This window comes from Thunnus thynnus, chromosome 2 (assembly GCF_963924715.1).
Source record: "Thunnus thynnus chromosome 2, fThuThy2.1, whole genome shotgun sequence".
Taxonomy (NCBI): domain Eukaryota; kingdom Metazoa; phylum Chordata; class Actinopteri; order Scombriformes; family Scombridae; genus Thunnus; species Thunnus thynnus.
This window is the reverse complement of record NC_089518.1, coordinates 26,835,934-26,900,955: the sequence shown is the minus strand read 5'-3', so window position 1 is coordinate 26,900,955 and position 65,022 is coordinate 26,835,934. Positions and strand designations below refer to the sequence as shown.

Genomic DNA, 65,022 nt, shown 5'->3' with positions numbered 1-65,022 from the left:
TGAGATGTTGAGAGGTAAAACTTTCCAATATTCCACAAAAAAGATTAGAGAAAAGTCTGAAAATAAATCAAACTTTGTGTGGCAGAACTTTGTTTTTTCTTATTTTCTACACAGCTGATTTAATATATCAGTCACAGCAATCGATTTCCTGCACTTTGAGTAAATTTAGCTGATAATACTTATGTACTTTTACTTAAGAAGGATTTTTAATGCAGGGATTTTACTTGTAATAGAGTAATTTTATATTGTGCCACTTTTATTCAAGTAAAAGATCATCTGAGTACTTCTTCCACCACTGACAAGAGGTTTGTGCAGTTCTTAAAAAAGGAGGGAGATGTAGATGCCATTTTAACACACATACTGTATTTAAAAGGCATGTTATCAAAAAAAAAAAAGAAAGAAAGTACTGACAGGCTTATGACATGACTGATCCTCATAAGTGTGATCACAACAACCTCAATAACTTAAAAACAAATTTCATCTTGCATACTCTTTTGGATTTGTTTTTTTATATATGTTTTTTTTAATTTTGTATCTCTATATGTTAGTCTTTGTATGTTGTTTTTTTCTTTTTCTTTTAAAAAATAACATAAAAATATGAGAAATAATTATATACCATGTATAGTACGAAAATAGTAAAAATAAAATAAATAAAATTTAAAATAGATATAGTAGAATAAAATAAAACTATTTCAATCACAAGTACAAAATATTCAAAATAAATGACCCATTCACCTCAACCTTTGTCCTTCTATCAGTAATAATATACCAAGCCTCGGTGCTTGAGTTGACTATCACAAATAAAGGCAGGTCTATCACCCCTAAAATTTCACATTTTTTGTTTTCAACATCTTCATTGTCCCTTTTCAAATTTCCTGAGACCAATTTTTAATGACATATTCCAGTAAAATTTCAAACCTAACCAGTTTTTCCAGTTCCAGACCCATTATTGGCTGTAGACTTAATGACGGAACCAAAAAGTTGGGGGGGATACATTTAGCAAAAAATAACATAAATAATATGATTAATAAATATTCTATACAATATATGGCGTATAAAAATAGTAGAATGAAATGAAACAATTCAAATTATGAATACAATGTAAATGACCCATTCACATCAAGCCCAACTTGTGGTTAAGTTTATTATCACAAATACAGGAAAGTCTACGAACCCTAAAATTTCACATTTTTTTCTCAACATCTTCATTGTCCCTTTTCCAATTTCCCAAAACCAAATTATAATGACATTTTCCGGTAAAATGTCATAACTTTACCACTTTTCCCAGCTCCAGAACCATTATTAACTGTGCATTTGACTAGGGCAGAAAACATTTTGGTCATATTTTTATAATTCAGTTCAATTCAAAATACTTCATCCCAATGTGAGGCAAGCAAGTTTGCAAACACATACATATATACAATTAATTTACACACATAAAAACAATCTAAACAATAAAGATATGACAATGTTAGCAAGAGTTAAAATACACAAGGATTAATCAGTCTTTACACAAGATAAACCAGCCAATCTCTTGTACTGTGGCTGTTCACAAGTCTAATGCCTTAGTGGAATGTTTTACATACAGGCAACATAAAACACATTCCTAATGGCATTAAAGTAGTCATGTAGGACATGTAGGGTCATTGATAATTTGCTCTTCCTTCCTAATTCCTTCTCAAGGACAACCTGTAACAGTTCAATTTCTGCTAAAAACATGAATCTGTGCATCCATTCATAATTATCATATCATATCAACATGAGACCTACAGCAAAACATCTACCAGAAAGATTTGACAAACCCTCATTAGATTCAAATGGGACTAATTAATGTGCACATATTTTGTCTCCATATAATGAAGTCCAATACAATACCGCCACCACTAACTACAGCTTAAAATTACCATAATGCAATGTCGACAAAAACTGAAGATTTTAAGCTTCACAAAGACTTGCTTTATTGCAGGGCTGTTGTATTGAGTTGTGCAGTGGAATAAGTATTCAGATCCTTTACTTAAGTAAAAGTATCAATATTGTCAAAATACTTGATTACAAGTAAAAGTCCTGCATTTAAAATCCTATTCAAGTAAAAGTGAAGTGAAGTATTACCAGCCAAATATACTTAAACTTAAAGAAAGTCAGAAATTCAGGCTCTGACTGATATATTAATACATTTAACAGTCAGTGCATAAACAGCATTTTATTGCTGTAGCTGCTCGAGGTCGAGCTAGTTTGAACTGCATTATAAGAGTCACAATATAAATCTGAGGGTTCATCAGATTATAGATTGGTTAGGAAAGAAGAAAAAATATAGTTCTGCTACATAGATTTGGATTCATTTGTTGGAACTTTTCTGTAATATTTGTGGTTTTGTGAAATATTGGAGATTTTTGACCCCTGTGGCCTCAAATGGTTTATTATTTGAAAACATTTGAGGGGAAATGTCTCTTTGGTGGAACGACTCTCACATCTTGAAACATGACAAGGAGACATAACTACAAACCAATGGTTTAATCTTTAACAATGCAATGCAATTTATAAGTTCATCACTAACCCTAACCCTAACCCCAATGTAGTTGAGTAGAAGTATCAAATAGTATAAAATGAAAATACTTAAATATCCCCTCTAGACATTAATTAAAACATAAAAAAGACTCTGTTTGGAACAATATTGTGTGTTTGATATGTTTTTTTCCACGAAACAGTGTAATTACCATGTAAAAATCCTTAAAATGACATCTACCCCTTCACCCTCATTGAAAATTCCAGATTTAAACTACTTCACAGAAATTGTCTCTTACTTCACTGTAAAGTCCATTCTTAGTGTTTGTGCACTGGAGGCTTCAAGTTTCCACATCGCACTTGTGTAAGTTGAATATTGGACCAGGATTGGCTCCAAATGATTTGTGATGTCACAAATCCTGCTCATAGTCCCGCCTCTTAAAATTGGATTTTCAGTGAGCTCAGAGAAACTTTCCACTTTCAGCACATGAATGTGAAAACAGCCCTCTAGTGTCAAACATCAAACATCATTCTGCACAGTGAAGCTCAAACAATCAACTGTAGGAACAAGAAGAAAAACACATTTTTGAGTGGAGGAGGACTTTAAGTAAAACACAAGTACCTTAAAATTGTACTTAAGTACAGTACTTGAGTAAATGTACTTAGTTACTTTCCACCAAAGGAATTGCGCAGGTGTACCAAGAAACTGGCAGGTAACACTACTAAAAATGAATAGAAATATGGTATAAAGAAACAAGAAATGGGTGACCTGCTCAGCCATAAGTCTATCAAAACAGACAATCTCAAGGCTGCAGCTCATTCAGAATACAGCAGTTAGAGTCCTTACACGAACACACAAATATGAACATATTACACCCGATTTTAAATGTTAACACTGGCCCCCAGTACAGCACAGAATCAACTTAAAGAGTCTACTAACAGTCTATAAAACACTTAATGGTTTGGCTCTCCAGTATATTACTGACTTGCTCACTGACTACAGCCCGACCAGAGCACTCAGATCATCTGGTAGTTCTCATCTAACTGTACCCAGAATAAGGTTCAGGTCTTCAGAGGGAGCTTTTAGTTACTTTTCACCTACTCTGTGGAACAAATTACCAAATGATCTGAGATCAGTTTCTACTGTTTCCATGTTTAAAAGAAAACTTTACACCTTTCTGTTTCACACCTGAGTGTGTGTGGCTGGACAAATTTTTATCGGTTTTATATTTTTACTTTTATTGTTATTGTTATTATTATTATTTGTGTGTGTGTGTGGTGTTTTAATCCTACCGATTTTTATTTATTCAGTTTTACACTGAATATTTACAGCAACATGATGGCTGTCATAATCGAAAACGTCAAATAAAACAACAGTACTAGTAGTAGCACATTGATAACAATAATTATAAAAATATTACATCAAGAATGGACAGGGGAAACAAAAGAAAAAGGAGTTAATAGGAAAAAATAAGTTAAAAAAACTAATAGTAATAGCAGAGAGTCAATGTGGTGTTCATTTTTAATTGTATGTCTTTAAACTTTGCTTTAAAACGATTTCATCATGTTGACATATTGCTTTTATGCTGGTGTTCAGCACCTTGAACTGCCATTGTGTATGAAAAGTGCTATACAAATAAAACTGACTTGACTATTCATGAAACTAGCTATTAAATTAGTGTTACCTAGATTATGGATGTATTAACCATCAACCTCTAGACTACTTCAGATTTATGTTAACCCTTGAATCTGCATTGAATATGACAAAGACTAAAAACCAAACAAATTTTCTGCATATTTTTAATTTTATTTTAGTTAGTTTTGTAAATACACAATATAGTTTCAGTTAGTTTTAGTTACCTATGACAACCTTGGGACCAACACATGCTTTGTGTGTTGTAAAAATAGAAACTTATTTGCAGAAAATCAATGTGCATACAGATAATGTCAGAATGTAGAAAACGTGTCGATGATTTTTCATCAGGCGGTCTACACGGACTACTACTGCGTAGTGCCGACTGCCCTGACAAGATGCTACGGGATTAGCAAAATAGATGCGTGTATCCCCTCTGAAAACACTTTACTTTAACTCTTTCCACCACTGGGATGCTGTTATTGTTCCGTACGAGCGCTGATATTTATTATACTGTCTTGCGGAAGAATGTTAATGTCCGTTGCGGTTTGTAGAGCTAGAAAACTAACTAACCGCCGCCTGAGCTAGCTTCACCTCGACGACATAATAGCTTTCAGGTTTTTTTGGGAACACGGTGTGCTCGATCGACCAAGCTCTCATCCAGGACAGCACCGGTAGTTTTCATTTGGTATCTTTAGCTAACGTTATCGTTCATAATTCGCGTGTAAAAATCTTCCCTGACTGTGGTGATGGAGTGGCATCGGCTTACTTGCTAGCAAGCGAGCTAACAAGCAGCCGTTAGTTAGAGCGCTCGTTGCTAAAAATACACTTTCCGCCAGTCCACATTGGATTACTTGTCTTTGGCTTTTCTGGTCGCCTTGCTCGGAGTTTGGCACTCTACATGGTCGCTACAGTGAAAACAAGACGACTGGAAGAGCGAGTCGGACCCCGCGGTTGTGAGCCGAGCTGGGCGGCTTCAGGTGTCCAAGTGAGCGGCGGAACTCGGCTTTGGCTGGTCGGTGGTCGACGGTTATTTTGCCCCAATGGCCTTGTCCTCTCATCAGTAGTAATATAACAAGCCTCGGTCCAACCCAGGGTTACTAGACCGAAACTCTATTTTTAAGGTCAAAGGAAAAAACGCTTTGTTTCCACTGTCAACTGTCTTGAGATTGACGAGGCAGACTTCATCCCCACACCATGTCGGAGGATAACAACGCAGACAAATTCATTAAGGTAAGTTTAACAAAATAAAAATGTGAATCTACATGCATGACAACTCGACAATGTAATAGTTTACATGTGTGATGAAAAGAGGGGTTCACAATTTTTCAAGTCTGTCCTAAAACAACAGTTAGGTGCCCATATTAACACTGAAAGAGGTTTTCCTCGCTGTAATCATTCCTCCTGTTCATACTGGGTATTTAAATGGGCTTTCAATATAAGTGATGGGGGGCAAAATCCAGTCATTTTTTGTGCAAAAATACATTTTAAAGTTAATCTCAAGCTTATATGAGGCTTCAACAGATTGAGTTAGTCATATCAAGTGGATATTTGCCACATTTACCATCTTTTTAGCATAAAAATTCCCTCTTTGTGTTTCCTTGGACAATGTTTCCCTGTTGAGCTGCGGTGGAAGTATGGTAACAAAAAGAGGAAAAAGAGGGAATTTGACACTAAAAAGACTAACTTTGAAAGATATCTACTTGATTTTACTATTTTAGATGGCTGAAGCTTCATATTATCTTCAGACAAACTTTTAAATACGTTATTGTACTGAAAGATTGTTGGCTCCCATCACTTAAATCGTGCATTATGAAGGGATCTTCTAATGGTCAGTATGGACAAGAGGAATGGTTATGGATGAAAAAAAGCTTGCATTTGGGCACCTGACTATTGTTTTAAGACAGACTTGGAAAAATTGTGAACCTATCCCTGCACAGGGAAGATTGATTTAATGAACTTTTTAGGAAGTGTCCCCCTTTATTAAACATCACTTTAAGGATTACAGCGAGGAAAACATCTTTCAGTGTTCATATGGGCACCTGACAGCTGTATTTCTTATCGAGTTGGGAGGATCAAGGTCTATAGATCTCAATTTCTCTCTACCAATCATCACTCACTTTCCACATGATCAGTAACCAGCTACATTTCCCTTCACCCTGGCACTGGGATGTGTTCCTGGCCGGCTTCTCTCAATGTGTCACTGGCCGGGCAACTATGTCAGCAGTAAAATGTGATCTCAAGTGGCGCTGCTTTCACAGCTGGATCAGAATGTCCTTAATGCTGGGTCGACAGGGGGGGTGGCACTGAGTACTAAGAACACACACTGGGTGTCGACTTGGGCCATTATCATGGAAAATGATTATTGGGTTTGATAGTTAACTTTGAACTTAACTCAGGTTCTTTGGTGTCATGACGCTGGCCACTACCATTTAACCAGGATAGATGACAGGTCACCATGGTAACCTGTACTGCAGGCTGACCTTCTCCAGGACAGGTTAAGGTGTGAGAATCGGACCAAACTGTGTAAACAGCCAGTGAACTTTTTTGCCTAGCCTGATTGCTGCGCAGGAATCGATGTCTAAATCTTGTCTTGTGTTAAATATGTGGCTCTTGATCTGTTACTTTTGCATCTTGGAGCTTTGTGACACCCATTACCAATGAAGAAGTCAGATCCCTCAAAGATTAAAAAAAAAAAAAAAAAAAGTTAAACCCAGTTCATGATACAGGCCAAATCCAGCTCAAGTCTGACGCCACAAAATCCTGTTCCACTAATTTCAACTCAGCTGATTGCAGAAGCTGTCTCCCAGTGCCTCATTACTTATGGGATGGCATCCTATCCTTCTTTTTTAACCTTTTTTATTAGCCGCGGTGGATGAGATTACCCAGACGTATGTGTTTCATAAGCTGTCTCTTTTTCAAGGATGATCTATGTTAGGGATTAGCATTATCGTGAAACTAGACAGGTGATAATGGGTAAGATTGCTATTACATAACACAGTACTAATGTCACAGGGAAAATGTATAAATGGGACTCTTCCTCAATAGAAAAATCTGCCTTCTATGTTAATAGAATGATAATTATTGTACCTAATGATATGTTATGATAAACGGCTGTTTCAAGTGATATTTTCTGGAACCGACAATGATTGTGGTATGACCCTGTCATGCAGTATTTTCTTTTTTTTTCTTGTTTTGTTGAATTGGATGTGATGGGTGTGGTGGCAGACAGCTGTTTACTATACTGCATGACATAGATCATGTCGACAACCGGGAAAAATTAAGGGTCTCCGTAAACATAGTCCTAGTTTTATAAACTAGTCCAGGCTGTGACTAACATGACTGTTTTTTTTGTCTGTTTCTGTCTTCTCAAACATCTGATTTATTATTTTGGTGTCTTTCTCCTCAACAGGAGACATCCATTCTAGACGAATACAACATAAACTGGACTCAGAAGCTGGGAGCCGGCATCAGTGGACCTGTCAGGTGAGAGTGTGTGAGAGAGAGATGGAGAGAGATAATTTGTCCCTTTATCTGTGGTCTGTTGTCCAAGTTATGTGACAGTCTGTTCTGTGTCAGATTGATCTCAAACAGTGTATCATGAGTCAGAATCTTCTGAAGTCATACAAAAGGATTATAGAGAAAGATGTTATGTAGTAAACATTGACACAGTGTATTACCCAGCCCCTTGTACTGCCTCACTACACCCCTGTTCTTAATGCTGCTTAGCTTTCATGAGTGCATGAAACTGAAAGCGGAAGACTCACTTTTGGCACAACAGCTGCTGGATTCAAGTATGATGTCAAGGCAGATGTAGAATATTTGCTAACTGGCCTGTTGAATGGACAAACTTTCAAAACTTACATCTTTCTGATGTTTGTCGCTTATACTATACTTAATATTACTTGGTTCTTTTCTATTTGGTTTCAAATTGTCATGTTTGGCGTGCCCCGGTAACCTACTGGTTAAGATACATGCCATATAACCGCAAGGTCCGCCGTTCGAATCCGGCTGCGGACCTTTGTTGCATATCAATCCCCCCAATCACCCCCTCTCTTCAATTCCTGTCAACTCTCCTCTGTCAGCATAGTAAAGCTATAAAATGCCCCCTCCCCCCCAAAAAAATATTTAAAAAAATGTGTCGCACCAACTCACCAGCACAGTTTTACCTTATGCTTGACACACTAACACATGCGAAGGGGCTGTTAACAGAGTTGCCGTTAACTGCTACATCATCACCACTCGAGACTTCATATGAAGATGTTTGGCACTAGTTTTGTTGTCAGTGGTGTTGGCTCAGACTCAAACCATGTACACTAACTGCAGAATCTAAAGACATTCACCCCCCCCATCCCACCTTGAATGAAAGCATCTCAGCCTGCTTTTAATAGTCTTCTTTTACAAATGAATACACACAAACAGGTTCTGCTTTTATTGCTAATTCCATAGTTTTGTCAGCATTTAGTCCGTGTTGCTAAATGTGCAACTCAACTAACCGTCTTCTTAGAAGCTGCACTTAGATTGAATAGTGGACACTTGTGGATGCACGAGGGATCGATGATAGAACCAAATCTCAGCAGTTTCCTTTAAATGTGCACTTCCTCTCTGCGTTCTCCTCTCTAATCTTTCCCACTCTAACACACAGGGAGGAAAATACCACAGGAAAGCACACATTTCTGAAATAACTGATAAGTAGCAATGACTTTTTAGCTTTTTAGGTTCAGCCCATCGTAAAACTTAATTGATTTGTGTGGTTGAGGACAGACTGAAGGCTCTAACTAATGATTTTTTTCATTATGTATTAATTGTGTTATTTATAAAATGTCAGAAAATAGTGAAAAATGCATTAAATCCCCCAATTTTGCTTTAAAAAAATGACTAAACGATTATTCAATAATCAAAACAGTTGCTGATTAATTTTCTGTTGATCGACTAACCGTTGCAGCTCTAGACTGAAGTTATCATCAGACAGGAATGACTTGACGATTTAAATATAACTTTTGTCTTTCATGAAAAGAAAATGCAAATGATGTCACTCTGCATTACACCGCAAGATGATTCAACGTCTGTTGATACCAGTAATTGTCTCACTCAGACTATTTTTCATACTTTGACAATGACAATGAGTGAATAGCTCTTCTCAGAACTGTCTGTGTACATCAGTATTTTCCTCCCATCTCGTACATCAACGTTGCGCGACCTCCTCGTCCCCACAGCTGTCAGCGATTACAGGAATAACTTAAATAAATTCTGTTATTGCACAACGTTACAGGGACATAGTGACTTCTCAAACAGTCAGTTTTTGCTGTGTGTGGTTTCCTCTGTAGGTCTGAATGGCCCTGCTGACTCCAACTAGATACTGGCTGTAATATATCAATGTCTGTCACTGATTCCTCTTGTGCATTCTGCACCTCCTAAGCCGTCGTCTTGTCAGGATCAGAACAGAACAACCTGTGATTTCCTAATGTGTGTAGTTTTGCCCTTAAGACACAAGAACACTCAGAAATTGACTCATCAGTTCTCTATTAAACTCACTTTTAAACTATGATTCATGCCATACTGTTTCTCTTTGGCCACCTCTTATTCATCACTTTTCTGTTGCTGTATTTCACTGTGATTCATGAAGCCTTTTGCTTAACAGTACTGCTGTATTTTTGACTCTCTTATTTCCCTCACTCACCTCTCTGTCTCATAACACATTCATGTCCTTTACTCAACCAGCGCCCCCACCCCCTCCCCCCACCCACCCTCCGCCCCCTGTCGAACTCTGTGATTCATTAGGTAGGTATTGCTTCCCAGTAAGTGAACTTTGGCCGAAGCAGAATGTTTTCTTGCAGTAATGCTTTAATAGTGTAATCTGAGTTTAACGGCCAGAGGTTGTTGTTTAAAGTGAATGTTTAGGTCCTCGCTGCTCAGAGGAGGGAGAACGGAGTTAAAAGGCTTTTCAGAAAATTAAATGTATATCCATGGTGCACATTTCATCTGCAGTTTAAAGAAAAATACTAACAGGTGATATTCATTCAAATTTATGTCAACTTTGTGAGCGCAAAAAGTACACGACGGACTCATATGTCTCGCTAGATTCATATTTCCCATAACAAAGTGATGTTGACAAAATAAAGTAGGCTGCTTTCTTGTCTCTTTTCACATCAGGTCAAATTTAATTTCACAGCAAATATCACACGGACTTTAAGAAGGACACGAGTGTATAACAACTGTAAAACCGTTATTAAGTACATAGAAATGGACAATAAATCTAAAAGCTGATAAAATAAAATTAGAACTCAACCTCTTTACAAGCATGACAAATTCACACTGTACAGAGAAACATTGTTTATACTCACAGAAATATAATAAATGCCAAATATTTCAAGCTGATTATTTCCAGCCATAACAACATGGAGTCAATCAGTGTAAACATCATGTTGTTGCGATGAAGAGTTTAGAAAAAGACGATACATAATACAATTGATACTGTCAGACATTGTGGAATAAGATGATTTTAACAGATTTAAGGTGGTTGTATACTCCTGCTGACCTTCTTGTCGGATGGTGGAAATCCCCATTAAACCCTGCCCCGCCTCACCTTTCCGATCAGTGGATAGGGGGGAGGGGGGTCTGTGCACGGCCATTTCTGTAACTTTCCGAAACCGTCAAGCCAACATTCACAACCGCTTCATGCAGTGATCGGCCAGCTGGCGGAGGTGAAAAATGAGTCTGGCTTTGAACTTTTCTTTCTAGTTCTCCTTTTTTAATTTCTGACGTAACTTTTCATGTGAACAAACAAACGCAACACTATGACTGTCTTCTAGAAGTCACTGCCTGATAATATGCGGTTATCCCTGAATTTCAACGATATGGCGTCTCCCCCGTCCCCTCCCCTCTCTTTGACGGTCAGCTTTTCACTCCGCCTTGGAGTGAAGCCGTTCAGAACCACTTTAAACACATTTGATATCCGCTGTGGTCAAACAACACGTCATAAAAACCAGTTCTGATCGACCGTAAATCGACCTCCTATATAGGGAAGTAAAGGGTGAACCACATGGATGGTGACCACACGTTGGTGAAGAGAAAAGCGGAACGTATCTGCACAATTTGATTTTAGGCTACAAACTGAATGCATATTGATACCAGCTGTGTTTTGCGTTTGTAAACACTGGAGACTGTCTGGCATTTTATTGAACAGAGATGTTATCTGAGACAAATGTGTGGTTTCTGGCTATATGAATAACATTGACTTGATGTTGATCACGTTGCTTTATCATACTGACAAGATCACAAACAAAAGTGTATTTGAAACATGAGCTCAACATCAATGACAAAAGGAGCAATTATATGGTAACAGAAACTCCTGAAAGTAAGAAAATCCCCTCCAGACTACAGAATCTTCCTGATGGATGATTGAGTTATCATGTTGAGTGAGATGTTTTTTTTGACTCTTGTTTCCTTCTTGTCTAGAGTTTGTGTGAAGAAGTCAACTCAGGAACGCCTGGCACTGAAGATCCTCATCGATCGCCCCAAGGCTAGAAATGAGGTTAGAGAAAACACTGTTGTGGTTTTGATTAATGCCTGTTTGTGATCTTTGGCAGTATCAGTATGCCTTGTTCTGTCTGCCTGCCTTTTTATGAGTCTTAACTAATTCCTGTTTTTCTTTCCTTGTCAATCTTGTGCTTCATCTGTGTGTCTGTGCGGGCGTAACATTGTCTTCCTGTGGAAAACACTGTGTCTAGCAGCCTCTCCATGTCATTAGCAGCCTTCTGTTTTGATCAAGCAGCTTATACAACTGTTAAGCAGTGAGACACGCAGTCAAAACAAGCAGCACACACTTGCTTCAGACAAATTCTCACCACTGAACTGTGAAAGTTGACAGGCAGAATATACACAGATTATCACCAGTAATGAATATCTCTTCAAGCACTTTTGTCATTTGGTAGACGCTTTTATCCAAAGTGACTTATAAGTGAGGCAAGCGTTAGAGGACAGTGACTGCGAAAGAGCCGTGGTACAAACTCTCAAGTAGCTGACCAGGTAGGAGTGCAGAGGCACTATGTTTTCAGGTTATCCGTTCGTCCCATTCTTGTGAACGTGATATTTCAGGAACGCCTTGAGGGAATTTCTTCAAAATTGGCACAAACGTCCACATGGACTCAAGGATGGACTGATTAGATTTTGTTGTTCAAAGGTCACTGTGACCTCAGAAAACATGTCTTTGGCCATAACTCAAGAATTCATGTGCTAATTATGACAAAGTTCCACAAAATGTCTAATAGGATAAAATGATTAAGTTATATTTTATATCCAAAAGTTCAAAGGTCAACTTCACTGTGACATCATAATGTTCTGCAAAAACACTTTTCTGGCCATTATTCAACGCCATAACTCAGGACCAGAAGGGGAGATTGTAACCATATTTCACATTTGGTCGGATACTGTATCTGTGGCACCAAACTTGGTGTCCACCTTGAAACTGTGGTGATTGTTTAGATCTTCTGTGGTGCCAGGTTGAAGATGTATGTGAAGTGTCCACAGTTTAGAATTTGTAGCTTCTTTGCAGCAACATCCATATCTGAAGCTTTGTCAACTGTCTTGGCTACAACTTTGTGTTAACTAACTAAGAAACAACAGGAAGTTGACAAGTGCATAAGAAATACCATAAGCAACAAGAAAGAAGTGCGACAATCAACAAAGTGCTAAAAAGGTAAAGGGGTTCAAGTGTTGAGGTGATCACGGAAGAGCTGAGTTTTCAGGTTTTTCTCGAATGCACCAAGGGAGTCAGCAGACTGTATGGAGCTATGTAGCTCATTCCACCATCGCAGGAACACAAATGAGAAAGAGTCTGGATAGTGATTTCGTACCAGACAGTGATGGTATTTCCAGATGTCATTCATTTGCAGACTGGAGTGAACATACGGCCTGATGAATGACTCAGTGTAGAAAGGTGCCATTTCATTTGTTGCCCTGAAGGCAAGCCTCATTAAGTTTTGAACTTGATGCACCCGCCACTGGGAGCCAGTGGAGGGAGACGAACAGTGCCTGTTTAGGTTGGTTGAACACCAGACGTGCCGCTGCATCCTGAATCCTCCGCAGTGGTTTAACGGTGCACGCTGGACGTCCAACCAGCAGCGAGTTGCAGTAGTCCAGTCGTGAGATGACCAGCGCTTGGTCATACAAAGTGATGTTATACAAAGTGAATCTGCATGACCAGAAGACTGCCGTGATGTGTTTGGTGAAGGTCAGCTGGTCATCTCGGATAACCCTGAGGTTTTTTACAGACTTGGATGGTAATAACAGGGATGAACTGAGCTGTACAGTCAGGTTGTGATGAACAGCGAGGCTCGCAGGGAAGACAAGAAGCTCGGTTTTGGACAGGTTCAAGCTGGAGGTGCTGGTCTGTCATCTAAGCAGAGATGTTGGCCAGACAGGCTGAGATGCGTGCTGGGACTGTGTTATCCTCTGGGGGGGAAGGACAAGAGCAGCTGGGTGTTGTCATTGTAGCAGTGGTACGAGAAGACATGCGATTTGATGATGGAGCCCAGCGAGGTTGTGTACAGTGTTTTGAGTTTTATTTGTGTTGGTGCATGATAAAGAGTTCTGTGTACAAAGGTAACATCTGCCTCCAGACACTAAGTAGCAGTTACTACACTCAGCAGTACTAAGTAGTCTTGGTCTTTCTTGCAATGACCACTGCATACTTTTCATCATGGCAGTTAGCTACTAATTGTTGGCACAATAATATGCAATTGGAGTTGTACAGTCAGTTATCTTTATATCAAGATCATAATTAGTCTTACAGTAACAAATGTAACCCAATAAAGGTAAAACCTGTTTCATGTCACAGATTCTGTATTAAGGTACTAAACCACCTTGAGTTTTCAGGTGTGTCTCTCTCTCACTCACTCACACACATACACATACACACATACATACGCACACACACTCTGCCATGACCTTTTCTGTAAATATCATGATGGGAAATGAAGTGTAAGCAGGAGCTTCACTCCAACGTGAACCAATAAAAAAATAAAAATAAATAAAATTAAAGCTGGAGCATGGGACTTTTGTCTCCCCCTTCTGGCAGTGAGAGTAATTACAAAAACACTGTCGACACTTGATGACATCATAGGCTCTGCTGTAGACTACTCAGTCACTACTGTTGCGGATGTAAAACGGTGAATAAATAGTTTTGAGCGTCACACGACCCCTGCACAATGACTCGTTTCATTATTAGACTTTGATCCATTCGGACTGATAACATTTGGAAAGTCTAGAAGAGTAGCACAATTAAATTATTTTAACCCCATTCAAGTTAGCAGAGGGGCTCAGCTGGCGGAAGTCTCTGGTGCGCATGGTGGTGATGGGCTTAATCAGTATTGTGTGAACTTGTTTGGCAAGTATGGCACTGTAGGTTTAAACAATAGAAACTTGTCAACTGTCAGATATTTTAAATATTTAAGACCTTTGTCCACCTTTGTTCTCATAAAATTACATGTACCATAATAGAAGATACCTAATAGTTAAATGTATTGCAGAGCTTCAAATTCTTTATGATAAAAATATGCTTTTTTGGCTTGCCTGCTCGGTAAAACTAGACTCCCATAAAGAGATAAAACAACTTCCCAATCACCAGATGCTCCGTATGTTATCCTGGCTGTACTTTCAACATATGGAAATGTGTGGCTTTCAGCTTGAGTTTTATATTTATCACATCCTGTGGGCAGAGAGGTGCTCATACTCAACACCAGAATTATATTAGGACGAACAGATTGAACCCACTCTACCAGAAATTTCACACTTTTATGTGTTTCAGTCACTGTTTACCTGTTTTTTAAATGTGAAATGTAACATGTTTCAGTGAATTTAACAGTGTTATTTTCTCTACCATGCAGGTGCGACTCCATATGATGTGTGCCAACCACCCAAACATAGTGCAAATCCTGGAGGTTTACGCCAACAGTGTCCAGTTCCCGCATGAGTCCAGCCCGAGGTAACAAGCTGTGTGTTTGTGTGTGTGTTTGTGTGTGTGTGTGTGTGTGTGTGTGTGTGTGTGTGTGTGTGTGTGTGTGTGTGTGTGTGTTTGAAAGAGTTGGTGCACAACCCCACACATTTTGTCCATCCATCTCATCTTTTTCACTGCTTCCTCTGATCATTCAAATGTCTTCATTTTTTGTTAAAGAGCAAGGCTCCTTATCGTCATGGAGATGATGGAGGGTGGCGAGCTGTTCCACAGAATCAGTCAGCACAGGCACTTTACTGAAAAGATGGCCAGCCAGGTCACTATGCAGGTAGGTTAAGATGCACATCTACAGAGAAACACATACAGACTGATTTTCTTCTTAAAATATTTAACTGTGGTCAGTCAGTCTTTGTCCAGCTGTGGTTTCCTTCCCCGGTCATTATGTCATACTTCATCCGTCTGCGTGTGTCTTTGTGTGAAAATTTTTTTTTTCTGTGGGTAACAGCGTGTCTACTGGCCTCTGAGTGTCATTTACAGCCCCCAGCTTGGATCAAGGAGCTCACACAGCATTTGATCAGTGAGACACATGGTCAAAAGAAGCAACACTACACCCACCAGCTCAAATCAAGTTGACATGCAGCAGTGTCTCAGTCTGATGTCTCTTCCCCTGCAGATCAGTCAAGCCTTGGAACATTGTCACTCCCTAAATATTGCACATCGTGACCTGAAGCCAGAGAACCTGCTCTTCAAGGATAACTCTCTGGTAAGTTGCTCAAGTTGCACAGAGAGAATAGAAATGCACATAAATACTTCAACTTTATTCTGTATATAACACACTATTCTCTTAATTAACAGTATACTAATATCAATACTACTGCTGGTGCTAATAAATGGCGCACACAACATACAGTCTATACTACAAAAGAATAAAAACTTTACTTTTCAGTAAATCTCTGTAGAGTGGAAAACATTTCCTTGCTGCATCTGGCAGAATTTGACCAAGATAAGTACAGGATTTGGAAATATCCAATTTGCAGTTGCAGTGCCAGACATCAAAATCCATCCTTATTCTGGCAGCACCTTCCATGATATCCCTGGAAACCGAATGTTCTCCTTTTTAGAAAGTCTGTCAAGTGAAACTCAAAGTACATTAGTTATTTTAGTAATGCTCAGTGAAGCCAGAAACTAGAACAAACTGAAATGTTTTCCATGAAGCCGCTGAGATATGTTTCTGTGCTCGCTATTCGTTAATGATTCTGTCTTTTCCACAGGATGCTCCTGTGAAGCTGTGTGACTTTGGTTTTGCCAAAATTGATCAAGGAGACTTGATGACCCCTCAGTTCACTCCCTATTACGTAGCACCTCAGGTAAAAAGAAAACATGAAGTTCATACAAGCATACTTGTTTAACATACGCTCATATTTGCTTCTTAACGGGTCAGGAACCTCATGCAAGTGCAGCAACATTTTCATGTTGTCTCTCTTCTCTCATGGAATCTGTTCAGGTACTTGAGGCTCAAAGAAGACACCAGAAGGAAAAGTCTGGAATTATACCTACCTCACCCACTCCTTATACCTATAACAAGGTGAGACCCAGACCTGTTGACCTGTTCAGCCTTGCTGTGGGCTTTCTTACACTTAAAGTCTTCTCTTTTTTTTTTTTTTAATAAATGTTTCTCTCCTATCTTTCTCTAGAGCTGTGACTTGTGGTCTCTTGGTGTGATCATCTATGTAATGCTGTGCGGCTATCCTCCGTTCTACTCCAAGCACCACAGTCGCACCATCCCAAAGGACATGAGGAAGAAGATCATGACGGGCAGTTTTGACTTTCCTGAAGATGAGTGGAGTCAGATCTCTGAGATGGCGAAGGACATCGTACGCAAGTAAGTCTCTTTCTTTGCTCTGGACAGGTCACTACCTCTTGCTGTTTTTAGCCCCTTTATCCTCACATGTACCACCTCGCCCCTTATTTGCTTTCTTCTCCGATACTTACTCACTTTCATTCATCCTGTTATTCTGTCACACACACTCATTCATCTTCTCTCTGTCCTATAACTTGTGCTTCCTCCCTTCCTCATCCGCTCCCTGTAGGCTGCTGAAAGTGAAGCCAGAGGAGAGGCTGACTATAGAGGGAGTCTTGGCCCACCCTTGGCTCAACTGCACCGAGGCCCTTGACAACGTCCTGCCCTCCGCACAGATGATGATGGACAAGGTGGGAAGTCAAGGGTGCAACATGTAGCTTTTTTTTTAAATATGCTGACAGATAAGACCATTTTTGTACTGTCACACTGCTGTTTCTGAATGAAAGGACCAGTAGAGGCCACTGTTGACAATTAGTCTGCAGACTTACTACAACATATTTTGACCTCCTGTTCGATCTTTTCTATTGTGTCCTCCAGGCCGTAGTCGCAGGTATCCAGCAGGCCCATGCGGAGCAGTTGGCCAACATGAGGATTCAGGATCTGAATGTCAGCCTGAAGCCCCTAAACTCTGTCAACAACCCAATCCTCAGGAAGCGGAAACTACTCGGGTATGATTCCATTGGCTGACAAAAGAAACAACACACACTCAACAGACAGACATTTCTCCGTTCTCTGTTAAAGAGCAGCTGAGATTAACTCTAAAATGAGAATTGCTGGTCCACCTTAAAGGTCAGTCCACCTTAAGTGAGCCTGGTCAGGTTAGGCTAAGGCATTGTTGCTAACTTTGGGGCTACCCCCTTAGATAGACGAGGTCTATCTAGACGAGGTTTCTTGTTCTTGAGAAGCTGCAGCATTTATTAACTGACACACTGCAGCCTGTACTGTACAACTTACTGCTCCACTCACATCACCATCACTTTTCTGCCACTTGCTCTCTCACTTAACCACTCACTAGGCTACGCTACATTCACACATATTACGCACTGCCCTGTTCCTTAATGGAGCTACACTACTCTTGTACCTTTCACTTAGATGTCCTTTGAAGAAGGAAGAGAGGTAGGATGACTCAAAATAATTCCACAATGACACAGGGTGTTATTGTGCCTGCACAGTGTGCGAGTGAAAATCATTAGCAGCCCATTGATATTAATGATCGTGTGAAATTTTAGCAGTGGTGCTCATAATTTTTGCAGCGGCGGTGCGCCACTGCTGAATGAATATAGGGGAAACACTGGTATCTCATTCGTCCCCATGTAGTTTATAGAATTTGTTGTTTATTTTAGAGGACTGTATTTGATAAAATATCAAAGTTCAGTCTGAAATGTATGTTTTGGTGTCCATGTTTCAGCCCCAAGCCCAGTGACAGTTTCTTCATTCACGACCCAGAGAACGGAGGGGAGGACTCCAACGTAGCGCTGGAAAAATTACGAGATGTCATTGCACAGTGTATATTACCACAAGCAGGTCAGTGAACCAACGCTGAATTCAACACTGATGTTCAATATAAAATGCCTCGACTAAAAATAAATGTGCAACCAGGATTGTGCTGCGGAAGGAGCCGCAAATACACACACTTAATATACTGTATATATTACATACCAGAATAGATTGGCATATGGACTGGACATTGTGACTGCAGTTCTCTTTAAGTCATGTTGGCTTGATGCAGAATGTGCCTTCAGTAGATGCTTTTCTATCTTTTCTGTTCAACAAACAAGCATTTTGCCAGTTGGAAACAGAGAGACTGCCAATGTACACACAAAACAGATGATCGGCTATTAATAATATTTTAATATAATAATTTTTTTCATGTTTTGTTGAGCTGAAGGCAATTTTCTACTCTAGCGGACAAAAGAGATATTCTGTTTTATTCTATTCCCCAAAATATAAGCGGCTGTAACATCTATTTGTATGGCTTTGTGAGACATCCACAATGCTGAGAAAGCTGCCCGTGTTTTAAAAGGGCATTATGAATAAACATCGCTGGAAATCTAATTAAGCTTTTATATGAGGCATGCATGTGAAGTTGTTCTGTAGCCAAAGCAAAACAGCTTTGAGAGAGAGAGAGAAGCTTCTGATGTTCATATCTTTGTTCAGGAGAGAACGAGGATGAGAAGCTGAATGTGGTGATGTACGAAGCCTGGAGGTTCAACAGGGACTGTAAACTGCTGAGAGACGGCCTGCAGGGGCTCAGCTGGGACGGTCAGTGCTCAGTATCATTGCTTACGGTCTATATCTGGCACATGCCTTTTATATCTCATCTAATTTGTTTTAAACAGTTTAAAAGCAAAGCAGCAGTTTTACCTTCTGACAACAAAAGAAAAACATCACACACTCCTGGGTGAAGTTTAAACCCACACAGAGCGGTGCAGCGTCAGTTGTCTTCTCTGTTATTAATTTTTAGTTAATCAAATACTTTTCTTCTTCACGTATATTTGTTTAGCTGCAATGACTCCTCACATCATTTGGCCTTTTTGCTCCGTCTGCATGCCAAAGAATCAGTTGTATCGATAAATTAATAGACACGACCAAATGTTACATTGCAGCTTTAAACTCAAAATGATCTTTGAATGAGAAACGAATTTAACAACTTTTTTGACTACTGATTCATTGTTTTAGTCACTTCTGAAGCAAAAATGGGAACGTTTGTTCCAGCTTCTCAAACGTGAGACTTGTGATACTAAATTGAATATCTTGGGGGGGTTTTTAGAAAGTCGGTTGTACAGAACAAGCAATTTGAATATTTCATTTTAGGCTCCAGGAAATTGTGAAGGCCACTTTTTATAATTTTTTGTCATTTCATAGACCAAAAGATTTAGTAAAGTAATCAAGAAAACGATCAGAAGAACAATCAATAGTAGAAATAACCATAAGGTGCAGCCGTAATTATCAGAACCAAAATGTGTAATTTACAGAAAACAACACTGAATATAATTTATTGTATTTACTGTCTCTGTGATTAAAGCCTATTAGATAACTGAAGAAGAAGAAAAAGACACTTTCTTTTCAAATGAACTGATTTATGGTACTCGATCCTTAACCACCAGCTTTTCTCGTTACAGGAAGAGCCTTCTCTGATAAAGTTGACCGCTTGAAGTTGGCTGAAATAGTGAAACAGGCCATCGAAGAGAAGACGAATCTCCAAGAATCTCATTAGCGAACGCCGTCTTTCTATCTTCTTTTTATATTGTTTATTATGACCCTTTTTAACCCATATCTGTAAAGAAGCTTTTTTATGTAAAATGATGCGCTAAATTTTTTTTGTTTTTCATGAATTCACTTGCAAAGACCTATTGTACAGCTGTAGATATATTTCAAAGAGGACTCATTGGTACTATAATTTTTTTTAAATGGACACTTGCAAAGAACATGGAAAAACCTATATTTTCATTTTTGCAAAAAAAAAAAAAAAGAGAAAATAAGAAAAAGATAATAGATGAGAAAAATCAGTGAAAGAAATTATTTTCTGGGAGGGAATTTTTATTAGCTGCTTGTCCATGATGTCACATGTTTTATCCCAATTATTTCATTTTATTCTATTTTCTGTTCTTTTAACCATCCTAAGAATTTTATTTATTTAAACAAAGATTTCCATTATTTTATACCTTTCCTGTAGCCTGGCAGTGGGCTCTAAAGTTGAGAGAAGCTGGTCTACGTTGCGACTCCACGCACTCTCTGAGTCTCAGACTGCATTTAAATGATATTAATCTTTATTTTTTGTGTCACTCGAGCTTGGCCTTTTTGTTTTACAGAGGTCAAGGAGGAGTGGAAATAGAGGTAAAAGAAAGTGTTGTGAAACGGAAAAATGCAGCCCAAAATTCATTTTGTCACAACTCTTCTTTCTTTGAAGCTGGCAAGAGACACACTAACTAGATCTCAGCAGACCTTAAGTGTAAACACTATGACTGGTTTTCTTTCTGGCTCATGTACAGTAGATCCACAGATTTGACAAAAAAAACAACTTTTTTCAGAGCTTTCAACTGTCACACAATGTTGCTCAGGCTTTGAGACGTGGTTGAAAGTTTAGAAAAAAAGCTAGTAAGTGGAGCTTGAGTTAAGATTTCTTTGTCAAACTGCTGTTTCCAAAGTTAAAAGCAGCCTTCCAGTAACAGTCAAAAGTTTGAACACACCCTCCTTTTTCCCCTGAATGAGGAAGTGTGTTCAAACTTCTTGACTGCTGCTGTAGGTTTCACAAACTCTCTGTTCAACTCGTACATGTGAGGTAAAGATACAGTTTGTCAGCTTCTGAAGTTTTTTGTCTGGCAAGTAAAAATAGCTGAATTACTTCATATATAATATTTGCAATTGCTTTTTACATGTTTGCCTGTTTCTGATGTGATTCTTAAAAAGGTCTTAAGTCCATTTTAAAATTGTTCATCTGTGAAATGGACACAATCTGAACTACTTTGAGTTATATATCTGCTGGAGTTCAGTTAATATGTACATTTGCTGCTTGAGCCAAAAGAAACACAAAACCATCTGACATTTTTAGTGGAATTCAGTTGACTTCTTTATGTCAGAAAGCATCAGTAGGATCCATAGGTATCCATAAACAGGTCTGTTAGGATTTCAGTCTCATAAAACTTGCTGTGCTACCGAATGTGCAATAGGACAATAATTTAATCATGTGTTCATAGTGCTTGCATGTACATGGAGGTATGATAGTTTGTATCAATACGTCAGTATTACTGTCAAAACACAGACCTTTCCTGCTTCATTTCAATACCAACAGATGCGCCTGCTCCATTCTCTCATCCTGAAGTTGTTATTAATATCATATCATTGATTAGCCAGAGTGAAATGTCCACTGCACTGTTTTGCTCTAGCGCTTTAGTCATATCTGATATTATTTCTTCAAAGGAGGGGTTGAAAGAAGGGATTCATACAGCGCGTAGATGGCTGAGTGCATCTTCTCTTGTTCAGTGCTTGATCATTTCTAATTCATGTACTTTGTTCATTTTTTAAAAAAAAAATACTCTGAAGTTTATGAAATTCTCTTTTGATGAAGTCTTAGCTTTATATGGAATTATTCCTCTACACATATTTTCATGTGTTTTTGACCTTAATGAAAAACTTATCTATTCAGAGTGATTAGCAAACACTGGTGCAATATACCATTACTCTCCAATTTCAATGATTTTTTTTCTTTGATATTTTTTTTTTAGATAAACTGAAGGATGAAGTGTTCCTTTATGGGATAAGGAAATTGTTACAAAGCTTAAAAACAGATGCTTTAAGACGCTGGACAATATTTAATCTGATCTTTTTCACAAAAATTGTAACTGACATGAAAAGAAAACATGTAAGCCTTCCTTTTGTATGTCTGTTTTTATCATTTTGGATTTAGCCAAAAAAAGAAAATTACTATTATTGTTTTGAGAAAAGGCAGTCGGTACTAAAATGATTCTCAAAGATCATCTTGGCTTTCTGTCTTGTTGAAAAATGTGGGAAACCTTTATCCAGATGTTGCCTCACAGCTCCCGTTTAAAACCCAATGAGAGACATTTGAAAAGGCCTTATTGCATGGCTGAGTTTTACAAGCAAACGTGCCTTGTTTTTTTTTTGTTTTTTTTTAATGGGGTGGGGGTCTTCACCCTCTACTGCTCTTATCAGTAAAAATAAATTACAAGATAAAGGTGAAACTCAGACTCATTGCAAGTAGTGATTGATATTTGTCCTTTTGGCTGTGATTTATTTGTTTCTATGTGGGGAAATTGAGATTTCATTCCACAATTAACATTTAGCATCATATTTTGGGGGGGAAAAAAACTCCACAAAAGCAGAGAGTCATCTTCTTATGACTTAAGATGACGCTGTAACTCTTCTATCTTTATGTTTCATGTTGGATAATTTCATTTTGGAGCTCACAAAACACATCAAACGTACAGTACTGCAGAATCAGCAGAGCTACTGTTGCTGTTTTGTTTTACTTTGACCAGGTCTGTGTGTGATGATTTGTAATTAATTTATGTACGTGTGTGTGTGTGTGTCTGTCTGAAGGAAGCGTGCTGTTTTGTCTTTGTATTTCTGGAAGCCTATCAATGAATCAGAGCTGCTTCCTTTAATCTCTTCCCCACCCACAGATAACAGAATATATATACATACATATATATATATATGTGTGTATATATATATGTGTGTGTACTGTATATCCTCCTCAGCTACCTGAGAGAGCATTATTGTTGAAGGGCAGTGTATTTATTAGCATTACTGTACTGTAAAATCAAGGCATCTATCTTGATATTGATAATCTTCACAATGAAAACCCCTGAGGGATCCTTGTAATCATGCTCACAAACCGTTTAGCTGCTCAGTTCGGCTCAGTGTTAATTTAAAAAAAAAAAACAATCCCAAGATGCTACCTCCCTCCTCTGCGTCCTCTTGCTGAGTAGTCGCTACTGCAGGACATGCTAACACTGACATTCAGGCTGGGTGATCTACGTCATCATGTCTGACCCACCTGTACACATATTTCACAAATATTAAGTAGCTTCCACTTGTCACTTCCTCTTGTCGCTGAGTGGAAACAGACGAGATTTCTTGAGTTTTTTTCGACATGATAAATAACTAACACCAGCTCATTTAAAAAAACAAACCTGAAATGGTAAAATCAGCACTTCTAGTCTTGATAAATACCAGTTGCTTCCGTCTCCTCTGCTGATATGTGCACTCTTAAAGTATGTAGGTGGGTTTTTCATTTTTTCGAGTATGGAGAAAATGCTTGCTTTGGGAGATGTGAAGAAGAGCAAAAAAAAAGTACTTCACATCAAGTAGCCATCCATGTTTGTATTGATCAGTCTGGAAGGATTGTTAGGAAAAGGAAATCAAAGTTCGGAGCCTTTTCTCTGCTTTACCAGTCTTTGTTTCTTTTTTTTCTGGTCTGGCAGTTATGTAGCATGTACCTGAATCCCTCATGAGAGTCTCGCTGTATTTCTGTCGACACATCAATTTTTTTTTTTTTTTTTTTTTTTGCCTTTTCTGCCTTCTTTGGAATGTCATCAACTTGCTGACTTTGTAATAAAGGAATTCTTGACTTTTGAACATCTTGTTTTTCTTATCTATGTTGAGTATTTATTGGTGTACATCCCTGAAATTAATACACAGCCAATGATTATATTACCCAACATCAGTGGTAGGCAAATAAGGGCCTGAGGGCCAAAATCCGGCCCTCCAGAAAATATATTTGGCCCCCTGATAAAAGCTTAGTTTTTACTTTAATAATTTGCATCAAAACTTTGACATAATTCAATTACACCTAATAAACTGACTGGAAATTCAATTTTAATGTGTGAATTCCACAACTTTAGCCTATTCAACCATAACATTTATTTTCCACACACACACAAATAGGTGGCAGATGAACAGAAATGGTGTTGATGCCATTCCTAAGTCAGCAACAACAGTACTTTCAGTCAACCGTGAATGAACGCAGCAGGCCACTGTGTGTGAACAAGAACAAAGTGCAACACAGAACATAATTGTATGCGAGTCATTTTTAACCAAATGAGTGTTAAAATAAGCTCTAACTGTTTATTATTTATTAATGGGAGAATGACATCTGCCTGCATATACGAGTTCAAAATAAAACATGAAGGCATGTGTTTCTACTGCGCTGCTTAATGGCCCTTCAATGAAAAATCTTTAAAAAACTGGCCCCTGCTATACATGTTAGGGATGTTTGTTTGCCCGCTTTTGCTTAAAATAGCTTTAAGTAACTTATTAGAAAAAAACTCTTTACTGTCGCTTCTGTAATATGAAAAAAAAACGAGCATTTCCATCCAAACATCCTTTTCAAAGACCATTTTTGATTAATTGTTCTATAACAAATGAGCACTATTAATTTCCATCTTTCAAAAATGTCTTCTCAGTGACACTTTAATTTAAAAATCTTTTATTGCGGAATGAAGACAGAGCAGATAGAAATAAAGAACAAAATCATCACCTCATGACAAAACATGCTCACACTGATACACCAACCAAAGACACACTCACTCAGTTACACATATTTAAGGCACTTTGTTGTTGTTGTTTTTTTTAATATATAATTTCTCATAAAGCAGCAATAAAAACCAGAAATTTGCTCCCAGGATGGAAATCAAACCATCAAAAGCTTGAAAGATTAAAGAGATTTTGTGAATTTTACAGGCAGCAGATTTTCTGTAACAGTGAACTTACAGAGGATGGTCGATGGCAGTGAAAATGTTATAATATCTCAGACCTGAATACATGCAGCACAGAATGGTGAGTTTTATAGAGGAGTAAGGAGACATCTGCCATATATGGCACACATTACAGATACCTCAATGTGATTAATGACATCCTTAAATTGACCAAGCAGATTAACACAGGAAAATCTCTCATTGGGTCCCTCAGCACACCCCATTATAAAGGGGAAATATTAAGTGTTTCTAATCCCTTTTTGGTGATTTTTTGTAGTTTAGTAATTTATGAGCAGCTTGAAAACTTAACTAGACACAAACCAGATCAGTCTTTTAATCTGCACTGGCACTTTAATGCCGCTGTAAATGGGTTAAACATAATCTGTACGTGTGGAATGTGTTTCTCAGTGCTTTGGTCCTCTTTCCTCCACTACATTTATTCTGCCCCTCAGCCAACAGTGTGCAACGGATTCTCCCAAGACAAATTCCTTACTTGTGAAAATACACTTGGCAAAGCAGGCGGACTGTAAAAATGCATTAATTCAATGCTCTGAAATTCACGCTGACTTGACGCAGAGGGTGGAGAACTGAGGTGTTTTGTCACACACGACAGAGCTAAAATGGAGTTACAGGAAGGAACCGCAGCAGCAAATCCATTTTAGGGCTGTAATAAAACTCTCCATTCTCCTCAACCCCCCCCCCCCCCCCCCCCCCCCCTCAACCCCCTGAACCCAATAGAAGACAGTGACGATGTTTCAGCAGAGCCGGCTCAGTCTGAGTCCTCATCGTCCAAATACTCTTCAGCGTTGCTGTGTGTGCGGGTGACACCTGAACAAGAGGAACAGTCAGTTAATGACAGTAGTAGTAGCTGTCATGCTTAAAATGTCAGTTTCAGAATATGTTTACATGGTATGTATAGTTTTGCATACTCCTAATAAATGTCTTATGAATAATCAAATAGGTTGAAACATGTTTATAAATTCAAGATGCAGGATGACGCTGTAGTTGTGTGGTTAAATATTGCATTTTCATTCAAAGACAACTGGAAGTAATAAAAAAAAGATAGTCAATAACTGACAGTATCGGAGTTTAACAACTTCTTTCACCTCTTATATCTCTTTTCCACCGAGGACCAGCCCATAACACGAGGCTAACCCCCTCCTGAACCAAACCCTACCTCAATGTCATGCCGTTTACACAACATGCATGTATGGGAAATGTGTCAGGCAGCGTGTGACATAAACTGTTGTTTACAGTAAACCAAGCTGTCACACTTCCTCGGTAATGGTTTGAATAGCTTCATAAGCTCTGACTAATGAGTAAAAATTACAATTTTTACAGAGACTCTCACATTGTGGCTCGTCTCATGCTGCATTTAAAAGGAAAGTGATGTAATAATTTGTTATGAATAGCACATTCAGGATCATTTCTCAGGTAAAAAGACTATTTGCTTAAGTTTTTAAAAATGTTATTTTTGTTTGCAGCTGTGTGCAGAGCTCAGTTCAGCTTGTTTAAGCTGCCTGAAGGCTACTGGAACCTACAGCCTGTTGATAAAGACTACAGTGTTCGTTTTATGGATAATAATCATGTCTTGAAATTGAGTTAATTCCCTACAAGTACACACATTATGTAGTGTGCACAGAAAACAAGCAAGATTGTGTTTCTGCACAGCTTCCTGTTCGATAATTAAAGCCTCTGAAAATGAAACTCCTGAACAGCTTCTCTCAACTGACCTTTGTTGCTGGCGCTGGCGCTAATCTGGACAATAAAAATTTTGTTCCCTGTCCTTGTGATAAATGTGAGTGCTGCGATGCTGCCCCCTAGTGGCGGCTCTACTTACTGCTTCCCTGCTTCCTTTTGAGAAGTGAGGCACACTGGGCGTTGGTGGCCATTTCCAGAGCCAGCTTACTCTCATTGTTCTTGATGTCTGTCCTCGCATCTGAAACAAAACACACTCAGATTAAACAACCGGAAACTACACACAGACAGGCCGACAGAAGAGACACAAATATACAGCTGCGTGCGTCTAAGGACACAAACACACACACACACACACACAATCTGCTGGTTATTGTCTTTTCCCTCTGAAGCCACATGTGGTATTTCTCCTGTAAGCTTTCTCTCCGGTGTTTTTCCTGCTCTATTTTCATATCCGTCAAATTAAAAAACAAGCACGCCCACATTACATTTTGAGACATAAATAGATACTCACTCTTGTTCAGCAACATCTCCACAATGTCAGAATAACCCTTCCAGGCAGCAGCATGCAGAGCAGTGTCCCCCAGTTTATTCTAAAACACAAAACATCATCGTCACTGACAAATACCCTGACAAGCTTTGACATCGTTAAACTTAGAGTTGTGACCCGAACCACAGCTACAGCTTATTAGGATTGTTTTACATTGTTCAGTTACAGAGTCACATCTACACACAAATAGTTAACTAGTATTTCAGTAGCATGTGGTCCCTCAAGGTTGCAAAAGCAGATCTGATTTCAGTCCGTGTTACTTAACAGGACAAACCTGTCTGTAATGTCCACTTTAGGATAGTCCCACTTCATGGAACAAGTTAAATATGAGCACTGGTCCAGACTGTGGTTTGTTCTTTCTTTGATCATTTTGCTTTGCTGAGTTTTCCAAGCGTGACTAATTGCTGTTTATCGCATGCTGACACCAGTCTCTTAAAGTCCCGTAACTGCATGTTTTCAGGTCATTTCCTATTATGATTCCACCCCCTAACAAACTTCACTGAAGTTTTACTTACAAGTGCAGACGCATCTGCATTTTCAGGCTTGCTCGTTGTAGTACTTTGGTCAACATAAATATCAGTGGCATCATTTCCGTCTGATGTGATGACAACAACTAAAACTATAAATGCTTTACTGATTAAAGGTTAAAAACGCCAGATAAGCTGGAAAAACAATATAAAATGTCTTAGTAGCAAGTGATTAAAGGCATAACGACAGCGATCGTGTAAGTTTATTGCATGTCACATTGTGCGAGATGGTTGTGATAAAATCTTGATGGCAGATTGTACGATATCAATATGAGGCATGTCGGGTTTGTGCACCGAATGTGTGGTGAATCTAGGTTGTAAATAGAAACAAGTGTTTAAAAGCAGAAGCAGGTCATCAGCTCGTGTCATCCATCTGTGCAGCTCTCATGTTTGGAAAACGCAGCATAAAACAAAGTTATTTTTCGTTTGACCTCCATCGTTGTGATTTTTGTGTGTGAACGTATTAAGGAAAAGTGTGTTTTCTCTATAAACTTTCCTCAAAAACCCCCCAAAAAACTGCGCTTAAGAAATGTCACATCACGGTGAGATCTAGGACCCCCATTTTGGATTGACGGCCAAAAATTGAACCATGTTTCTCTCACGAATGTCAACTTTCGCCCAAGACATCCCAAACATCACACAAAGTAAAGGGACTTTAAAGTAACATCCGTACAGGAGAAATCTTTCATTTGCTGAGTAGAGGTCAGCTGAAGGACAGCACGTGAGCTGCAGCTGTGAGGGATTTAACAGGAAATCCGGCAGGGTGACTTTATGCCATCACTGAGCCTTGATCATGATTCCTGTAGCTCTATACCTTCTCCAGTCTCACTATGCTGCAGTATGAGATGGGAAATCCAGATGATTTGAAGTCATGAGACATTGATGTTTTTCCCCCCTTAGTGAATTCCCTTTAATGTCTGTTCTGAGACTGTTCTCACCTGCTGGTTGAGCTCCACGTTGGGCTGGTTTAGCAACAGCTCCACCACATCTGGCAAAGACAAAAAAAAAAAAAAAAGATATAACTTGGAGTGACAGATTGAGGAAGGTTTTATTGACACATTACCACATAACAACAACAATACAGGAACACCAAAGGGCAGACAACTTTCATAGACCAACTTCCTGTTTTTGTCTACTTCTTCTCTCACGTCAAACAAATCTGCCACTCCGTCACGATTTAAGAGTAGAAACATTTATTCACGACCAAAAACAAGATTAACGTTTGTAAACCTAGAAATGAGATAAACCGAATCCAAACATCACAATTCAGTGTGTTTGTTAGCAGAAGCTGCCACGTTGTGACCTAAATCCATTCAATGTCATTGCCAAATTGAAAATGTTAGGTACTCTTATAAACAGTGTTTGTTACCTTTGTGTCCTCCATGACATCCCCAGTAGAGGGCAGTATTTCCAGCCTTATCCAACCCATTGATCCCCACCTTGTTCTCGACACACTCCCTCAGCCAGCTCAGATTTCCTGTTTAAACACACAAATGTGTGCATGAGCACACAGAACACACAAGTAGGAGGGTTACAAATAATGCAAAACAGTGTAAAAGCTCAGCAGCAGAAACAGAAAACATGTACAAAAATGTTCAGATATATAGATCGATGTCGCACCTCGCTTGGCTGCTTCATGCATCGGATTGTCAATAGACTCGGCCTGCTCAGCCACTGAAAAACAACACAAGACCATCAGTGCATTATGTAAGATTCGCTGATGAGAGGGAATTACAGTGTAACATGGTGCCTCTTATACTACGTGTTACAAATAAATGTTATAAAATCCAAAGTTTGTCTTTTCAGAGTTTCCTACTCACCATAGTTACTTGGAATTAGTCCCGTCCTCCCCCTGCATGTTCCCTTCCACCAATTAGTGTCACTCTGGGGATAATAGCCAGACAAGGAGAGACTTTTAGTGATGCAGAATATTGGTTTCTTATACCAAGAATCAACTGCCGAGACAAACAGGATGTAGCAAACAAAAATGAAAGTAGGAAAATTATGCAAACGGAAGGGAGAAAAAGACTTACTGATGGTGGAAAATGGCCACAAAGACACAAAATGCAGAGAGTGCAATATTAAAAGTCAACAGAAAGAGGAAGAAGAAGTGCAAATTCAGATTAAAAATGAATGAGACATGAGGACATGAAGAAGAAGACGGTAACTGACTTGCCGAGGTCTTACTTACTGTGTCGGAGATGTACAAGATGTCTCCTTCTTCAAAGTACAGCTCGTCTGGCTGAATAATTAAAGAGCAAAAAACAACTCAATGTTCCTCTGGGTTGATCAGACATGTTGGCAAGTTTAACACATTCATAGTATTCTGAACTAAATACTGACTTATGCGTCACATTTCACCCACCCCTTCCCCCCACAGTCCACCCTTTTCCTTTCTGGTCACTACCAAACAATGAACAATGATCTGAAAAATGAAACATCAACATAACAATATAAAACTAGAAATACCATCTTATAGTTTTATACCACCACCAACCAGTCAAGTTACAGTTTACATCCATGTCTGTGCAGACTCATGTAATATTTGTAGTGAAGGAATTTAATAAAAAGGTATTAAGTGTATTTTCCTTGTATGTGTTCACATGTTTGGCCAATAAAGTTGATTCTGATAGAACACAAAGTTGCAGCCATGACAGTAGACGATGCTTCAGATATAGATGCTGCAAAGAAGCTACAAACTCTAAAACATGGATGCTTCAGACACATCTTCAACCTTGCAGCATAGAAGATCACTACTATTACCACAGTTTCAAGATGGGCACCCAAGATTAGTATCAACAATTCAGTATCTGACTAAATGTGAAATATGGTTACAATCTCCCCTTCTGGTCCTGAGTTATGGAGTTGAATAAGTGTTGTTGCAGAACATTATGATGTCACAGTGAAGTTGACCTTTGGGATATAAAATCCCATTTTATTTTGTTAGACATTTGTGTGAAACTTGTCATTATTAGCGTATGAATTCTTGAGTTATGGCCAAAAACGTGTTTTGTGAGGTCACAGTGACCTTGATCTTTGACCACCAACTTCTAATCAGTTCATCCTTGAGTCCAAGTGGACGTCTGTTCCAAATTTGAAGAAATTCCCTCAAGGTGTTCCTAAAATATCACATTCACAAGAATGGGACAGACGATCCGAAAAGATGCCTCCAGCCACAGCTGTCACCGGTGCGGAGGCATAAAAATATTAATAACTGGTTTTAAGCTGAAGAAAAGGGGGACCTTCTCAAATATGTTTTATAAAAACATCTTTGAGAATACATTTACTTACACGCACACACACATATACAGATAGATAGATAGATAGATAGATAGATATAGATATAAAATCTTTCGCTTTGGAGTAGGAGGGTATTTTCCCACTGATGCTGTCTTTTAATAGCGTATAATTGCACCTCTTCTAGATGAATTGATAATGAAAATGTGTTAGTTATTGTTGTTAGTTGTAGCCCTATTTTGACCTATAAAAATGATTAAAAAAAAGGCATCAACAAATGGCAGCAATAGTCAAATCCATAATCAATTATCAAAAATCAAAAAAAACAAAACAATCCATCTTAAACAAGAAGCTCTTACCGTTCTGGGGTCAAAGGTGAACAAAGCTCTGAACACCTTGACTTGGCCTGAAAAAGAGAAAACAAGCATGAAAAATGTGGTGTCAACATCATCCCTGCATACATAAAAGTGGTGAGCAGAGTCCCACAGTGCTTGAAAGGGAGGTAAAACCACATGTGATGCCACCTCACATTTCTGTAGAGCGAGCAGCTTGGTTTCACTACAACAAAGCTGCAGAAGAGTGCAATACATTGCTTTAATGTGGTAAATCAAAGAAAAAAACAACAAATAGTGAAGAATTATCTGCCAATAACATGCAGACACACCTGACCACTGCAACCTACACCTTTTTTTTTTTTTACGTAAACAGTGATTAATCTGCTATGAGCTTCACTACAACAACTCCGCTGCAGCGCACAACAATACACATTTTTTTAGGGCAGGGACACAAACACAGAGTTGGTCCGTGTGCGTGTGGCCCTCGGGGCCCGTGATGGCTCGCTGTCAAGCCTGGCGTTAGCTGCGCTGCTGGAATGCCACCAGAGTGGTTGTGGCCTTAGCTGACAGCTGAACTAGTACATAGAGATTTACAAAAGAGCTTAAAGAAACAGCAACATGCTTTTTTTTTAAATTTCTACTACCATTTCTAGAATAAAACGTATGTACATATGTTGTACTGTATATTTACTACATACACACAATGTGCTGGTTACAATGCAAAACAAAGTACCAGCTTTTGTTTTTAGTTAACCAAACTCCAACCTTGTCCGGCACTGCTGCAAAGGTAATATAATTCATCTGCATTTGCATCAGATTTGCAGATAAAACATCACTCAGTGCTTCACTAGGCTGACTTCCCTTTCAGAAGATTTGTCCTGTCGTGCATGCCCCTGTTGAACGAGTCAAAATATACTTTATACAAACATATAATCTGTTTTATCCATTTGTTTGTTTAGTTGTTTCAACCTGAATTTAAAAGCCTAACCAGCCTAATATCCATGACATATTGTCCATTAATTTTCTTATACAACAAGGTTTATCTGTATTGTCTCTGTTAAATAAACAAACAAATAAATAGATGAAAATGTTCAAAAGTTCATTATCCTCACGAGTCAGACGCTAGTGAATCATGAAGAGCATCTTTCAATGCTACTAAAGCATTTTCTGGTAAAAATGTTTAATGTGTTTGACACATTCAAGTGGGGGCACATCTTCTCTGTCTGCTTGCTTCGGCTTTAAATCTAAATATTGGCCTACTACTGCTTCCCTCTGCCGTTTACTCAGGGATTCTATTTATATTCGATTTAGCTTCTACTTAGCTAAGACACTGCCTCAGTGTCTCAGAATGAGAGGGGCCAAGTCCCTACACAAGCCGAGCTCTGTTCAACACAGCGAGTCTTCTCTGCAGGCCCGGTCATGTCGCTCAAAACACACAAGAGCCTGTGCCGACTAGTCTGGGGATCTCTCTGCATTTTAAAGCCTGAGGCAAATGAGAGGGTTCACTCTGTCTAAAACAAAACATAAAGATAAAGAACAATTTAATGTCAGAGTGAACAAAACATTGTCAGTATATTTTATTTGCTGGTGGGTTTTTGATGAGTTCCAGCTGTGTTGTTTTATTGCAATAGCAGGCTCTAGTCTTGCCCTGATGTGTCTGATCTTGGTGGCTCCTTGATTCCCCATTCCTGTTCAAAGCCCAACCAAACAATAAAATAACCTGCAGCCTGCAGCACGGTGATACAAAGAGTCTAGGGCTGCAATTAACTATTATTTTCATTACAGACTAATTTGTAGATTATTCTCTCAATTACTCGATTAGTTGTTTGGTCTGTAGCGATAAGCTAAGCTAAGCTAAACTAAACTCTAAAATGTCAGAAAATGGTGAAAAATGTCGATCACTGTTTCCCAAAGCCCAAGATGACATCCTCAAATGCCTTGTTTTGTCCCGACCAACAGCCCACAACCAAAAGATGTCCAGTTTAATATCACAGAGGACTAAAGAAACCAGAAGATATTCACATTTGAGAAGCTGGAATCAGAGACCCTGGACTTTTCTGTCTTAAAAAATGACTTCAAATGATTACCAAAATAGTTGGCAACTAATCGATTAATCGACTAAACATTGCAGCTCTAAAAGAGTCATTAGTACAGAGCCTACAGTGTTTTAAATTACAGATAACACACACTGTTCTCTAGTATTTCCCTCTAAATCATTGGTAACACAAATACTGAGACCTACTCTTCCTGAAATGTATTGATTTTGAGGGAAAAAGAAAAAAAGCACTTAAAAAAAACTCAACTCACAAGCCAAGTCCTGTTGAATCGGAGCACAAAAATGTTATCAGAGCATATGTGTAGCAGCCAAGGATCTCTTCAACCACCCCCTCATAAAAGGTTTTAAATTTCATTTTTGTGGGGAAATTTTGCTCCTTAGAACATCCATCAGAGGGGCCAGTTACAGACCAGCAGCTCTGAAGCTGGAGCAGATTAATTCAGAATGACTTTAAGAGGACCAAAACCAGCCAACATGCCCATCAGCACTTTAATCTCCACATACAGCACAAAAATATCTAAGCTGCTCTTGATCCAACAGAAGTCATGTAGGCAGCGAATCATCAGCCAGTCAAATAGGATGCATCTGGATTCTGGGATGTCCTCTGCTCGTCCTCAGCAAGGATGCTTTCATTTCTGTGTCTCCACATGAATTACTGGCAAGGAAAAGACACATAAGTATGTAGCTACACAAGAGGCAAACTTTCCCAAAGTGGACTACAGGCTCTCCTTTCCCAGGTGGCCATCTGTCACGACAGGTGACGGGGATACGCGATAGCACCTGCCGCCACAACCAGGCGAGCTGACTCATGAATAACCACGCAGAGAATGAATGATAATGACACGTTCCAGCTTTGCACTCAGTGTTGTCACAGGGCCACAGCTAGCAGGTAAAACTAAGACTCAAAGTGAGCCTGTGTTCATCCCCTGGGTGGTTTCAAAGCACATTTTTTATAGACATACCTGTATTGTTTCTGTACTCGCTGATATCATGCACTAACAGCTGGGAGGATGGTTCACAGTTTTTACTGTGAACCTTTTTTACACCTGTCAGTATTTATGACATCGGGATGCACACCAGATGGGAGCTGAGAAGTGCTGGCTCTACTTTATGGTCATTTGTCTACTCTTATTGATATAAATGCAGTGAACAAAATATTAAATGCACCTCTGAGTGTAACACAATACAACTCAACAAGCCTCCAAAATGACCATATAAAGGTGAATAAACACCTCTGTAAAACTGTTTCAACAGAAGCTGAACAATACAACCTTGTTGAGGAGCTGTAGTAGTTTTAAAGGACGGATTCACAATTTTCAAGTCTCAAGTATCAAGTCTTAAAACAACAGTCAGGTGCCCAAATGTACATGGAAACAGGTTTTTCTTTCCAAAATTATTCTCCCTGTTCATACTGACCATTAGAAGATCCCTTCATAATGCACTTACTGTAAGTGATGGGGGTCAAAATCCACAAGCCTCCTTCTATGCAAAAATGTATTTAAACGTTTATCTGAAGCTAATACGAAGCTTCAAATGAGTCAAATCACGTAGATATCTTTCCACTTATTCTTTTTAGTGCCAAAGTTCCTCTTTTTGTTACCATAATTTACTACTCTACCGCAGCTCAAAAGGGAAACACACAGAGTGAATTTTACGCTAAAAAGTGTGGCAGATATCCACTTGATATGACTAACTCAGACTGCTGAAGCCTCATATGAGCTTCAGATAAACTTTTAAATGCTTTTTTGCACAACATCACTGTGTGGTCACACTGTGGGTTTTGTCCCCCATGACTTACAATGAAACCACATTTGAAGGGGATTTTTTAATAGCCAGTATGAACAGGAAGAATGATTACAGTAAGGAAAACCTCTTTCAATGTTCTTATGGGCACCTGACTGTTGTTTGAAAACACACTTGAAAAAACTTATCTTTTAACATGAAAGAATATAATTTGCACACGTAAATGTCCTTTATTCACACTGAAAAAAAAAACATGATGCGCACAAAAAAGCACACTTGCTATGAATTCTAATTCACAATTGCTATGAATGTTAAATTTCTTTTAACATGTTCTAAATAAAAATTAAAATGAGTTGAAATGACTCCTTTTCTGACTATATAGATACATCTACGTCACCTGGCAAGGAGGTATTAGTTATAGCAGCATGCAAAAAGTCAGCAGGAAGTAAGACTGAGGTCACTGATCTTGTAGACTCATCATCACATCCTAACCTACGACCTAAAAAGCCACTGAATGACAGCACTCCCCTTGCATGAGTGATGGAAATAGGGAAGTCACAGAGGCCTGCTGCAGAGAGCTGGATCCCCCTGTCAGTCAGCAGTGAAGGCACTTTATCCAGCTTCACTGCTGTCCTAATCCACTCAGTGAAACTTCACAGTGTCAGCAAGCTGAATTGAAGTCTTTCTTTTGACTGGGTGATCAAAATTTCACACAAAAACAAAGAAATATCCCGATTTCACTCACTCAGGAGTGCTCACCGCCCGCCCATAGCGCTCGCATCGCCAACAAGGTGTGTTGTCCTCGTCGGAGACAGGAGCACAAGTTTTTTTTTTTTTTTTTTTTTTTTTTAGCGAAATTTACACAAGAAATCTTCATAGTGTTCATCTTACCTGGCTTGGCCGGCTTGGGAGGAGGCTTCGACATTGGCGATTGTCAAAAAAATAAAATAAAACAAAACGCACTATGTGTTATTTCAGCCAGAAACGGCGTTGGACTGAGCACTTTGCTGTCCCTCCCAATGAGGAAGTTCAGTTACACTACAGGCTACGCGGAAACGTTCGACTGCGCATGCGCCGGGAATGAACCTGTAACGGTTAAACACTAGGCTGACATCACATTTTCATGATAGCATTGTTTATTGTTTTATTGCTATTTTACTTTATCATCAATTTACTTCTATTGTTTATTCATTTATCTTTAATACTATTATTATTATTTTTTACATATTTTACTTGATTTTTCAAAATGTTTTGATGAGGTTTTTGTATGTAAACCCTGCACTTTCTGTATGCAAACTCTTTTTCTATTTTTGTTTGTCATTTATTTATTCATTTATTTTGAGTGCTCTGCATGTATACTCTGCACAATATATTTTAGTAATTTATTTATTTTATCAGCTTATTTTTCTTCATTTTTATTTATTAATTTATTTTAATACTATTATTTTTTGTACATGTTTTTACTTTACATAGCTTTTTAAAATGTTTTGATCATGTTTTTGCGTGTGATTATATATATACAGGTGACAAATTAAAGAAAAAAACTGGTAAAGGTCTGAATGCTTGACCCCTACAGTGAGGAGATCTGATGGCTCTGTTGTGCTTTAGGGGGCATTTTGCTGGCATGGTTTGGGTCCACTTGTCCCTTTAGAGGGAAGGGTCACTGCAAATCAATACAAAGTTGTTCTGAGTCATCACCTTTATGCTGTGATAAAACATTTCTATCCTGATGGGAGTGGTCTCTTCCAGGATGACAATACCCCCACCCATAAGGCACGAGGGGTCACTGAATGGTTTGATGAATATGACATTGATGTGAATCAGATGTTACGGCCTTCGCAGTCACCAGATCTCAACCCAATTGAACACCTATGGGAGATTTTGAACTGACGTGTTAGACAGCGCTCTCCACCACCATCATCAAAACACCAAATGAAGGAATATCTTTTTGAAGAATGGTGTTCATCCCTCCAGAAGAGTCCAGAGACTTGTAGAATCAATGCCAAGGCTGAATAAGTAAACACAATAGCTATACCATTAATATATTGGTGATTAATGTAGTTTATTTCACATTATTTAGTAGTTTATTCATTTGTTACTATTATTTTAACGTACTTTGCTATTAATGTGACAGAGTCTTGATTTAAATGATATTCAAGCGTGGGTCTATTTTTTTTATTCAATCATGAGTGACGTAGCAGCTCAAATCTCGAGCGTCCGATAGCGGAAATGCATGAATGAGCACGGACTTGTGTTGTGTCTAGATGGTAACCCTGGATTTGTGAAACTCTCGCGAACTACTTCAATAATTTCTTTTCTCGCTGTTTTATGATGTGAAAACGCAAATGTTGTGGTTTGGTTAGGTCTAGGCACAAAATCCTCTTGGTTAGGTTTAGGGAAAGCTACTGATTTGGGTTAAAATTATCAGTTGAACGTGGTGTGGGTTAAAGTCACTACTTCCTTACAAATCTCGCGAGAGTTTTCGCAAATCTAGGGGTTACCATCTAGACACGACCCAGAGTTGTTGAAGCACTGAGCATTAACTTCTTGACATGTCTGTAAGCAGAGAAGTCTGTATCTGCGCTGTTTATTAATGTGTTATCACAGTCTTATATATCTATAACTTTACAGTGACCAGCCGTGAAAAGCTGAAATGAAGACACTAATGGTGGGAGTTGGCGGGTAAGTAAATTCAGGAGGATTGTAAACATTATAATGTGTTGTTGTGTTGATCTCCATCCAGAACCTCTTCATTGTTCCCCACGGGTCATTCTGCCTCAACAAAGCCTGTTTGGCTTCAGATTGCACTCTGCATGCTTACGTTTTTTCACAACACAATGGATATAAAAAAAAAAGTTTTTTTTTCACTTTTCAATTAGCCTTTGCTTAAGCATGCATGTTTCAGATGTTGAAATACTTCTTGGTGCCTGGTAAGGTAACAGGGAAATACAGAGAGACATGATGTTTAGCAGGTCACAGAAAGGCATCAGAAAATGCAATAGCTTTATCATATTAAAGGACATTAAAGGACATTTGCTAACATAGAGAAAGAACAGCAGGGGCACCATCAGATCAATACAGCATGTGACAGACATGTGGCAGCAAAGACTGATAAGGGTTGTTTACTTTGCAGAGATTCCGTTAAATGTGTCCCTGTAACTCCTGGAAGACAGAGAGAACATTTCTAAAACTGTTTTTTTTTTTTTTTTTTAATGCAGTTAGTTTGTAAATGCAAAACATGCAGTGGCATGCAGATGTTTTCAGTATTCTCTAATACCAAATTAAGTGCCTAAAGCATGTCTATAACTATCAATTCAAGGATAGGTTCACAATTATTCAAGGGTGTCTTAAAACAACAGTCAGGTGTCCATATGAACACTGAAAGAGGTTTTCCTTGCTGTAATTATTCTTCCTGTTCATACTGGCTATTAAAAGATCCCCTTCAAATGTGCTTTCAATGTAAGTGATGGTGGACAAAACACACAGTGTGTTCACACAGTCATTTTCTGCAAAAATGCATTTAAAAGTTTGTCTGAAGCTTATATGAGGCTTCAGCAGTCTAAGTTAGTCATATCAAGTGGATACCTGCCACATTTACAGTCTTTGTAGCATCAAATTCAGACAGTGTTTCCCTGTTGAACTGTGGTGGAAGTATAGTAACAAAAAGAGGGACTTTGGCACTAAAAAGACTGTCACGTTGAAAGATATCTACTTGATTTGACTAATTTGGGCTAATGGCCAGTATGAACAGGATGAATGATTACAGCAAGAAAAAACCCGTTTCAGTGTTCATTTGGGTACCTGAATAATGTTTTAAGACAGACTTGAAAAACCACAAACTCATCCTTGAACTTATTGCTAACTGACAAAAGCAGCGTGTCGCCTTGTTTCTGGTTTCAGTTGTGTTGCACCCTTTCACCACACTGAGTGTCACTGATGGTTGTGGTTGGGTGTGTTCGAAAGTGTCCTGTGTTGCTTCTTTACACCCAACAGTTCTGAGTAGCTGATTTATACTGGATTTTTGAGGCCAATAGTAGTATTGATATTTGAAAGATTAGAAATTTGATAATGATATATCAGTTAATATTTATTTTTTACAGAAACACATAACAAATCAACATTTTTGATTAAAAAAATAAAGGAATAGAGTTTTTGTTTGTTGCCTGGCAACCTAACAGAGTTCACAAGACTCCAAGAGCCTGTTAGCACCTGTTAAACTTAGCCTAGTTATAATGTAAAAATTTACTAAGTGGACATTTATCCCTGAATTAAAACTGATTGCACCACACAAACTTGTTCTTTCGTAGAGATTAGTTATCACTAAATATTTACACCTACTAACTGGCAGGTGTAAACTAGCTAATTCAACCAACTGACAAAGCTAACGTTAGCTTTCTATTATCTGACCTGTTCAGATTGAAGAGTATATGCTGAATATGGTTGACATTATATCTGACCTGACACTTTACATTACATTTCACAGAAAAAAAAACACACAATATACCTAAAATTACAAAACATTATGCCAATAACATTAGACTAAATGACCAAATAACGTCAGTTAGGTTAGCATAATCAGATATTTTCCTCTCACTGTAAACTGCATGTATACTACTAATTTTAAAAAACATATATTGCTCCCTGTGTGCAGATAAAAATGAAACAAAGTCATATCTACATTTACAAACGACTGGCATTTAAGTCTATGATATCTTTTGGCCACTAAAACTGGTCTTAAGATAAGTTTTGTTCCAGCTCGTGATGCTGTAACATGTAGTTGTTTTTTTCCGATTGGATGGTGGTGGCGCTACAGATGTAAATAAATCACTCATTTTAAACTGATTGGTAGATAAACACTTAAGCACACAAACTTTATGATGGATTTATGATAAGCTGGTGCAAGTGACTACTCCCAGCCAAGAAATAGTCCTGCACATGACCACAACTGAGCTTTAGAGGTCCTGGCAGGCTGATTTTGTTACTTTTTGACAGAGCTAGGCTAGCTGTTTCTCCCTATGCTAAGCTAAGCAAACCGTCGGCTGGCTCTAGCTTCATAATTAATGGACAGATGTGAGAGTGGTATTATCTAACTCTCAGCAAGAAAGTAAATAAGCAAATTTCCCAAAATGTCGAACTATTCCTTTTAAATTTGTTTTTTTTAATAACTGTGAACAAGATACATAATGAGTGGGACATTTTACAGGTAAAAACTAACTCCTCAATCATATGTTTGGTATTTCAGTACCACAATTTCTTGTTAGTTATTGTTCGACATAAACGCAGTGACACATATCCGCGATCATTGGCTGATATATCAACCCAGCTGAATCCTCATTCAGGCTCTAGCACTGACACACTTGGAGTACACTTCTACCTCTCTGCTGTCAGGTGAGAAGTTAAACCACTAGAGGTCAGCAAAAACTAGATTTTCGGCTGGTGTTCAGTTTCTCTTTAAAAGCACTTTTTAAAAGTTAGATAGTTAAATAGCTGTCTGATTGAGGCAGGTGTGTAAAACAAGTATCTCTTTTTTAACTGTATTTGTGCAGCTTTAAAATGAGAAAATATAACATGTTCTCATTGCGGTATGTGCTGTTTTTCCTTCAGGATGACCAATGGAGGAAAATCCACTCTTTCTAAGAGTCTACATGAGCAGATACACAACAGCTGCATCATTGCACAGGATTCATTTTTTAAGGTAGACTGGTTTGCCTACTTCAAATCATATCACAGCTTTTATACTGTCACAGTCATGCTGGAAAGTTGAGAGCGTGTGTGTTCATGGTTGATACTCTTTTTTTCAGGATGACTCTGTGGTACCAGTGGACAGCAACGGTTTTAAGCAATATGACAGTAAGGACACTTTATTTACTCATTTGTTATCCAACATGAAATTACAAAGATAAAGTTATAAGACTTTATTTTATAATTATAAGTTCTGAAGAGGCTCTGAATTTGAGAGCTAAGCAGAAGTGATATTCCAACTGATGTACTTGTGTTTTAGAAATGAGTATATTGTCATGAGCCCAGCTTTTCACAGGAAAATAAATTCATTTACTCAGAGCAAATAAGTTGCAATAGTTGGAAAGGTCAGCAAGTTTTTGGTTTTACAGTGAGTGAAATATTTGTATTTTTCTGTTCATTAACTAGCTATATGGAGTAAAATCAAATATAACATTATTGTCCAACAGAGGGGAAAACTTATGCTCACCAAAACCTAAAAGCAGCACAAGACATATAAATAAAGTAACACATAGAATAAATGTGGTGACAAGATACCACTGAGACAAAAAATCTTAAGTATAGAGTACGCTACAATATACAAGTATAAAAATATATGAAATACCTAAAGCAAAGCATAAAACATTAAAACCTAAAATACTGCAGAGCAAGATTTGTGGCTCAGTTCTTCATCATGTCACATCATGACAGTGTTGTTGCAGCTGCACTGATAGATTGATAATAATGGAAGAAAATGGAAGTTTTCTCTGATTATATTTAGCGCTCGATGCTCTCCACATGGACAAGATGATGAGCGAGGTTGAATCATGGCAGAGAGATCCTGAATCGTTCCTGAGGGGACGAAGGCTGACCTCAGTGCACACAGCGCTGTCAGTAAATGAGGAAGTATTTGTGCTGATCGTGGAGGGCTTCCTGATTTACAACTACAGGTACACAAAGTGAGGCTTTAGTGCAACTACTGTTTTGTTTCAGTTCAGAGAGGTCGATTCCAAAATTGGACATAAATTTGAAAAACGAGTAACAATTAACATTTTTGCAATAATTACCTAGAGAGATTTCATACATTTAATTAATTCCAATTAGCTGTAACCTAATGAGTCTTTTAGTCAGTGCACAGCAGGTCAGATGAACATGCAAAAATGGGGAATTTATCTACGGGCGACTATACAATTCAGCATATAATGTATATGAAGAATAAAGCTTCTATTAATCTATTAATAATTAATTCATATTTGGTTTGAATGCAGACACTTTTAATTGAAATTCTGCTAGAAAACAACAACACGACTAACTAATAAATTAGCTCTTTCCAGGAAACTAAATTATTAGAAAATAACATACTTGTGACTGAATCGATGACAGACCAACAAGCCCAAAATTAATTATTAAGTTGCATTAGGATAAAATATAATCTATTTGTTAAAAAATTGATAGCACTTTCAGACATACAGTACTGTGCAAAGGTTTTAGATGCTAATATTAAAGTGAGGATGCATGAATTGTTTTTATTTATCAATTGTGTTGTATCGGCTCTCGGATGTACGTTGCTTTGGATAAAAATGTCTGCTAAAGGAAAAATTGTAATTGTAATTCATACAAAGTGCAGTAAACAGAAAAAAACTAAATCAAATCAATATTTGGTGTGAGCACGCCTTGCCTTTAAAACAGCACCAGTTCTCCTTGGTACACCTGCACAGAGTTTTTCAAGGTACTTGGCAGGTTGGTTGTTCCAAACATTTTGGAGAACTTGCTGATTATTTTGCATAATGGAAGAATCTAAACATACAAAGTGCCTAAAACATTTGCACAGTACTGTATATACACACACAATCATCTTTATTTGGGAAAAATTAAATTGCGTTCTTCAGGTGGGGATTTCTGCTTGAATTGATACTGTTTTTGGAAAGTTACTGTTCAGTTCAGTTTATCTCTTATGACACTAACTGTCTTTCACTAACTTGTCTTTTACATTAACAGGCCATTGAATGAGCTATTTGACAAAAGATACTTCATGGAAATACCTTATGATGTCTGCAAGATGAGACGGAGGTTATAATCTGTTTAAATCCATTTCCATTCATTTTCTTACCATAGATTGTTGTACTACTGTGTTTTGCTTTTGTTAACCTTTTCCTAGATGTTACTCCACTTCATTCATAAAGTTTGCTTCATTGTGTGTTTGCCCCCCAGTTCGAGGGTCTACACGCCCCCTGATCCTCCTGGATACTTTGATGGACATGTATGGCCAATGTACCTAAAAAACCACCAGGAGATGGAGAGCATGGTGTCAGGAATTGGTGAGTGTCCATGTGTACTGGTTAGTTGTACTAGAAAGCTTTGTTGGATAAAGATAGTGATAATAATATGATTAGAAGTGTGACATACGGTTAGGAGATTGTTTTATTGAGTCAAAACATCATGATTTTATTGATACTGACGATACTGTCATCACTTTAGAAGCCTTACTGGTGTGTAATAGTAAAGCAAATCATCTATTTGTACAATATGTATTTTTTCCAGTATTTCTGGATGGACTGAAGTCAAAGGAGGAGCTACTGTCTGCTGTGTATAAAGATATAGGTCAGGAAATAAAAAGGCTCAGGGGTAAGTTGCAAAATATGTTGTACTATATATGTGATTTGATATATTTCCAATAAATGATGCTCCTTTTTTGGCCCCAGATTATGTTAATAGATGTTTTTGTGTCTGAAAAAAAAAGAATTTACTAAAGTTTATTTACTCCCACTCCTCAGAAAATGTAGAGCCAGAAATATAGTCCTGCAAATACATGATTTGTATTTCTGTGGAATAGATTAGAAACAAAGCCAGTTTCAAACAATAATAAGCAATAAATCAGCAACAAATTATATGAAAGTCATGAGGTGAAATAATTTGATACCAAATCTTTGTTCTATTTATCTGTTGTAAATCCAAAAGAATCAATGTTGAATACAACCAACAGTGGCGGGGGGTCTTCTTCAAGACCTTTTAGTTAGTTCACTTAAATATATACACTATTATACATTACATTATATATACTATTCAAGGGGAAAAAAGATATTAATTTGATTTTGTGTGTTTTGTTTTGTTTACAGAGAAAGACTGAAATTGTTGGAGTTGGATTTATTTACCCTCTGAAGGTGACGACAGCTTTGGAAGCAGATGTCAGGAAAGTTAGTTGTTTAAACTAATGTGCGACTGAAAGGATCAAGCCAAATGCCTCTTTGATGTTCTGGGAATACGTTTCAAATTGAAACAACTGCTGATGACAATAAACTGATGCTGTAGCATCTGAAATTGTCCAGCTGGAGATTGGACAGACACTGCCAGAACCTCAGTGGACTCGATGTCTTCGCCACTACAGCCAGTATTTTGATGTGAGATTATACTCTGGGAAACCTAAATATATGAAGAATCTGATGCAATATCTGTTACTGCATAGTTTTTTTTAATGTATAGGAGGATTTTGATCCTAAAGTCTGACTCTTTTCTGACTTTTTTATCAGTATACTGTATATACACATACCGTTAACTTGTGATTTAACTTCATATGACCAAATACCAAGTGTGCATCATCATTTAAAAGACTCACGCATATTTGTATATTATGAATATTAAACAATGATCATTGCATACTGTAATTTGATAAGCATCTTTTTTGTTGTTTTGAAAACCAGACAAAGACTTTTCTAAGTCTCGGTTCATTAATGAAACTGAGTCGAGTGACATCTGCATATCCCTGATGGTGATTTGTCTCCACCTGATGGTGAAATATGATTCACTAGAGACAAACTGGTGACGAACTTCCCTACATAAGTACTCTCACTACAACCTAAATACGGAGCTCTATCCAACTCTGACAGCAAATTATAAGAAAAGACACATATGCACAGCAAGTAGCATTTTAAAACTTCTATTGAATTAATTCTCTTTAGTTTATTATCATGAAACCAATTAAAATGTCAATTTTAAGGCAGTTTTGAGCATCATGTGTATTTGCATGTTTTTGGGAATGTACGAGGAAACTGGAGTTGAAGATATTTCAAAAAGAAAAAGGAGTGCAAAGCATTGCTGGATTAACCTGTAACAGTTGACTTGTTTACTCTCAACATACCGTAATCTTGAATTTAGTAGTGCACTTCCTTTTACCCATACAACCCTTGTGTTAATGTTCACCAAAGTGCTGCTGAGATGATTTTAGCCCACCAAGTATCCAAAACGCTTTTACCAAAAATGTATCATTTGTCAACCCATTTTCCCATATTATTTCTTTTCTTTGATTCTTTCTTTCTTTCTTGACCAGGTGGTCTACACCACTGGTGAGCAAACAGTGATACTTTCAGTGAATAGATGAATGAATAGTTTGACCCTCTCCATTAAAACCATAAGACATTAGTCTCCCTTTTGATCCAGTCTTTGCAGAAACCCTCTTCGTGAACTGCATTGCACATCACTTTTTAAAAAAAGAAATTATTGCTTCAGCGACTACTTTGAATGAAATTATGAGCACATGATGCAATCCAAAAAATAAAGCAGACTTTCAAAAAATGCCTACCCAGCATTATTGCATCTAAAACGTCTAGAAAAATTCCATTTACTTATTTATTTAAAAATGAGAAAAATCTTTGGAGTGATAAAAGTCATCAGAGAGTTTTAAACCCATAATCTTAGAGGAGTCTTTGTCAACAGAACCACCAGAGCAGGTGCTCTTTCAGAGTGTGTGCATGCCTTTTTGATATGCTCCCTACCTTTAAAATCCTATTTATAGAAAGCCTATTTTCAGTTTTAGACTGAAACCTGTTTGACAGCAGTTTGCTGAGTGTATGCTGAGTGAACCGTGAGATGTTTCCTCTCTTGCCTTTGCGTGACTTATGCTATTGCAAAACCTACCTCTCATCCGCAAAGGTGCATTGTTTCCCACACACTATATGGTCTGAAATTTTATCAAAAAGTCCAAGCCGTCAGCAGAATATTTATGTTTACCTCAGCAGTCAACTTGCTTGACCAGTATGTACCACAGATGTGGTGACTCCTGGGGATTGGGGAAATCTGGGGATTCCTTACTTCCCTGTACTGACTATATCCTCTTCTAACACGACATATATAAGTCTGCTGCAGCTTCTTTCACTAATCGATGCTCTCTGGGAGCCTCATACCATTTATAGGTCAGATTTAAGCCTTGCTTTGTCTCTGGAAATTAAGGGGAAAACATGTCAAAGGTGGGATTTTGTGCATTTGTGTGTTTACTTTTTGTCTGCTGCTGCTGCTTCTGTTGTAGCAAAGCTATGTCGACTAAAGTCAACCCGGAGGCTGTGAACGAGAGACCTGTGATTGGTGAGTGAAAGATAGCATTAGGCTTGAATGTTGCACATTTTACTGAAGAGACACTCACAAGATACAAACACAAAACAAAGTGTATGACGGTGTTTCTTTGTCAGCGTGTATTCAAACCTGCTGTGTTCTCGTCCCACAGGTATTTTGACTCAGCTAGTTTCAAGTGAAGACATGAAACCATTCGGGAGGACCTACATACCTGCCTCCTATGTGAAATACATTGAGGCTGGAGGCAGCAGAGTGATGCCCATCAGGTGGGTTGAGTTCCCCTTGTGTTGGCCTGTTGTGGTGTGTTTAACAGTAAAGATAATTTGACTGGAGCTTTAAGTAGCTTTGGAAAACAAAGACAATGAATCCACTCCCTAAATCTGCAAAACAGAGTTTATATATGTTGGGCTACTTTATCTTTTAATTAGGGATGGTGTCTTTTAAGATAAATATCTTCTGTACTTTTAATAATACAGTAATAAAGCACTGTTTGCTTTGTTTTCCCCTCACAGATTGACTCATACAACTACTGAATATGAAAACATCTTCAGGAAGATAAATGGGTAAGTTATACGACTGACTAATATAAATACTTTAATTGTGTTTTTCCAGTCCTCAGTTTGTCATTGTACTAACTGTTTGATGTCTGTTTAGCCTTATTTTCATTGGTGGAGTTGCAAATTTAGAGACATCAGACTTTGCCAGGGTGGCGAAGATTTTTTACAGACTCGCTCTGACAGTAAGTACAGCAGAAAATTATTTTCATTGTTTCTCCGCGAAGTGAAGTGAGCGCTCTCTGCCTGCCTGTCTGTCTGTCTCTCTGCCTAAAAAACACCTAAACTAACAACAATATCTACCTTCTTTTTTTGTAATTAAAGTTTTTTTTATTAGTTTTTGCCTTATAAACACAATGCGGCACAATACAACATACTGCTTTAAATCAACAAAGACCAGGTAATAGTAATAATAAATCTGAGCACATATTTTTTATCTACCTTTTTAAAATATTTTTATGTCCTTTTTCTGTTAATTGTCTTTTGATTGTGCATTTACTCAAGTTACGTACATTTTTAGATATTGCTGTTGCACCTAGGTTGTTTTCATGTTGTTAGAATTTATTGTTTACTGTAAGTCCAGAGCATTTCAGAATGTTTTAGTCCACTGTAGTAACAGTTACTTTGCATTATTAGATGTTGCTGAAACATGCAATAAGCTCATAAAACATGATCCCTTACTGGTGTTTAAATCAACCAACAGTTTGTGCAGTAGTTAAACCAATCCCAATGTTAAAACACCATTTAATGTTCAAGGTACATTTTAATTGTCATTATATGTACGCAGGATTGCACAATGAAATTCAGATTATATATTATAAATTAGAATTGAACAAAACTATCAATTTGGCAATAAAACAACTCATCACTGGACTACTTTTCTACCATTTATTGAGCTCGATTTTATAATGACCTCTTTTTTTAGAGGAGTTACCACACTGTTTCAGTGTTGCTTGGATCAAATATTGTTTCAAAGGCAGAGAAAATTGAAGTTCTGACTCTATGTGTGTTTCAGGCCAATGATGCCGGAGACTTCTTCCCCATCTGGGGTACATGCATGGGCATGCAGCTGCTGACGGTACTGGTGGCCGGAGAAAATCTGCTGACCAAAACCACAGCTGAGAACATAGCAATGCCCCTGAACCTAACTGAAGGTTATAACTTACTACATTGTTGTTGATGTCTACATATGTATGTATTTCTTTTGGGTTTTTTTTTTTTTTTTTTTTACATTTTTAGGTAAAAGTATAGCCTCGGTTTACAGTTTTTTGGAAAACAGCATGTATTGAATCGTACCACTTGGTGTCAGTAGAGACAAGTCACAAATCAGAGGGTGTTTTTGGGCCTTCATATCTGACCCTCTGCTACTATCACCAAATCATTTCTGCATGTTTATCTTGCCATAATGTCATTGTTTTATGAAACTATCTGTTTTTATATACATGAAGTTTATTTATTTACTTCAACACTCCTCTCCATTTCTCCTGCAGAGGCCTACACCAGCAGGATGTTTGAGGGTTTCCCCAGTGATCTTTTGAAGGCTTTGACCCAAGAACCCCTGACTGGCAATTTTCACAAATACGGCGTTACAGTAGAGGTACAGTAAAGCACTCTAGTTAACAGTTTCGCTGTATGTTCCACTTCCCCTGTCGGGATTTCATCTTGTTATTGTGTTGAGAAACAAAAAACCAAACACTCATCCGGTCGTTTCAACATTAAGAAACGTGTTTACCAGTGTTTCATGGAGTGTTCTGTTTCATGGTAATGAAACCTGTGACTAAACACTTATAGTACAGACATTTATGTGTACGTGAGCAATGTGCTTGCATAACACTCAGTATTACTCCATCTGTGATGGATCAATCTAATATGCAGAAAAATGCTCCTCCAGACTTTCCAGGAAAATGAGAAGCTGCAGAGTTTCTTCAACATCTTGTCAACAAACGTTGCTGAAAACGAAGTTAACTTTGTCTCAACTATGGAAGGTTAGAAATTTATTTTGATATGAATCTGCCATTACTTAGGAAAAGATTTTCTAAAACTTAATCGTGAGTTTCTAATAACGACATTATATGTACTGTATATATTTTCTTTCCTCCCTCATGTCAGCTAAGAGATATCCCTTCTATGGAGTGCAGTGGCACCCAGAGGTGAATCGCTTTCAGTGGAACAGCAGCCGAAACTTTCCACACTCCCATAATGCTGTCAGGCTGTCCTCTCTCCTGGCTGACTTTTTCGTCAATGAAGGTAAAGAGTTGAACACAGTCAATCTATCAATAATGAAAAGTTTTACTATTAACAACAGGAATAAAGAGGAGTCAAAGAAGAGCTGTTTGGGATTTTGAGTGTTCGAAACTATAAACATGTTAAAAGAACTTATGAACTGATACAAACTATCACAGATAGAAGTACTGAAATCTTTTACTTGAGTTAAAATAGCAATACCACAAAAAATAATAATCCATTACAAGTAAAAGTCCTGCATTCAAAATCTTACTTAAATAAAAGTACGTAAATGTACTTAAAGTCTCAAAGTAAAGAACTCATTATGCAAACTGTACCCATTTAGAGTTATATTCATTATATATATATTATGTGAATATTAATACTGATTTATTGACATGTACATGTAAGCAGCATTTTAAAGTTGTCCGAGCAGAGCTAATCTTAACTTATACTGTTAGGTAGTCAAATCTATAACTATAGTTATTTTATCAAGATGATCATATGTTGTACGTATAAAATATTGATCTGAAAAGTAACTATAGCTGTGGAATAAATGTAATGGGGTAAAAAGTACAATATTTCCATCTAAAATGTAGTTAAGTATAAGTACAAAGTAGCATAAATTGGAAATACTAAAGTAAAGTACCCCAAAATTGTACTTTAGTAAATGTACTTAGTTACATTCTGCCACTGCTCACCATCGCGGTGTCCTGTGTTTCATTATATATTAATCTGCTGATTATTTATTCAATTAATCATCTGATCCATAAAATATCAGAAAATGGCAACAAAAAAATGCCCTTGACAGTTTCCTAAAGCCTGAGTTGTCTTCAAATTGCATTATTTTGTCCGACCAACAGTCCATATTTCATAGATAGTCCAATCTGCACACTTAAAAGCTGAAACTAGGTTATGTTCGACATTTTTTCTTGAAAGATTACTATCAAAAATTTGCTGATTAATTTTCGGTGAAATGACTTATCAGTTAAGCGACTAATCATTTTATCTCTAGTTCACACACAGGGGCCAAACATGCCAGTGTGCCCTTGCATGTGCAAACAAAACACACAGATTAGCGACAGGTATGGGTACAAATGTCAATCCAACAGCAGAGAACACCCACGTTCATGACATTTCCAGTGCTGTATTGAACAAATTAGGAAATATTCTGATTTTAATATTGTTACTTTATAAAGATGTACCCTCTATATCATGTGCAAAGAGGTTTTAAGAAGAGAAAAATAGCTGTAAAACACGACATTGCAACAGGTCAGGACCACGAAGGTCTTAATCCAGTTTTGATGTGAATTAACACAGAAATTAACACATACAGTAAGTTTATAAAAACAAACCAACAATTAAGAAAACTGTATGGAGAAATCTCAGTATAATCCAGTCTGATTATGGTCCAAATATCCCTCCAAATAATATAATTACGAGATACAATGATTGTAAATCTTGTTATTTCCTCATAGGGAGGATTGATCTATTCTGTTCTATTTTTTCTAATCACATGCATCTCACTTCTGCTTTGTTTAGGAAGGAGAAGTTTACATAAGTTTGACAATCCTGAGGAAGAGGCCTCATCACTGATTTACAACTACACGCCAGTATTTGCTGGGAACTTCTCCGGATACGAGCAGGTCTACTTCTTCTGAAATTATTCGGCATCTGACTGTGTGTGTGTGTGTGTGTGTGTGTGTGTGTGTGTGTGTGTCACTTTTCACATGAGCAACCGCACACACACACACACAAAGTCTGCTGAGTTTTAATCACAGCTAGCCATCTAAAAATGATTCAGAGTGCATTTTTATGACACTGAAGAGCCTTTTCTGCACCAGTACTTGTTGTTTTACCGACTTAAATGAATTGTGAATACTTTAATGTGATGTTACTGTTATTAAACTGCTTATTTGCATAAATAAACTTTTTTAACTTTTTCATTCTTTCTTCCTGTTTTTAAGCCCCTTGTAATTTAATATCTGGATGGATATTGTTGAGGGCCATAGCTACCATTTAGGAAACTAAGGTCATGCCCTCTGTTTATTTATGACTTTACAACAGACATGACTGTACGGCAGTGTATTTAATTTGATAAGCACTTATAATTACTTGCTTGGTAATAGTGTGCACCACTAAAGCACAGCATGAATTGAAGGCCTTAAAGCCTTCATGACTAAATAAGCAAAAATCAAAGTTAAAAAACATCTTTAGGTATTATTTCTGTTGCTAAACTCTGATTGGTACATGAAAGTATGTGACATCACCTTTTTCTAACTGGGCCACACCCACTTCAAACCAGCAAGATGAGCACAGAGAAAAACACAAACACACATTTATCTTCTGTTAATAACCAAAACTGCTCCAACTTTGGCAGAATATTGTGTGTTCATGCAGGACGCTGCTACTGACAGTGAGATGCTGCCTGAGAAAAGAGGTTTTCAGGGCCTTTAAGGTGATATCTTTAGCTTGTGAGGAAGCTTGTGATATGCGGATGACCTTTCATTGTTTTATGGCTTGTGAAATGCAGTTGAAAGTTCCTGAAAAAACAAACAACAAGTAACTTGTCAAACTTCCCTTAAAGCTTTTATTATTTCAGTTTATATTGTGCTAAAATGGTGTGTATGCTTAAATAAACTAGTGCTCTGTGTACAAAAGACCAGTGGTGGAAAGTACTATACTTAAGTTTTACTTGACTATTTCCATTTTATACTATACTTTTACTCCACATTTCAGAGAGAAATATACTTTTACTCCGCTACTTATAGTTGCTCATAGTAACTTTTCAGATTATGATTTTACATATCAGCATATAAATTATAATGTAGTGCTATGAACTACCAAATGACACATAAAGTAGTTACATGCTGCTGACATATCAATGTGTCAATACTAATAATCCAATAATATAAATATTAAACTGATAATAGTGTAACACTCATTACTGTAAGTAAGATTTTGGAAGCAGGACTTTTACTTGTAAGACGGTATTTTATTAGGGCTGCAACTAATGATTATTTTCGTCATCGATTAGTTACTTTCTTGATCAATCGTTTGGTCAAAAAATGTCAGAAAATTGTGAAAAATGGGTTTCGTAATTTCCCCAGAGCCGAAGTTAAGTCTTCAAATTTCTTGTACTCACTGACTAACAGTCAAAACCCCCCAAATATATTCAGTTAACTGTCACATAACACAAACAAAAATGGCAAACTGTTAGGATTGATAAGCTGGGAACAGGTTATTTATGTTTGTTTAAAATGACTAATTGATCATCAAAATGGATACCTATTCATTTTCTGTCGATTTGATTAATTGATTAATTGATTAATGGCTCCAGCTCTAAATAAATGCTAACACAAGGCATAGAGAGTGTGTGAACTGGGGGTCAATAGGGGCCCATTTGCCCCAAGACTCCCTCAGAGAGATAATCCGGCCCTATAGGGAGAGGGGACTTGGACTCATGTCCTCAGTATTTCTAAAATCCTGGCCCTTTATTAATCAGCATGTAAAATATAGACGCAATTGTAAACAGGGAGATGATGATCACTGGCAGGACCGTCACAACACACGCCGACCCAGGCGGCCTGAGGATTGGTCTCCCCGCACGTCAGTCGCGTCTGCGGGGGCGGGAGCAGGAAAATCGAGCCAGTGTTCTAGTTTTTCCACCTCTCTCACACAGATGCTGCTGCTGGGTCAGTGTCATTCCGTCTATTAATAATAATATTAGAGTCAGATCAACCAGAGCGAAGAGCACAAGGGGGAAATCCACATCATCACTACTTCCTTTTTGTTTTGATCTCGGCGCTGCTGCAAATAATGTGACATCACCCAGCCTCAACTTTCGACACGCTTGTTTTTTTTAAATCCTATTTTATCCGTCTTTCACGACCTTTTTTTTTTTTTTTTTTAAAACAGGTGTTATTGTCTTGTTCACCTGTCTCACTGCTGGCCGACATCACTGGCTCCTCTTGTTCACTTTATTACGGTCGTCCATCTGCACAGGCGGCTGCGGCTTGTTGGTAAACACGGATCGGATCCCGCCGGCAAGGACTCCCTCTGGTGCATTGATGCACCCGTTTCAGTGGTGTAACGGTGAGCAGTCATTTTATGTTATGAGAGCTATGTTAGGCCTCTGTAATGTTGTGAAATATCGCCTGTTATTCGTACAGAGGGAATCTCTGAGGATGGCAGCGAGGGTGTAGTTTCTGAATCACTCCAGTGTTTTCTAAATTTAGACAGCCCCATTGTGAGCTCAGCTTAAAGAAAAACAAAATCACTTATTTAAAGATGTATGTGGTGCTTCACAGTAACTTTAAAGTGTCCTATAACACTGGTTCTCAAACTTTTTCACCCCTAAACTAACACAAATTAAACCACTGACCCCCATCTTATAAGATTTTTTGCTTTTAGGTGTTTTATCAGAGAAAGTGTATCAAACCCACGACCAAAATAGTCATAAATTCTGTCATTGTGTTACTTATAGATGGAATTATAGTGAAAATTAATGATTCCCCTTTTTGCTGGGGACCCCTGGGGGTCCCTGGACCCCACTTTGAGAACCACTGCCCTATAATATCACTTATTGTGTTTTAAGTCACCTACAGTACAATATCTGGCTGTGTAGAACACATTAAAATAGTTATTATCTGAATGTTTTATCAGTTTGTTTATTGATTGCCAGAATATGGGCCTGCTCAGTCAATAGAAACCTTTATTTCCATCTAAATTAATTCCAGCTGAGAGCCACACAAGGCCAGTCATTGTGCGCTCCATGAAACATTTAGCCTCTCTGGGTAATCTTGTTTACACTGACTCTCTATCTGCAGTTTCTCACTTAAACTCTTGGCCTTGATCTGTTATCTTCAAAAGACAAAAGTCTGAACAACTTCTCCGTCACGCTTGAAACCTCCGCTGCTGCGTCTGGAGGTGCATCTGTCATGCTTAAATGAAATTAATCTCTTATATTGCAGTGAAATGTCAGTGCTTCTTTGTCACAGTGAGACCCACTGAAGATGATGGATTAAGTGGTCTTTTTCCTCCGACTTGGCCCGTTTGAGTGCAGCAGCCTCAGCGGTCTCCTCGGTGGACTGTCGCTGGTGTTCAGACAAGAACAATTACTCCCTTTGTGCTGCTCAACTCCCCTGCTATTCAGAGGGGAAACAGCGCAAAAGTATCAAAGAGTGACATTCTGCCGAAAAAAAAAATGAAGCCAGCCACAGCTCAGCTTCAGCTCGGTGTGTCCTGTGCGTCAGTGTATCTGTGATCATGCCTTTTTGTTCCAGTGTTTATGTGTGACACATGTAGTGCTTTCATGCATGTGACGGCGAGTTCAACCTACTTTCTTCTTGAAAACCACCAGCAGCAGCAGCAGCAGAAGAAGAAGCAGCCATGCAGGCAGACTTGAGTGTACCCCCCTCTCTCCATCTCCCCCCCACCCCTCCCATGTGAACTGTTGAATATTTGATGGGAAGTTCTGTCTTTAGTGCGAGCAGCCGCAGCAGCTTTGTGTGAACACAGCGTATATAGGACAAAACCCCACCAGGCATCTCGTAGGAGCTGTCAGAGATGCTGCCATAGTCGAGGTATTTTACAGCTCTATCAAATCACGGAGGGACTTTCTTGCCTTTTTGTACAACAACACGAGAATCAGGATGACAGCCCAAACTCCGTATGAGTGAGTCAGATTCTCTGTCCTCAAAATGAGAACTTTCTCTAGGCCTCATCCTTTTTTCTGCATCCGCTACTCCCGGCGTCATGGCAACGGGGGCGCCTCCTGAGTGTGCCGATATATAGGTCAGTGGTCACGCAGGGACTCCACCCCCAGCGAAATAACACATATAGCTGTCTGCTTTCCATGCATACAAAAGTGGAGGAGGAAGTCACAGGCGTCCATCCATACAGACAGTCGTGACATGATGAATACACACACAAAGACTCGAATACACGTGACCCAGATTAGGAGTGTGAGTCTGCAGCAGCTTCACAGGTGATTTGTGCCATCAGCTGTGCAGTGACATGAATACAAGGAACAAGGAGACATGTACTCCACCCACTACGCGTGTGTCTCTTTGTCTGCTGAAGAAGCAGATTAATACACGACGAGGTCTACTGTTATTATCCACATGTTCACATTTGCACGTGTGTCCTTCGATCAGTTTGTCTGTGTTTAATTTACACCCTCAATCAGCCAGACGTCGATGTCACCGGTAATGATCGCCCCCCCCCCCCTCGCCGAGTGAAGTCATTTAGCGGTGGAACTTGATGGTGTAGCCAGCCGTCGATGAGTCCCGATTAATGGACCGTCACCGCTCATTCAGAGAGAGTGGAACTAAGAGGCGGGAAGTATTGATCCTCTCATGCTGCAATTTCCACTGTGAGGCGGGAGAAATGTCAAATAGAAATGTCAACGTGTTACTTTTGCTGCAGGAGTGACTAGAAATACCGGGATCAATGAGGAACTGTGCTGCAAGAAAACAATAGCCGTCACAGGGGAATGAAATTGTTAAAGGTCTTCATCCATCCATCTGTCTGTCCATCCATCCATTCATCCAGATTAACATTAAGATTTCTTTATTGTCATTTCTCAGCACTCGCATACACTGAAACAGAATTTGTCTTCTGCATTTGACCCGCTCTAGACACAAGGAGCAGTGGGCAGCCGCAGTGCAGCGCCAACTCCAGTTCTTTCTGCCAGTGCCAGTGGTCAGAGGCACTGACAGGAGTATTAACCCTAACATACATGTTTTTAATGGTGGGAGGAAACTAGAGCACTGGGCGGAAATGGGGAGAACATGCAAACTCCACAAAGAAACGGCTGGGGTTCAAACCCAGGACCTTCTTGCTGTGAGGCAACAGTCTGTCTTCTCATTCATCCATTCGTCCGTCAATCCATCATCTGTCTGTCTGCCCATCCATCCGTACATTTATCCATTCATCCGTCCCCCCATCTATCATCCATTTGTCCACCATCCATTCATCTTCTAAAGCACGTATTGTGTTCATGATCATATGGGCCAATAGCCCCTCCCAGCATGCACTGGGTTAGAGGCAAGTTACATCTTGTGTAGGTCGTCACTACAATACAGGACTAATGAATATAGACACTTTTAACACATTCACACCCACAATTTAGAGTTTCAATCCACCTCACCTGCAGGTGAAAAAACAGAAAAAAAACTAACTTTACACAAAAGATTTTTCACATAGTACTGTTTGTTTCTACAATAAGATGAGTAGCTGTGTGGTTTGGAAGGCTGAGAGTCTGCAGCTCTATTATGATTGAACACACAAGCTGATTTCACTGATTACCAACTTGTCTCTGAGTGAGAGTGCGCTAATCAGAGACATCTGTAGTGTTTGATCAAAAACTACACATGACTCTCCCACATGGCCTCCTGTTCACATTGAAATCTGGAGAGGTTCATATCCCATGTTAGCTCCGGTTCACTATCACTCACTGGGTTAGTGTGACCCCGCTATCACAAAGCCCCCTCTCACACGCAGATACTGACTTCTCATTACTCATACTGTACAGACGCACAAAACACAAATGTGCTCTCTGTCTCTGTCTGAATTGTTTTCCTGCAACCATCTCTTCCCTCAATCTAATGTTGCCAGATGGGAATTCATGGTTATTCTCAATGCGTTTAATACACAATACGTGCAAAAATAATGAATGTAATGCTTTAAATACGTAGTGTGCACACTTAGTGCACAATAAACACAGTCTACTGTCATACCACGTTTGTTCTTCAATCTTCACCCTCCCCCGCCTCTCTACCTCTGACCTTGACTGCAGACAGCAGCGATAATCTATTTCACGGTAAAACAAACACACACACACACACGCAGGAGTTCAGGATGAGAAAAAGGAGGGCACCTTTATTGGGGATACCATCTGTTTGGATTGCAAAGTTCTCCTAAAAACACCACCCAGTTCAGGACATGAAAATATTTGATTACTGCATCTGTAATTTATTTTTACAATCATCAGGAGAGTATAATAGATGAACTATGAGATGACGAATATCAAAATAATGAGATTTGAGATTTTGTTCCGCCGTTTTAATCAAATTGCACTCACCTTGGAGTGTTTTCAGTCTTGAAATGGATGATTTAATCAGCGTCTTTAAATATATTATAATTTTAACTCCATAAAAGAAGACTGAAATATAATGGTCCTTTCATCTATGACTGCTTTCTCGTCTGTCCACTTTAATGGCTTTAAAACGACACTGACCTATTAACAGACACAGAAGCGAAGATCTGCTGTGTTAAGAGATACAAACATGTTGCTTAGCTACTGCATTAAAAGTGTTTTATATGTTTAAGTACAAAAGGCCATCACAGAAAGGTGTTTATCTACATCTTTTTCTCCACCTTTATGTCTGTGAATGTGTGTGTGTGTGTGTTTAAAGCTTCAATTTTTGGCTTCCATTAGAGGTGGACACAGCTGCAGATCTGACCCTCAGCTGCCCATGAATACTTTAAAAGGATGTTGCATTTAGTTGTGTTCAAGAAACAGATTCTGATGTGTGGCAGTGCCAGCCTTTAGTTTTCTGCTCTTTGTACTATACATCTACATGTCCGGCTATGTACTCAGGTGCTTCCTGTACAGTAAATGTATTTTTAAGTCCTCCCTTTGTCTTGGTGTAGGGTGCTTCTGTGGTCTGGGACTGGTTTACTCCAACAAGTCGTGCACCATGCCGCCCATCACCTTCCAGGACCTGCCCCTCAACATCTACATGGTCATCTTTGGCACAGGCATCTTCGTCTTCATCCTGAGCCTAATCTTCTGCTGTTACTTCATAAGGTGAGAGGAGATAGAAAAATGTGATTTAAAAAAAAAACTCCTCTAGAGGGGAATTGTGTCTGTGTGTGAGGGAAGGAGGGAGGAACAGGGTGACCTCTCTCCTGCTGTTGACTGTGAACTCCCTGATGAGCTGAGAGGACGTTTGTCTCTGAAGGACGGGATATGAGGCAACAGGAAGCATCCCGTCACAATGTGTGAGGACAGCGGTGAGGGGAAAAGACTCGGCAGAGGGAAACTGTAGAGAAGCGCTGCTCAGAATAAACATGGCCTGAATAGCACACAGTGGGAGTACACGAAATCATCACATATGAATGTCTGTGTTGCACGAAGCTCATAAGGAAACATCAACACCTGCAGTAGGGTTGCAGTTGTTTGTTATCCTTAGCCTTCTTTGGGTGACTGAGCTTCTGTATTTGGTGAATTACCCGACTTCTCATCATGTGGTGTGCTATTTTTAGCATTGGACAGGATTTTGAATCGATGTCCAAATTGCCTGTGTTATCAAAATGTCAGTTGGTGTGTTGCAGGACCAACATGCTGTCTGGAAAACATGAAGCACAAATGGAAATGTCAGAATACAAATGGACGTCACTAACAATGACGTGGCACTTGATACTAAATGTTGTGTATACCTCCTTCTTTTTCTATAATAAGATAAAACTGAATTCTAACGACAGCATCCAATCAAATAGATAAAAATGCCATCTATCAAATCTACTTTTTACTACAGTTTAAACATAAAAAGTAGATAAAAGTTCATTCTTGACCTTGAAACACCAGCTGACAAAGTCTCATAAAAAGGTCTATTTAGTAGCAGTTTTGGAGCTTTCAGTCATGTCTCATTATCTTCCTCAGTAGATGGCGTTTGCTTAGTTGTCCCAGATCTGTGAATGGTCAAATTTTCACCTTTTTTCGCAGCATTTCACAGGGGACGTATCATGCACATTTACAGGTCTTCATTTTAATCTACTGGAAGATCTTTGCATGATTTACATTTAAAAAAAAAATCCTTATTTATCTTTATATATCCCTTTACCCAGCCCCTCAGTTCAGCCATTGTCTGAAACAGGCCTTTTTAGCTCCCGTCTCCTTAAGGCCCCTGTCCTGATGAGTCCACTCTGTTCTGATTGGCCAGCTCTTGGAAACTGCCCCTTGGGAGAAATCCCCCATCTCTGGAGGCTACATCAACAAGTCATGAAATAAACAGTAGTAGTATTTTTTTTTTGTTCTTTACTCGAAATGTCAACTTCTCAATAAATCCGTACATCTTCAATACTAAATCCAATCTGAAATATGCAAGTGGATAATGCAAACACATGAAAAAACCTTAACAACCAAGGCTACGGAACGGACGGCGGTCGCAAACAAAGCGTTCAAAGCAGGCTTAAACCCTGACTTTTGACTTGTAGGGAGCATTTCGACACAAGTTCACCTCAAGTTTTGGAACTTTGACCATGTTTAGCATATATATACAATATTATAACAGTATATAAATAACAGCAAATCACAAAAAGCATAATATGTCACCTGGAAGGACAGCTATGTTGCCTAAAAAACCCCACAAACTCCATCTACTGATGAAGATCAAGATTATCGGTTTGTCAACATTTGTTGCATTTTCATTTGGAAAATCAATTAATTTGAGAAACAGGGAAATTTGTTTCAAAATGGCAACTTTGAAGTGAATGCTTTAAAAGATAGAAAATCAGACATCAATTTAGAGTACTGTTTGATCTCGTAGCTATTTTTACATCGTCGTTTGTCACGGGTGTGTGAACTGGGCAAACGGGAGGACAACCCAAATGCAGACTCAAAGGCAGACATTTAGAATGAGAAGGAGCTTTAATAATCAGAATCTGAAATACAGGCACAGAAAACAGGCAAACGAGCCCGAAAGGGCAGGCAGGCAGGACATAAACAGGTGGAAGGTCTAAACCACTGGAATGGCAGGAACAGGTAACAGGATCAGGATGAACGCAAGCGTACAGTGAAGCAACATTGACAAATGGGCAGGGAATGGATAGCAGAGGACCAGTATATATACTACTGGGACTGATGGGGTAATGAGCAGCAGTTGAAGACAACTGGGGGCTGGCAACAGGTGAGCAGGTGGGTGTGGGAACCAGGCAGGAAAGTCCGGAGGCATCTGGTGGACAGGTGGAGAATGGCAAATCCAAGAGAAGAGAGTGAATCCAGGGACAGAGGCAGGACTGAGGCAGGAATCGTGACAGTCGTTATTACCTAGAAAAAAGAAAACGTTTGTGAAAATATTCTAAATATATAATAAAAACAAGCATTAATCATACAACATGAAGATATCTCTGTTTTTACATTTTTGATTTATTACAATCCAACGTGTAGTGATGAGGTCAGGCACATTTCTGTAATCATAAGTGTTTTGTTTGGCTTGGGCTCGTTGCTAAATTGACCATCAACTTTTGTCAGAAAAGCTTGGATCCTTCCTGTTTCTCTGAAAGCACTTGCCTATGAATCATAACCAATGAGTCACTTCCTTTGGCCCCATTAACATGCTGAAGGTAGTCTTGGGTAGGAGTGTGATTGTGAATTCATTTATAGACCGGGTGATTCATCAGATGAATACTGAGTGATAAATGCCATTCTCTGTTGGGGGCAGGTTTCCTATTATTTCTCTCAGACAGATGCTTTCTAAATCCAGCGTACCCCGGGAGTTTGTGATGTTCGATTTTAGCATTACGCCAAGATGTTAAAAATCTGTCTGTCAGTACAGTATTTGATTGTCTATGTGAGGTTTTTCTCCATTATAAAGCACACAAAGCAATTTTATAAAAGCCTTGAAAGCTGCTGAAGGTTTGCTGAGCACACACGATTCTTTCAGCCCTGCCTCAGATTCAAACTGTTGCCGTTATAACACTGACACAAAGTGGGGGTGTGCTCCGGAGTACCTGCAGTGTTCAGGGGTGTAAAACCACAAGGGTGCCAAAAGCACACACCAAAAATATCATTTAATCATACCCCAATCTGTCCTAACACAGTTGAGTCTGTAGTCAAGTTAAGGAGCAGCACAGCAGTAAGTCTGTGAAATATTTTGAGAACCACAAGGTGTGAGGGCAAGCTGCAGGTGTTTCAGCCAGACAATACAGCGACTGAGAGAACAGACACTGACCCCATTCCCCCAAATAAACTCACTGACTCACTTAATTTATTGTCACTGATCCCTCAGACTGGATGTGTACAATCCTCTAACCGAAGAAAAAGGAACACAGTTAACATGGTTAGTGCATATCAACTGTTTAATAAGAGGATAAACCATGAAACTGGAAAGGGTCACACAGATACTATCTTACCTGCAGACAATTGGAGGACAGATGGAGATTGTGAAAGTAGTTAATTCCCAAAAAAAAGGGTAAGCTGGAGGTCATCTTCTAACACCTGTGAATATACTTTAGCAGTAGAGTCAGCAGCTTATCAGGAGAGACATCTATTAAATCTGTGAAAAAGTTTCTTTCACAGGGGAGAGTCATCGGGGTCTGTATTCATAAAGCTTCCTAGTACAAAGAATAAGAATTTCCCCTTACAATTAAGACTAGATCACAAAGCATTTTAGCCCTTAAGAGAGCTCTTAAGGTGAAAAACTGTTAAGAGCAGGGAGGAGGACTTTTAAGAGGATTAAGAGTTTCTTAAGCACCGGAGAAAATTACGGAAAGACAAAGAGGTATGAATGACAGTGAGTTAATGAAACACTACAGATTAGATTGTTCAGGGATAATGTTTGTGGTTGATCTCATTAGAGATACACTCATACCTGACGCAATAACACTATAACGCCAGGAATGAAAGTGATTACAACACTTAGATGTTTGGCAACTGGAAAAATTTTGAATTTGCTGGCAGCTGAATAAAAAAGATTTAAATGCTGAACAAAGCAGCTACTTATAAAGACTGACAAGCTATCACAGAAATTGATGAAAGCCAAGCGATTTTTCCCCTGATGATATGAAATAGATTAAATACTAAAATGACCAGCATGGTAAATAAACATAAGAAAATAAATATAACAACTATCAGCATGTGAATGGGCTACTGCACAAGTAGGCCTGTGTTTTCAAACATTTCATAGGCTACTTTTAAAGTATGACTTACAATTTATTCAACAGAGATGTTCATTACATAAAATAATATTTATAATTACATCATGTCTTAATAGAGACTAAATTCTATGATTAGGCCTGTCCATTTCTATGCCCATTATCACTAAGAGTGCTTTTTTTTTTTTTGATCCACCAATCACACATTTTAAAAAACATGAATCATACCTAGCAACGGGATCAACCAAACCTCCTCACAAAAGTAAAAGTTTCTGTCCCTTCTTCTGTGCTAGAAATCTTTAGGCTAAGTTAGGAGCTCTCTGAGAGTATCCTAGAAATGTTTGTGAATACGGTCCCTACGCTTTTAAAAAGTGTTTTTGTAACCAGAACTTTGTGCATAGATTTACCTGAAAACATGCAATTTATCCAAAAACTAGAAGTTTGACTGCAGTGATATTTTTTATGGGTGATGGTGAGAACCCAAAAGAATAGCCCATGGTTACTGAAAGATTACAGATTCTTTTTTTTCCATTTTTATTAAAGTTGTGCTTTCCCCTGAGGCGCCTGTCACATATTCAGGTGTGTACAGATTTTTTCAATTTTTTGAGGACAGTTAAAAATCATGAAAAATACCATACAAGTTGTCTTCGAAAAGTTTACCACAAAGGCAAAGAGAAAAGAGGGACAGGAGGTGGTCCATTGTTGTTTTTGATACAATTAATTAAATTTGGGAATAAGACAATAGTCCAAACATAGAATAACAATAACATTAGACCGTTTGTTCTGCAGCAAGGACCACAGGTTGGCAATTTTAAGACAATCACTGGCAATTTTTTTCACTACATCCATGCGGAGCTGGAATCACCACCTAACTGACTTTTTACACAAATTCAACAAAATATTTTAGAGCAGGGCTGCAATTGATGATTATTTTCATTATCAGTTAATCTGCCACACACAATATCAGTCATCGTTGTCTCAGAAATGTCAGAAAATAGCCATCATAGTTTCCAAGAGCCAAATGTGACATATGTTGAGGTTGAGGCTCGTTTTGTTTAACCAAAAGTCCAAAACCCCAAAATATTCAGTTTACTATCATATAAGATTAAGAAAAGCAGAGTTGTAGTTGCTGATAAATTGTCTGTCGTCCAACTAACCAATTAATAATCAGCTTTTAGTATGTTCCTCACTCACAAACACGATGTAGCATAGGCCAGATTTAGCAGACATGACAGCGAAACTGTGAAACATGACAGAAATATTAATATTAAACAAATGTTTGGCTAAAATCTTTATCTGAGGAAATAATCTAGTGTTGTATGTGCTAAAAAAACAGAGTGAAGCCTGTCAAGATGTATTTGTGAAAAGAAGGGCGTTGGTTTAGTTGAGGGTGTAAAACTGGATTTCCCAAAGTTTTCCGCACTTTTAGTTATATCATTCACACCTGTTGAATACATTGTAACTCCATACAATAAGAACTGGTTCAATGGTGACTATGTAAGGATTTTTTTTTACTCTCGCAGACCGGCAGGGCACAATAGCTAAGCTGAAACAGTTAAATTCCCGTCATGCCCCCCTTTCACCCACTTCACATCATTCCCTAGGCATGGGAAACCTCAACACATGTAAAACGTGTATCCTCGCATTGTTCCACATGGAGGATTGTTAGCGACAATCAGTGTAAACAATAAACCGAATGACAAAAGCAACGAATAACTGTCATTTCCCTGCTTAAAGCGGCGACTCAGCCAGATATGTTTTTTTTGGGGGGGGGTGGGGGGGGTAAAGGGGATCAGATCACAAATAAAAATTCAGCTTTCATCTCAGATGCTCTCACTGCATTTTGTTTCAGGCTCAAATCACAGACAGTGATAGACATTTGAGTCTATGTTTAGTTGTGTAAAAACAGGAGGCCAAAAATAACCGCCTGAACAGACACAGCCCACCAAGTGATAAAGATCTCCTCTCCATTGTTGGTTCTGGGGGTGGTGCAGGGATTCAAAGAGGCAACGTACTCATTAGCCAGGTTTGTGTATATGTGTGTGTTTGTGTGTGTACTTACATGATAACTTAAGTGTGTGAACAATGTGTGTGTGTGTGTGTTTGTGTATGTGTGTGCTCGCAGGGGAGTATGTACTATCTTTGTCCATGTACGTGTGGCCACTGTAAGTGTCTGAAAAGACAGTTAATCATCAAAGCGTACTCTGCAATTACACAGCTTCTGTTACACACTGTCCTATAATTTAACCACACAAACTTTAATCTTTGCCTGAAACCAATGACCTGCTCTTAAATGAAGCTTAAAATAAATACAGACATCTTCATTTCCCAATAAACAAACAGTGGTGGAAAGCAACCCAGTACATTTACTCAAAGTTATGTTTTTAACTACAATATCAAGTTAACTGTACTTGAGTATTTTCATTTGATGCTGCAGTATTTTATGCTTTTACTTGACAGAAATACTGTACTTTTTACTCCACTATATTTCTCTAGTTACTAGTTACCTTGCAGATTAAAATTTTACACACTAAACTTGATCAATTTATAAAACATGATGCATTGTTATAGATTAAACTACCCTAAAGTATAGAAAACAGTCAGCTCCACCTCGCCCAGATACAATATTAAAATGCTGCTGATATGTTAATGCATCCATAATAATGATCTGATAATATGAAATATACTCATATAACACCCCTGAAAGTGGCCATTTTGCATGAGTTATTTTGCGTTTAATGATTTAAGTGTGCTTTTGTGATAATAATCCTGTACTTTTACTTAAAACCGCACTTTCTATTAAGAGTTTATATAAAACCCAAGCAGATAGCATACGGAAGTGGGCCACTTCAGGCAATGATGTGGCACTGCTGGCCTTCCTCTGGCCCGGATGAAATGGATGTGAGCCTGAAAAAGCCCCTATGTAAAATAGCAAATATGGCCCAAATATCCCAAATCAAATGTGGGCCTTTTTTGGTAAAGATGCG

At 38.4% G+C, this 65,022-nt stretch overlaps 5 protein-coding genes across 7 annotated transcripts in view; 4 read left to right on the top strand and 1 right to left on the bottom strand.

Annotated features, from left to right (window-relative positions):
* The first annotated feature begins 4,479 nt into the window (after positions 1-4,479).
* On the top strand, positions 4,480-24,051 carry mapkapk5 (MAPK activated protein kinase 5). The gene is made up of 14 exons (XM_067613347.1): positions 4,480-5,368; positions 7,548-7,621; positions 11,594-11,669; positions 15,022-15,119; positions 15,309-15,417; positions 15,763-15,852; positions 16,361-16,456; positions 16,594-16,674; positions 16,784-16,971; positions 17,180-17,300; positions 17,488-17,618; positions 18,359-18,474; positions 19,108-19,212; positions 20,073-24,051. The coding sequence occupies exons 1-14, from the start codon at positions 5,333-5,335 to the stop codon at positions 20,165-20,167; spliced, it is 1,416 nt and encodes a 471-aa protein (XP_067469448.1). The 5' UTR covers positions 4,480-5,332; the 3' UTR covers positions 20,168-24,051.
* Positions 24,052-24,884: 833 nt separating this feature from the next.
* Positions 24,885-36,364, bottom strand: ostf1 (osteoclast stimulating factor 1). Its single transcript, XM_067613336.1, has 10 exons — positions 36,207-36,364; positions 31,541-31,587; positions 30,136-30,186; positions 29,765-29,828; positions 29,565-29,618; positions 29,314-29,421; positions 28,883-28,932; positions 27,382-27,460; positions 27,010-27,108; positions 24,885-25,997 (listed from the first exon to the last, which is right to left on the bottom strand). The coding sequence occupies exons 1-10, from the start codon at positions 36,238-36,240 to the stop codon at positions 25,939-25,941; spliced, it is 645 nt and encodes a 214-aa protein (XP_067469437.1). The 5' UTR covers positions 36,241-36,364; the 3' UTR covers positions 24,885-25,938.
* Positions 36,365-37,614: 1,250 nt separating this feature from the next.
* nmrk1 (nicotinamide riboside kinase 1) lies at positions 37,615-44,957 on the top strand. 2 transcript variants are annotated; one of them, XM_067613315.1, is made up of 8 exons: positions 37,615-37,997; positions 40,920-41,010; positions 41,117-41,165; positions 41,815-41,992; positions 43,032-43,103; positions 43,245-43,351; positions 43,575-43,658; positions 44,150-44,957. In XM_067613315.1, the coding sequence occupies exons 1-8, from the start codon at positions 37,969-37,971 to the stop codon at positions 44,158-44,160; spliced, it is 621 nt and encodes a 206-aa protein (XP_067469416.1). In that variant the 5' UTR covers positions 37,615-37,968; the 3' UTR covers positions 44,161-44,957. The 2 variants fall into 2 exon arrangements, with proteins under 2 accessions (XP_067469416.1, XP_067469425.1); XM_067613324.1 differs by having other exon boundaries at positions 41,815-41,983; positions 44,150-44,707.
* A 1,169-nt stretch (positions 44,958-46,126) lies between these two features.
* On the top strand, positions 46,127-51,080 carry LOC137199192 (gamma-glutamyl hydrolase). The gene is made up of 9 exons (XM_067613299.1): positions 46,127-46,388; positions 46,528-46,642; positions 46,889-46,939; positions 47,031-47,115; positions 47,946-48,084; positions 48,421-48,527; positions 48,822-48,915; positions 49,040-49,177; positions 50,696-51,080. The coding sequence occupies exons 1-9, from the start codon at positions 46,265-46,267 to the stop codon at positions 50,812-50,814; spliced, it is 972 nt and encodes a 323-aa protein (XP_067469400.1). The 5' UTR covers positions 46,127-46,264; the 3' UTR covers positions 50,815-51,080.
* Positions 51,081-52,699: 1,619 nt separating this feature from the next.
* Positions 52,700-65,022, top strand: part of rnf122 (ring finger protein 122) — an 18,126-nt gene continuing 5,803 nt past the window's right edge. The window contains exons 1-3 of one of the 2 annotated variants that reach the window (XM_067613283.1): positions 52,700-52,848; positions 53,072-53,248; positions 57,812-57,968. In XM_067613283.1, the coding sequence (XP_067469384.1) occupies positions 52,836-52,848; positions 53,072-53,248; positions 57,812-57,968 (347 nt within the window). In that variant the 5' untranslated portion in view covers positions 52,700-52,835. The remainder of the gene's footprint in view (positions 52,849-53,071; positions 53,249-57,811; positions 57,969-65,022) is intronic. The other variant, XM_067613272.1, reaches the window with a different exon arrangement.

Bases quoted from the DNA above. Each gene is read 5' to 3' on its own strand.
- ostf1 (XM_067613336.1), bottom strand. From the start codon at position 36,240: ATGTCGAAGCCTCCTCCCAAGCCGGCCAAGCCAG. The intron at 30,187-31,540 runs GTAAGAGCTTCT...TTAATTATTCAG, and splicing joins TCACCTTTGACCCCAGAACG to CCAGACGAGCTGTACTTTGA. The intron at 29,829-30,135 runs GTAAGTAAGACC...TATTATCCCCAG, and splicing joins TCTTGTACATCTCCGACACA to AGTGACACTAATTGGTGGAA.
- mapkapk5 (XM_067613347.1), top strand. From the start codon at position 5,333: ATGTCGGAGGATAACAACGCAGACAAATTCATTAAG. The intron at 11,670-15,021 runs GTTAGAGAAAAC...TCTACCATGCAG, and splicing joins GCCCCAAGGCTAGAAATGAG to GTGCGACTCCATATGATGTG. The intron at 17,619-18,358 runs GTATGATTCCAT...TCCATGTTTCAG, and splicing joins AGGAAGCGGAAACTACTCGG to CCCCAAGCCCAGTGACAGTT.
- LOC137199192 (XM_067613299.1), top strand. From the start codon at position 46,265: ATGTCAAAGGTGGGATTTTGTGCATTTGTGTGTTTACTTTTTGTCTGC. The intron at 48,085-48,420 runs GTTATAACTTAC...TTTCTCCTGCAG, and splicing joins GCCCCTGAACCTAACTGAAG to AGGCCTACACCAGCAGGATG. The intron at 48,528-48,821 runs GTACAGTAAAGC...ATGCTCCTCCAG, and splicing joins AATACGGCGTTACAGTAGAG to ACTTTCCAGGAAAATGAGAA.
- nmrk1 (XM_067613315.1), top strand. From the start codon at position 37,969: ATGAAGACACTAATGGTGGGAGTTGGCGG. The intron at 37,998-40,919 runs GTAAGTAAATTC...TTTTTCCTTCAG, and splicing joins CTAATGGTGGGAGTTGGCGG to GATGACCAATGGAGGAAAAT. The intron at 41,166-41,814 runs GTAAGGACACTT...GATTATATTTAG, and splicing joins CGGTTTTAAGCAATATGACA to CGCTCGATGCTCTCCACATG.